The sequence below is a fragment of the Lampris incognitus genome, chromosome 12 (genome assembly GCF_029633865.1).
Source record: "Lampris incognitus isolate fLamInc1 chromosome 12, fLamInc1.hap2, whole genome shotgun sequence".
Lineage (NCBI taxonomy): Eukaryota > Metazoa > Chordata > Actinopteri > Lampriformes > Lampridae > Lampris > Lampris incognitus.
This window is the reverse complement of record NC_079222.1, coordinates 29487331-29558879: the sequence shown is the minus strand read 5'-3', so window position 1 is coordinate 29558879 and position 71549 is coordinate 29487331. Positions and strand designations below refer to the sequence as shown.

Here is a 71549-nt window from a genome sequence, read left to right as displayed (position 1 = left end):
TGTCCTTAGAACCTCGCATCAGATAAGGAACAACTCCCTAAAAAACAAAAACAAAAAAACCTTCAGCAGGGAGGAAAAAATAGGGGGGAAAAAACCTCAGGGAGAGCAACAAAGGAGGGATCTCTCTCCCAAGACGGACAACATGCAATGGATGTTGTGTTTACGCAATTTACAGAATACAACAATTGAAAGGGGATAACAGAATTATAAGGGTCTGCTGCATCCTGTGGGCTCAGGGACCACGGCCCTGCCTGGAGCTGTGCCCGAAGAGGTAACACCGAGGGTGGTCTGACAGGGTAGAGGGCAGACTAAGCTAACTGCTCGCTCACGCAGACGGGCAGTTCTGATAACACCGAGGGCGGTCTGGCGGCGGCCTCTCCTAGCCTTGACTGCGTTTTTAGTGTCATCGTGTGTAGTGCGGGTAGGTGTGTCGAAGTTCTCTGGATGGGAAAGCTAGCGTTGGATCGGCTGAGGGAGCGTGGTCTGCTGTGGGCCCAAGGACCACGGCCTTGACCAGAGCTGCGCCCGAACAGGAAACACCGAAGGCAGTCAGACAGGATGCGGACGCGGGGCAGGCTAAGCTAACTGCTAGTCCATGCAGACCAGGAGTTCCGACAGTCATCCTGGCCGGCGTTGGTTCTTCTGGACAGTGATCTTTCTTTGTGTGTGTGTGTGTGTGTGTGTGTGTGTGTGTGTGTGTTTAGTTAGTTATGTGTTCGTTTGGCTATATGTGTTCTTGTAGTTCTTGTAGTTTTTGGATATGTGTTTTTGTCTTTGTGGTGCACTGCTGTGGGCTGGGGGGGGATTATGTTTTGTTTCATTTCATGTGCGCAAGTGCATGAAATGAAAAATAAAGTGTTTCTGATTCTTATTCTGACAATGGAATTATAAAATATATGAAGAGGAGGATGCCAATCAGTGTCGAAATGCCACCAGAACAACCCAGGACCCGAGCCACGCGAAAAGCATCACAATGTGAAAAGAGAAGAAAAAAATAGTCACACATCTTAGTGAGAGAAGGATATATCATAAAAACAGGATAACAAAATTATATGGATTTATAGGTAGCCAATGAAGGGAGGCAAGAATTTGGGTAATATGGTCAAATTTCCTAGATTTAGTTAGGATTCTAGCTGCAGCATTCTGAACCATTTGAAGACTTTTAGTACTAGCATGTGGCAGACTTGAGAACAGAAGATTACAGTAATCAAGTCTGGATGAAACAAATGCATGTATTAGAGTCTCTGTGTGAGCCATGGATAGGAAAGACCAAATTATAGCCATGTTACATAAGTGAAAAAATGCAGTCTTGGTTGTTTCTTTAATGTACTTATCAAAGGAAAGGCTGGGATCAAACGTAACACCCAGATTTTTGGCTGCCACACTTTGTGAAATCACAGAGTTGTCAATTGTTATCATTACTTGATCAAATTGGTGTCTGTGTCTAGCAGGGCCAATGACCCGCATCTCGGTTTTCAGGGATTGATTGTATAGTTCATAACTTGAGAGATGTGTGTCGAAAGTGAATTTTAAAGCAGAAAGTTTAGTTTTTTCACAGCAGCCAAGAAGGCCTCTAAATTAGTCAATTGATTATGATCATCAGCCCTTATAGGCACATACAGCTGAGTATTGTCAGCATAGCAATGGAAATGTATTACATAACTGCATATAATTTGGCCAAGAGGTGAAATACAAAGAGAGAAATGTAGAGGGCCAAGAACTAAGCCATGAGGTACACCATATTTTACTTCAGAGAATTTTGATGTAATATTACTGTAGCAGACACAATGTGTTCTTCGAGATAAGTAGGACTTATACCAAGAGAGAGCTAAACCAGAGACACTAAATTTATAATTTTATCTGTCTAACAGTATACATTGATCAGTGGTGTCAAAGGCTGCACTGAGGTCCAGTAGCAGAAGCACAGCAGTGGAATCAGAGTTTGTAGCTACTAAAAGATCGTTCACCACTCTGGTCAGAGCAGTTTCAGTGGAGTGACAGGCCCTCAAAGCCGATTGAAAAGGTTCATATAGATATTCATTCATTCATTCATTATCCAAACCGTTTATCTTGCTTTCAGGGTCGTGGGAGTCTGAATCTACTGCAAGGCGTGCCTCTGCTCGAGCTCGTGCTTTAATTGCTGCGGAGCTGACAGAAGACCTATTAGTAAGTCTTGAAGATTTGGAGCTTGGGCAACGGGATCTTGTTGCCACTCATTTCTTGTCTTCTGTGTCCTCTTGTCGTTGCATCTCACGCATATGGCAAGTGGACGAGAAAGACATGAAGCTTGCAGTTGTAGACACTTTTGTGTAGGTGGCATTGTTGCTATTATGCCTTTTTACTATTCTCTCCTCATCTAACGTTCCAGTATCAGACCAGACAGATAGTTAACATGGTTGATCCAATAAAGATTTAAGGCTTGAATAAGTTTAGGTTCTTTACTGAGTTTCCTTTTTTTTATCCAGCTTTCTCATTGAATCCTTTCTTTTTTAAAAAGGCATATATTCTCAAAACTTCACCGAGAGAAAATGCTGAACTGCACACTTGCTCCAGTTACGCAACAACTAAAATGGCGACTTGTGCATGAGAAGTATGAGAAAGAAAACTACAGAATCTAGCGACAAATGAACTAAGCACGGAAAATGGCTAAATCAGAACAAGGGAAGAGGTTAGGGCAGAAGATAGAGAAGAGATAGTATGAAAATAAACAAAAGTTATTGATCTCACCAAGCTGCCTCTCACGAGGGCGGAAGCTGGAAACAGCTGGCAGTGACGTCCACGGACCAACACCGAAGGAGGAGCCAACGAGCCACCGAGGAGACTGTGGGTTTCGCTTGGGAAACGGGTATAACCTATAAGCTATGAGCCTGATCACCACAAATTAAATAGACTCTCTCAGGTAGTGCGGGTTGCTTATGTTGTTCCCCTGACTGAGATTAGAAGAAAGAGGCAGAGGGCACATAGTTGTGTTCAGGTTGAACGCTGAGTTTATTCTCTTTATGTGGAAAATAAAAACAAATCAGATATTGAATCAGGAAAAAAAATGTATCGCATAAAAAACATTTCTAGTAACAATCAATCAGTTTTCTCTGTAATTAATCACAAGTTTATCAAAACCGGTTACCAATAAAGTTTATACCTCTTCATATTTAATGAAAATTGAAGAAAGTTTTTCTGGCACAGGCTACAAGTGCTCTACACCAGACTCGACAAATCAAAACAAACAACCATACAAAAAAAGAACCACAATATAGTTATTAAAATCACAATAATCTCACAAATAACCGCAAATCACATAAATACAATAGTCTCACAAATAATCACAGTCACACAGTACTCACAATAATCACAACTCGGTTTTATAATTGTATAAAAAGTTCTTTGTTGACCAAAATGTATCTAACCTATTTTTAAAAGAATCAACTGAAGGAGCCTGCACCACGTCTTCCGGAAGTTCGTCCCGTGCTCTTACAGCATGAATTGTGAAGAAGGTTTTTTTTCTCTCTTTTCAGAGTGACACTTTAACGGTAAAAGTCTTAAGGAGTTCCCTCTTAACTCATACCTATTATTCCAAAAAGTAGATAACAGGCTCAGCTGTGAAATCATATATTTTGTGGACACGTTTATAGACTTCAGTCATGTCTCCTCTATGTCTCCTGTATACTAGAGTTGGTAGGTGTAAATTTCTTAATCTCTTTTCATATGACATCTCTTTCAGACCTGGGATTAGTTTCTTAACTCTTGTCTGAACCTTCTCAATTTTTTTTCTATAAATTTTACTTTATAAGGACACCCGACCGAGCTTGCAAATTCAAGATGAGATCGCACCAAGGATTTATATAATGGTAAAACTGTTTCCTTACACAAATTTAGAAAAGTTCTTCTAATTATCGCCGGCATAGAGTTTGCTTTTTTTATAAATAACCTAAAATCTTACCAGAGAAAATCTGTAATTTTAACGTTAATTTGAAAAAAAAACATTTGACGTATACTAATAGAGTTAGTAAGAAAAATCTGTGCTAACAGCTAATAACAATGATAACGTTACTTGGAAGATGGCGGCGTGTGACGTCACGATCGAAAGACCGATTGTGGCGAGCCGGCGTGGAAGAATAAGAGCGAGAGAGTGAGCTCTTCACCGCAACTCTCGTGTCCCATACATCATCCATCGCACGACCCTGAGGGTGCCATTTAATTTTATCACCCCGCTAGAACCGAACGGAACTGACGGGAAAGGAGACGCAAGGGGCAAGGATTCCGTTTGAATGGCAGCTCCTGTATCCCAAAGACCGCACAACCCCAGGAGCGCTCCTTTATTCGGCCTCTCCCCAATGGCCACAACCGGCAACACCAGTCTGCAGGCGCGCGGGGAGGTGTTTAAGTAGGGGGGCTGCCAACTAAAACGAAAAGTATCGTGGCGAGCCGGCGTGGAAGAATGAGTCGAGAGGCAGAGGTGTCTTTTTAATCGCACCTCCCGTGCCCGCCCCCCATACACCGCATGACCCCGGGAGTGCTCTTTTAGTCACACCGGCCATAATGAGCCACAACTGACAACAATGTAACGAGTCCCCCCCCCGCCCCCATGTTCCAAGTGGAGACATCAGTCCCAGTCACGGCCCTACAGTCAGTTAGTCAGTAACGGTCCCCTACTTGGCCTGAGTCGAACCCCCCCAAAAACAAGAATAACCACAACAAGAACACCACATCATTAAAACACACTTTTAAATCTAACATTAAGTCCCATCAGCCATTGCGCTCCCCCAGCGCAGAACCGCCGACAGTCAGAGCGACCGCTTCCCTCAGTCACTACAGTATGACGTCATTGTTTTGTTGGTAAGGTGCGTGTGTAGCAGATTTGGAATGGAGTGTTTACCCACTTTATTACTTATGCCGCATTCGTTTATGCCCGGAGGTGGGAGGTCGGAAGTTGGGAACACGCCATTACCGACATCCTTGCGTTCGAGCTACCAGGCGGGAAAAAACATGATGGACGCCCGCAATACTGGGCACCAGACGCTGCAGAGATATTTCATCCATATGGAAGAAGTCCAGAGCGGATTTCAATGACAGCTCGCTAGCAATGTTGTCCTATTCTCGTCAACAATATAGGCTGGAATCGAATACTTTTTTATATCATTGTGGTTCAGAGATTTCTTCTCCTTGCTAACGAGCATTTTCAAGTTAGTGACCTTGTGATTAGCGATAGGTTAACCTTTTAAAACCGCTAATAACAACTAATATTCAATTTTATATTGTAGCTAATTCGGGGGGGGGGGGCAGTCGGGGACCGCCACAGCCGGGACGCGAACCCGTGTCTCCCACTCCGCAAGCGACAACGTTAACCAGTCGACTAAAAGGGTACCACCCGTCAGCCAGCGGCCAACGTGTCTCCTTATCCATGTACGTTACAATATGTTTAACCAACTATTGTATAGGGTATCTTTATTTATCTAAAACCATACCATGCTGAAAATCAAACATAAATGTGTTTTTAAAAGCATTCAATCTTGTAATGATTGATAAAGATTAATATTATTTTACCACTGACACTGTGGGCAGCCATGTTGATGTGACATCATATAATTCCGTGTCGTGAACTGGGAGGTTGAGAAAAGCAACCTGAGTTCGCGACTAGGAACTCCGAGCACACGTGCCGTTTTGTTTGATTTTTCCCTAGTGGGAATTGGGAATTTCCGACCTCCGAGTTATAATCGAACGAGGCATTTGTCCGAGTCGAATCCCCAAACAAACAAGAATAATCACAACATCAACAGAACCGTTGAACCCATAAATCATAACGTTCAATAACACCAACAGTCCCATGAGCCTCTGCGCTGGAGTTCGGAGCGAGGCGGTCGCTACAGTATTTTCTCATCAACAAGAATCAACTTCAACATTTGTTCAACTGATGAATATTAATAATGATAAATTACGACAACCACTTCCAGCTTTCCCTTGAATTCTCGACGACACGGGTGTGGCTCGCTAACTGCAATACCACCAGTTTAGCTGCAACTGTTCGCAAATATCAGTCGACTCTTAATTAACGTCACTCTCCACAAAAACATAATCTGAGTCAACCAAACCTTGCACCTGGGATAGACTATACACTTAACTCCCAGAATCCGGTCCAGAATATTGGCATTGACGCATATTTACCAACCTGAGATCCGACAAAAGAGGCAGAGAGCACATAGTTGTGTTCAAATTCTACCACTGGATTTAATCTGCGGTTCTTGCCTCTGTACTGTTGTATTCCTCTCACTCAAATGCGCCATCTATTGGGCTGTAGCGGTACATACTCAGAAAAACTCGTTATTGATGGAAGAGATTTGCATTAATTTCACAAATAAACAGAACATAGAACAAAATATATGGGGTATCTGTTTTTATGTTAACTTTTTACATGCAGTCCTCCTTACTTTTAACCTTAAACAGCTAACATTTTAGATCATTTAATCCTTTTATCCATGAGCTATTTATCAATCTTATCACTAAGCTATTTTAGTAGCCTTCTTTTTTTAACCCTGAAATTACATGTCTGTATTTTAACTACTTTTTCATGATATAACCTAACCCTCTGCACTTACTGAATGTTATCTTCACTGTCCTATGACTTCGAGTAGTGTCTGCTGTGATTTCATAGCTGGGCTCCCGTACACACAGAGAAACATCAGGCAGGGGATGCACACGCAGAGTAGGCCAAGTAAATGAACAGCTGCGAGTCAAAGACATAGTAGCGAATATGGGCCCAGAGCAGTTATGTAAAGTAGAACCTAAAAATGTCAGCTGCATCTCCAATTTCAATGGAGCTGAATACACCCCAGCTACAATAAATACATTCTGGTTCCGTTATAGTCTTATATACTACATAGTTACTGCAGTTAACAGGTGCAGACAGGAACTCCACACAATATCGAAGCATTGCATTTATCATTGTTTTGAATTTAGATACCTTGCACATTGCTGCGAGGTTTAACTCACACGGCCTGTATACTTTATTGAATTCGGTCAGGGCAAATAAGATTATATCTGCCTTACTATCGGGTAGATCATAATGAACAAGTCCTGAGACATAAGAGTCTGAGGAACTGCTGAATAGGTAAATATTTAATATCTTAAAGTCTGCTGTAGACAACGGTACTGGAACTACCATAGGTGATTGAGACAAGTAGTACCGGCTGCAATCTATTGTGGGCGGGGCTGGACCTGTGGGCGGGGCTGGACCTGTGGGCGGCCTGGACGCCCAACTCCGCCTTCCCACTGACTGCAGCCATTACCTTCTCGAGTGAGATGATGCGGGCAATTGTTGGCAAATCCAACAATTAGTAAAGTTAGGGGAGGTGGCCGATTCTTTCATCATAGTTATAGCCAGTTTTCACTATAGGTATCACAGCATCTTACACACATAAGGGGGCTTCAATAGTGTCTGCTGACTTCTGAAATCCTAAATGGGCTTGCCCCATCATACCTGTCTGATCTCCTTAAATCGTACATTCCATCTCGAGCTCTTCGCTCTCAAAACACAGGGCTCCTGTGCGTACCCAAAGTTAAAAGAAGCCAGCTGGTGGCAGCAGGGCCTTTTCCGATCGGGCCCCGATCTTGTGGAATAACCTGCCTGCTGCCATCAGACAATCAGAGCCTGTTGAGTCCTTTAAATCCAAACTTAAAACTCATCTTTTTGCTTTAGCCTACAATTAGTTGACTTTAAATTGAGTGCTTCACCCCCTATACTGGTTTCTATCTCAATGAATTTGCCTAGCACTGTTCTGCCGACGAGATTATAGAGTAGATTATTGCAAACTGTTCTCTTCTCTCGCATGTCTTCTCTCTCTCTCTCTCTCTCTCTCTCTCTCTCTCTCTCTCTCTCTCTCTCTCTCTCTCTCTCTCTCTCTCTCTCTCTCTCTCCCTCTCTCTCTCCCTCTCTCCCTCTCTCTCTCTCTCTCTCTCTCTCTCTCTCTCTCTCTCTCTCTCTCACTCTCTCCCCCCCCTCTCCCCCCCCCCTCTCTCTCTCTCTGAAAGATGTATTGTCCTTTCTCTTCTTCTGTGTATGTAAATTGTGTGTTGTGAGTCTCCCCCGTGTGAACGTGCAGTCTGTCCTCCTCCCAGGTCTCCATGGTGATGGTGGTGGTCGCCACCTGGACACTGCTTGGCATCCCCCCTTATCAATTTTTTTTTTTGATTTCCAACTCTTTCCCCCCAATTGTATCCAGCCAATTACCCCATTCTTCCGAGCCGCCTCGGTCGCTGCTCCACCCCCTCTGCCGACCCGGGGAGAGCTGCAGACTACCACATGCCTCCTCCGATACATGTGGAGCCGCTTCTTTTCACCTGACAGTGAGGAGTTTCGCCAGGGGGACGTAGCGCGTGTGATGATTATGCTATTTCCCCCAGTTCCCCCTCTTCTCTGAACAGGCGCCCCGACCGACCAGAGGAGGCGCTAGAGCAGCGACCAGGACACATCTGGCTTCCCACCCGCAGACACGGCCAATTGTGTCTGTAGGGACGCCTGACCAAGCCGGGGGTAACACGGGATTTGAACCGTGTTGGTAGGCAATGGAATGGACCGTCATTTTTACGTCAAATTACTGGTAACCCAGTCATATGTGAGTCCATTTGGATTAGACAGGCTTTCACATTTAATGGTCTCCCTACTGGTACCCCCATTACAAAAAAAATCAGTCCTTTGCCCCCTCTATTTCTGATGGAGCCTTTGAGCTTTGGAGACTCGATGGAATATTCACTTTGGAGGAGCTATTTATTGATGACACTTTTACGTCTTTCGACCAGATGTCTGATTTACCTGATCTAATCTAATTAGTCTGTCTGATCTAATTTACCCCTAAGTCACTTTTTTTTCAGTCATTTGCAGATTCTTGATTTTACTCACTCTAAATCTAATCGTTTCTCAGTTCTGCCTCCAAAGACCCAACTGGACCACATTCTTGAAATTAATCCTGCTGAAAAAATGGTTCATCAGTAAATTTTATTATACAATTAATACTTTTGGCCAAATACCACTCGAACCCATAAAAATGGATGGGGGAGTGATATGGAAATGTCTACTCCAGGAGAAGCTTGGGATCTTGTAGTTAAGAGGATACGCGCCTCCTCTATATGCACAAGACATGGCGCGATCCAGTTCGAAGTAGTGCACCGCCTTCATTGGTGCAAAGAGAAATTGGCTAAAATTAACCAGATTTAGACCCAACATGTGACAGGTTCAAGCAAGCCACTGCCAGTCTCTAACATATATGTTCTGGTCCTGCCCGTAACTAACTCAGTTCGGGCGTCTCATCTTTGAGGAGCCAAACCTTTTGGCCTACACCACTCCAGGAGATTGAGCCTGTTCAAATGGGACGGCTTCCCCCCCTACTCTCGTACGTGGGTTTGCAGAGGTTATGCAGTCATTGAAATGAGAAAAGATTAGATAGACCATGAGAGGATCTATACCCAAGTTCTACTCCACATGGACGCCCCTTTAAGACTTTGTGGAGGAGTTAGATGTTCGGTTGGTAGCTGGGGTTGATGGGCTTGCAATCTAGTCCTCAGCCCTTTCTCTTCTATTCTCCTCTTACCTTTTTCTTTTTTATTTACTTATTTTTTCTAGTTAATTTTCCCCTTTCCGTTTGCTCATTTAACGTATGTTTGTTACTTGTTTACTTTGTTAGTTGTTGTTATGGTTTAATTTGGGTCACGTTGTTTTGGGTGGCGTGTCAGGCGTGGTGGGGGTGTGGTGGGGGATGTTGTCGTTGTGGGTGTGTTTGGAAAATTGAAAATAAACCTTGTTTTTAAAAAATATATATCTTGGAATAAGAGAGAAGGGTTGTTGGTGGGGGATGTTGTCGTTGTGGGTGTGCTTGGAAAATTGAAAATAAACCTTGTTTTAAAAAAAAAAAAGATCTTGGAATAAGACAGAAGGGTGGCTCCTTCTGTGTCCCGGAACTTAAAGTGGAAGTAAGGAACAGAATAAGTGATCGCGTCTCCATGTTTGCATTGGAGATGATGGCAATTCCGCTGGCTTTGGAAAGGGTGGAAGAAGTGAAACCTCAGAGAGTGGCGATACGCTCAGATTATAGCGCAGCTCTGACGAGCTGGAAGCGTTTTTCATGAAAATGTAGAAAAGATGTGTTACGGGATTTGTTTTACTAATGCCATTCAACATCAGTAAAACATGTACAGCTATTTGGTTTGTGTGGGTTGCAGCGTATGTGGGGGCAGACGGGGAAGAGAGGGCAGACGAATTGGCTGAGATGGCGCTGAAGGAGGAATACTACTGCTACTACTTCCGGCCGCTCCCGTTAGGGGGCGCCATAGCGGATCATCCGTTTCCATCTCTTTCTGTCCTCCGCATCTTCCTCTGTCACACCAGCCACCTGCATGTCCTCCCTCGCCACACCCATAAACCTTCTCTTTGGCCTTCCTCTTTTCCTGTTCCCTGGCAGCTCCATATTCAGCATCCTTCTCCCAATATACCCAGCATCTCTCCTCCACACATGTCCAAACCATCTCAATCTGCCTCTCTTGCTTTGTCTCCAAACCGTCCAACCTGAGCGGTCCCTCTAATATAATCGTTCCTAATCCTGTCCTTCTTCGTTACTCCCAGTGAAAATCTTATCATCTTCAACTCTGCCACCTCCAGCTCCACCTCCTGTCTTTTCGTCAGTGCCACTGTCTCCAAACCATATAACATAGCTGGTCTCACAACCATCTTGTAAACCTTCCCTTTAACTCTTGCTGGTACCCTTCTGTCGCAAATCACTCCTGACACTCTTCTCCACCCACTCCACCCTGCCTGCACTCTCTTCTTCACCTCTCTACTGCACTCCCCGTTACTTTGGAGAGGATAATATGAATACCTGCAAGTCAATTACAGTCTAAAACATTTACTTGGTAAAAGATTAACAATCAGTGGAGGGAATAAATGAATCGGTGAGAGGCAGTCGAGCCACAAGGGAGAAGTCAAAAGGAGGAGTCTATATATAGATTAAGGTTAGGACATACTAAACTAAACTCGTCCCCACAGTTGATAGGGAAAGACCCACTGAACTTTGAGGTTGTTGCCAGGAGAGGGGTGACCGTTGGACATGATTATATTTCAGTAGTCAAGGAAAGACAGAGGTTGTTTTGATTACCTGAGGACAAAGGACTCAGAAACAGCCATCCTTATCGCTATGAGGTGTTCAACTAGATATTCACTGTCCTGCATGTGACCGAGTTAAGAGGATTTAGAGCGGTTTTAAGTATTGACAGCTGCTGACGGTAATGCTCCATAAAGGTAGTGATCTGCCAGTAAAACAAAAGAAGAAGAAGAAAAATAAAGTTTTTGTTAAGAAATAAATGTAAAAAAAAAAAAGAAATAAAAATAAATTTCTCTAACCCAACAATGAAGTCTTGGTCAGCATATTTCCGTTTCAAGTAATGTTGTGTTAAGTAAATGTGTTTTAAGTAAACGTTGTATTGCCGGAACTGAGACAGCATGGTTCACCACACTGTAAATCCTAACAAGCTGAGTTTACTTTAAAAAAAAAAAGAAGAAAAATAGGAAACCAATTACCTTGGGAAAAGTAAGCAAATTAACTTAATTGGGGCAAGTTAAGTGAAATGATTTTATGTGAAGTGAACGTGACACAATTAAGTTCATTTGCTTGCTTTTCCCGAGGTAATCGGTTTCCTAATTCTTTTCAAGTAAACTTAGCTTGTAGAATTTACAGCGCAGCCAAAGGGGGCGGAGTCAACTCTGTGGTATGTTTTCGTAAGGGCAGGAGTCGGAGACGGAGAGCGACATTCCCAATGAGAATGAGGACACAAGAGGGTTTGAAAATAATGTAGCGGCCTACCAACACAGGGATCACCGGTTCGAGTCCCCATGTTACCTCCGGCTTGATCGGCATCCCTGCAGATAGAACCCGTGTCTGCGGGTGGGAAGCCAGATGTGGGTATGGGTCCTGGTCGCTGTACTGGCGCCTCCTGTGGTCGGTCCGGGCGCCTATTCAGGAGGGAAGGGCAACTGGGGGGAATAGCGGTGATCCTCCCACGCACTGGCGAAACTCCTCACTGTCAGGTGGAAAACAGCAGCTGGCGACTCCACGTGTATCGGAGGAAGTATGTGGTAGTCTGCATAATACTACTACTACTGCTACTACTACTACTACTAATAATAATAATAATAATATGGCGAGCCGGCATGGAAGAATGAGTCGAAGGGCAGAGAGCTCTTCAATCGTTCCCGTGCCCCATACACCGCATGACCCCGGGAGTGCACTTGTAATTTATACACCGGCCAGAACAGACCAGACCTGACAACACACAACGATGCGCCCCCCCCCCCCCCCCCGCCCCAATGTCACAACTGGCGACACCAGCCACGGTCCTACAATCAGTAAACAGTCTTCTACTTAATCCGAGTCGAACCCCCAAACAACACAACAATAACCACAACATGAACACAAAACACAATTTTAACTAACACTGTCCGATCAGCCATTGCGCTCCCCCAGCGCAGAGCCGCCAACCCGGTCACTACAATAAGAAAAGGAGGAGGAATCAAGCGATTCCAGTCAGTCATTAGGAACGAAGAAGTATCTCATTGGGATGATAACCATGACAAAAGAAGACGGGATTTTCAAGGACCCATGAGGTCGGAAAGAAAACTTAAGAGATGTGCGATCGATCAGGATAACTAGAAGTGGGATGGTTTGATTGTATCTCAAAGCGTCAGAAAGATGGAGCCCTTAAAATCGAGATATTTGGCTCTGTGTGATTCGCTTCCCACTCAGATTAAGAGCAGAGAGGGAAGTGATAAGTGGCGCGCCACTGTCAGAAGAGGCTGAGTGCTTTCGGGATGTTGCAGGTGTGTGTGAGGCAAAAAGATTCCGTAAAGGGAAGAAGGAGGACTGTGTACCTTGAATATGTGAGTTACAGGGTGAGGCCATATGAAAGAGATCCTCTCAGAGGATTTGCTGTCAAGAATGTGGACATGTTGCAGCAGTAGTGGAGTCAGAAGATATGGCAGACGCGCGGAGGACAACTGTAATGTGGAAAACTGTTAAGTGAAGAAAGCGCAAGCCAAGTGCCTACACTGAAAGGAAAATCATGATACGGGGTCACAAAAAGTATTAAGGAAGAGAAAGTGAATAAGATAAAAGCAGAAAAGAGATTGCCGTATGCTGAAGCGTTTAAAAGAATGGAGAGAAACAAAGAGGAAGGTGTAAGACAAGAAGCCAAGGAGGACAAGAAGTCAGGGAGAATGCTGAGTTTTGCTTTTTCAAGGACCAGATGAAGTTTTTGACCTTTTTGACAATGGTAATTACAGCTGGAGTATAAAGAAAATCTGAGAGAATTACATAATTGTAGACGCAGCAAGGACATTGCTGGATGTTGTATGAAACCTGTGAAATAACTAGTTTAACTGGGAAGACATTGTAACTTTAGGCTGGTGTACGTGGAGAGAGCTAGCAGCATGTGGCTAGTTAGCAAGAGCCCCGGGATAGCTGATTAGCTCAAGAGAGTCGACAGACAACGGGAATTCCACATTGCTACTTTATTCTATCATACTGCAGCGAATTCGGGGGGCAGTCTGGGAACCGTCACAGCCGGGGCGCGAACCCGTGTCTCCAGCTCCGCAAGCGACAACGTTAACCAGTCAACTAAAGGGTCCGACCCTTAGTCAGGGACCAACGTGTCTACTTATCCATGCACGTTACACTACCCCCCTCCTTCGGGAAGCGCACGCGCTTCAGCATATCAGCTCCCTCACGCCTCTGGGCGCACGCGCTTCCGATGACCTCACGGTCTCGCCATCCCACTTCTGACACCAGTGTAGCAAATTCGGGGGGCAGTCTGGGAGACCGTCGCCACAGCCGGGACGCGAACCCGTGTCTCCCACTCCGCAAGCGACAACGTTAACCAGTCGACTAAAGGGTCCGACCCTTAGTCAAGGACCAACGTGTCTACTTATCCATGCACGTTACAATACATAACATCGACCATATAATGCCAGGTCTCCACGGCACTGTGTTCATCGAACACACATGAACAATAAAACACAGAAATCATAACCTGCACCCACTTGTTACGGTGAGGGTTCGTTCTTGTGGACGTCGGTCGAAGCAGCGCTGAGAAAGGCTCTACTCCAGCGCGTCACCACAAAAGAAACGGGGTCCTCAACCTACTACAGTTATAAGCCATCTACGAGGACCAGAATACAGTCGTCGATACTTCGCATTACATTAATTTCAGGTGAAAGTGGGAGAGGACTGACATCAACAAAGCCCCTTTCGGCGATATCTTTCAACCCGATACGAGAAGCAATACAGTGTGATTTTTTTTTAATATTCGGAGTATCTGTACTTTTAATGATTTTGACTGTGGTGTGTTTTTATTGTACTGTAAATAAAGTTCCTTTCTTCCCCATTCGAGACAAAAGGAGGAGCCACCCTGTGGCGCTATTTGGCATTGCAACACTGCTATATTTAGACTGTTGCGACGTGAGGTTTTAAACATTTTGAGCCACTACCCATTCCAGCTGGGGGCGGTAATGCGCCGAATCGTTCTTTGCCAACCGCCAATAAACAAAAAAACGAGGAAGAAGAGAGGGCGGCCAGCATCTGCATCTGGCAGTTTCGGGGAGGGATTTGACTCGCATAGCTTTCTACCTAGAGTTATTTTATGAAAATGCCCCCCGTCAGGGTTGCAATTCCGTCGTTCCGTTCGGAGAACAACTCTATAGAGAAGGGATATACGGTAAGTCCCTTTCAAACAACTCTTATTTCTCCTGCGCTGCCGCAGTCGCCTAATTTAAGACTGTAAACATAATGAACCATTAGTTACATGGGTAACTGAGAACCTGTCAGTGCGAGCAGCTAGATCTGCAGGATCACGGGGGACATACCCGGTATTCATTCATACCCGGCGTACCCCATTTTCCGTGAACCCAGAATATGAACTGAAGCTACAAACGCCAGGGTTTTGTTTTGTTTTGTTTTGTTTTTAACCGCATATAGCTGAGATTTAAACCTTGGTGTACCCCCCCATTTCGCAGTCACAATAGCTACCTGGCTCGTCTTCGTACGTAGCTGTCAGCTGTTGGGGATCCGTGTAGTGGACTCCGAGGCGAGACCCGAGGCTGCTGTGGTGCCACACACATAAAGAGGGGAGGGTTATATCAGGAACAATATATACAAACGCAGTGGGAAATGGTTTTGCATGGCACTCTACGGGACGGAAACGCGCCTTGGCTCTTGAGATCACATGACGCTCCGCAACTATGAAGATACCGCGGCACCACGCGCGCCACTGCCATCTAATGACGCCATGAACCTGCTGATGAAGATGCCGAAGCGACGCTATTTCGACGGCGCGGGGGACACTCGTGAAGCGCGTCTTCTGGGGAACCCGTCCACGTGTTTCTCTTCACGTTTCAGGGGGCAACAACTGCGTCGACCGATTCCCGCTGCAATCCTCTGCCTCGCGTTAAAATGTCTCTGAAGATGTTGCTCAACACGCCATAACTCCCTTTCTTCGCTGGACTTTCTCCGCTTTTGTGTCCACAACAGTCTTCTTCTACTCCTTTCGGCTTATTCCCTGTTTCCCAGGGGTCGCCACAGCGGAATAGACAGTTTCCATCGGTACCCTGTGAGGGCACAACGCCGATGGCGGACTTGTCAACAGTACTTGTGCTAAAGCCAGTAAACACAACGTCCATTGCACGTTGTCCGTCTTGGGAGAGACGTTGCTCTCCCTGAGGTTTCTTCCTAATTTTCCCTCCCTGTGAAAGGGTTTTTGTTTTTTTTAGGCAGTTGTTCCTTATCCAGAACCAGCAGAGTCGTTATCTTCCAGGGGCACGTGCCAGCGGTATCCCTGATACTCCCATTGCACACAGACAGAGGGGTGTCATTTCTGTACCCACTTCCGTACCCATTTGTCAGAAAAATACCCTACAAGGCACGGAAATGGTCCTTAAGGTGATAGCTGTGGACCTTTGTTTAATTTTAAAGGTACAAAATCATGGCTGACAGCCAAGGGTACGTAATTGTACATTTAACAAGCTTAAGGTGCAGGCAAATGAGGCAGCAAGTCAGTGATCATAAAATCTTGACTTAAATAGAGAGTTGGGTTTACTGGAGTAAAATGGGCTGCTGGTACATGTCCATTCAGTTCTTGGTCTGTGTGGCCTGGGGATCATTTTACAAGCTTCATTAATGACTTCGCTGGGTGTGCATTTTAGTGAGTTCAGTTAGCCTTTACATTTCATTGTTATTATGCAAATGATAATTGAATAGCTTTAAAAATAACGATGAAATATTAGGGTGGCGCAGTGGTTAGCGCATTCACTTCACAGCAGGAGGGTCCTGGGTTCGAGCCCAGGGGTAGCCCAGTCTTGGGGGTCATCCCGGGTCATCCTCTGTGTGGAGTTTGCATGTTCTCCCCGTGTCTGCGTGGGTTTCTCCCACGGACCAAAGACATGTAGGTCAGGTGAATCGGCCGTACTAAATTGTCCCTAGGTGTGTGTGTGGGGGGGGGGGCCCTGTGATGGACTGGTGGCCTGTCCAGGGTGTCTCCCCACCTGCCGCCCAGTGACTGCTGGGATAGGCTCCAGCATCCCCGTGACCCTGAGCAGGCTAAGCGGTTTGGATGGGTGGATGGATGTTCCTTACCCAGGGTGAGGGTCTAAGGACAGGATGTTGTGTTGCTGTAAAGCCCCTTGAGGCAAATTTGTAATTTGTATTATTGGGCTATGCAAATAAAATTTACTTGACTTGACTTAAAGAAATATTTCTTCCTTATGCAAAGGCATTTATAAGAGGACTCCAATTAATACAATAGATTACACCATAACTACGGAGTAATTATGCTGTACCTTGCCGGCTGTAATCTAAAACGTTGCCAAATAATTATTTCACTAGCAATGGGACAGTCATGACACATGAAACTCTTCCCAATATTTTCCAGTGAAACCATTCACATGTCTCTTTTGACTTCTAAAGTCAACGACCATATTGACTGATTCCAGTACATAAGATCATTATCTGTTTCTCCAATGGAGTGGGGGATCCTTTTCCAAGACTAATGATAGCAAACACAACGGGGTTCATCATATGGAAAACTGAGTGAAAATTAAAGTCATGATGCATTGTCATTGTTGTACTGCTGTATATGTAGTACAACGATATCAGTGAAATTCAATTACTACATTCATGAAATGCCACAGTGAGTGTAACGTTGACACTGATTCACAATATCAGTGAAATTATTTTAATGTAGCTTTAATGTATCGTTATCCTGTGTCTTACCTATTCTCTAAGCTTTTCATAAATGTGTAGCATGGTCATGGGCAGCACAATACACCAATTTGGACTTCATGTAGAGAGATGAATTTGAATTCATTCACTTTGTTTAGAACATTTCTGAGTTAAAATTTTAACGCCTGTATTATCTGTCATGGGTGTTGGCTTCAGACTTTTTAAGAGTATTGTGCAGAAATGCAGTTCCTAATGTGTCCCATGATACACCCTCAAAGTTAGGCCACATCCTCTGCATTGATACAAACCGCTACTCTTGCAGGGAAATAATTATGACCACCAGTTGTTCCACTTCAGATGACTGGAATACCTGATGCACCTGTCGAACTCAAGAAAGAACTTAAGAAAGCCACTTTATTTCTGTCATTGTATATGTTACAACGCAATGACAAAACTATAGAGCAGCACGGTGGCGCAGTGGTTAGCGCCGTCGCCTCACAGCAAGAAAGTTCTGGGTTCGAGCCCCGGGGTAGTTCAACCTAGGGGGTCGTCCCGGGTCGTCCTCTGTATGGAGTTTGCATGTTCTCCCCATGTCTGCGTGGGTTTCCTCCGGGTCCTCCGGTTTCCTCCCACAGTCCAAAGACATGTAGGTCAAGTGAATCGTCCATACTAAACTCCAGTTCTTCTTTCTGGGGCGTTTGGGTAGCATAGCAGTCTATTCCGTTGCCCTACGAACACAGCCATCGCTGGTTCGAATCCCCGTGTTACCTCCGGCTTGGTCAGGCGTCCTTACTGACACGATTGGCCGTATCTGCGGGTGGAAAGCTGGATGTGGGTATGTGTCCTGGTCACTGCACTAGCGCCTCCTCTGGTCGGTCGGGGCGCCTGTTCGGGAGGTAGGGGGACTCAGGGGAATAGTGTGATCCTCCGACGCGCTACGTCCGCCTGGTGAAACTCCTCACTGTCAGGTGAAAAGAAGTGGCTGGCGACTCTGCATGTGTCAGAGGAGACGTGGTAGTCTGTAGCCCCCCCCTCCCCCGGATCGGCAGAGGGGGTGAAGCAGCGACCGGGACGGCTTGCAAGAGTGGGGTAATTGGCCGGATACAGTTGAGGAGAAAATGGGGGGGAAATCCAAAAAAATAAAAATTAAATTCTTCTTTCTATTGCCTTGCTCAGGGGCACAGGCAGGAGTATTAACCCTAACACCTAACTTACTAATTACTTATCTCGCAGTGTAGTAAACCAGCAGTACTGGGGTCCCTGGGTCCCTGAGGACTTGATTGAGAACCATTGATCCATGCTGTTTAAAGTGAATGTGATTTAGACATGCAGCTTATCAGGTCGTTTTTTTAAGGTCTATCTTGTAAACCTAAAACATCGAGAAATAACTGCAGACCACGGCGTTGGTAAATTGGCACAGCATCAGACCAGGACTGGGTTGTGTACCTCAGTATAACTGGATGGCCATTATGGGGATTTGGCTGTGATATGTTGTAGAGTTACCCATAGACATATTGACATGTGTACTTGTATGGAGAAAGCAGCTCAGAAGGAAGTCGTTTTCTTCAAGACTTCTGGAGTATTTCTGATCTGTCAGCAGGATGTTTCCTCTTTGAAATTAGCTGACATAGACAGCCTTACTCAAACTGTGTGGACAGACAGAAATGTTCTAAAAACAACTCGTAAGGGTTATCATCTCTTCAGGCTTACTCAGAGAACTCAATCGCTGAATTGATGAGCACATAAATTGTCAAAAATGGCATTTTCTCTTGCTTCCTTTTCAGGTCTTTAAAATTGAGGTGCTAATGAATGGCAGACAACATGCTGTTGAGAAACGCTACAGTGAATTTCATGCTCTCCATAAAATGGTAAGATTATATATATCACACTATATGTATGTAGGTCAGTAAAGGTGTTAAGTGTTAGCACATTCCTTTTCTTCAAGACACGAAGTAAAAAGAAGTGAGAGTATTATCCAGGAGAGGTTTGAATCTATTTACTGGATGTTAGTTTTCAGTTTTGTTTTTTTTTTTAGGGGGATTTTTTTTCCCCCTTTCTCGCTCCAACTGTATCCAGCCAATTACCCCACTCTTCCGAGCTGTATCGGGTCACTGCTCCACCCCCTCTGCTGATCCAGGGAGGGCTGCAGACTACCACGTGCCTCCTCCGATACATGTGGAGTCGCCAGCCGCTTCTTTTCACCTGACAGTGAGGAGTTTCACCAGGCGGACGTAGCGCGTGGGAGGATCACGCTATTCCCCCCAGTTCCCCCTCCCCGCTGAACAGGCGCCTCGACGGACCAGAGGAGGTGCTAGTGCAGCGACCATGACACATACCCACATCCTTCTTCCCACCCGCAGACACGGCCAATTGTGTCTGTAGGGACGCCCGACCAAGCTGGACGTAACACGGGGATTCGGACTGGTGATCCCCGAGTTGGTAGGCAACGGAATAGACCGCTAGACCGTTTTAAGATGTTTCACCACTCATCCGGATGGCTTCTTCAATTTTTTCACTGGGTGGAGTCGCCTCACTATTTATCCCTTTGGGATTGCCAAGGCTCTTTTTTTGAAAGCGGACCCAAGTGGGGACAGTCATTAAGAGCACACGTTGTTCTAGCATGTTCTGAATGTGACTTTGCTCACCCAGGACACGTCTACATTCACTGAACTGAGCCAAAGAGGTGACCCAGGCTGTGACCGCTCTTTTTTTTTTTTTTTTTTACTTTATTAATCCCCGTGGGGAAATTCTTTCTCTGCATCTAACCCATCCTAGCTGTGTAGCTAGGAGCAGTGGGCAGCCGCCGTGCAGTGCCCGGGGACCAACTCCAGTTCGTCTTGCCATGCCTCGGTCAGGGGCACAGACAGGAGTATTAACCCTGACATGCATGTCTTTTTGATGGTGGGGGAAACCGGAGCACGGGGAGAACGTGCAAACTCCACACAGAGGATGACCTGAGATGACCCCCCAAGGTTGGACAACCCCGGAGTTCGAACCAAGGACCTTCTTGCTGTGAGGTGACAGCGCTAACCACTGCGCCACAGTGCCGCCCCACTTTCATGGGACTGTGCCAGGGTTGGGTGTTGAGGGAACCACCGAGGCAGTGATGTTACAGCAACGTTATAAGCAGTGGACAAATGATCCCGTAACCCTCCCCCTGTTTAGAGAGGGAAGTTCCAGTTTAACATATATAGCCTCTTTTACTCCTTTTTCAAACAATCCGTCCTCCCTGTCTAGAATGCGTACATTCTGGTCCTCAAAACTGTGGTTCTGCTTTTTGTAAATGGGTGTAAACTGCACAATTCTCACCCCTGATATGTTCTCCTGTGTTATGCCATGGGTTTGTGTAGTGGCTGCTTGGTCTCACTTATGGACAAATTGGTACACTCCTCACTACACTTTACGGTGTAGACCACAGTTTAACGAACCATATATATATTTACATCTTGTAGTTTTCATCTATCCATCTTTCATCTTGGATGTTGTATGATGTGTATTTTATGTATCTGTCACTTTATGTATCTTATTCATTTTTTATGTCTTCATGTAAATTGCTTGATGTGAAGTTTGAAAGATGATCTACATTACCTTATGTCTCTGAACTCTAAATACTTGAAGCTTAAGAAGAGCATTAAGCCACCTGAGATCCCTTCTAAGCATGTCCGAAACTGGGTTCCTAAAGTCCTGGAGCAGAGAAGACATGGTCTGGAGCTGTATCTTCAGGTACAGTTTCCTGCAGACTCAGCCACATCAGCACTAACACATCTCCCATCAACCCACTTTAAGTGAATGAACTTGGCTGATCTGATCTGGACTGATCTGATCTGCTATTTCAGTTGTGTCACCTCAAAGTCTATATTTGTTAGGCAATCTAGCAAATAAACACAGTTGGGTTTCGACTCAATACAGGTGGATCTTGCTAACATATTTAGTGTGAACATGTGACCCACTTTTAATTTATTAATGCAAAAGGGCAAATACTTATTGATTTTCACATTTTTATTTTCAATATAATTCTAAACACATCTTCTTTCGGCTGCTCCTGTTGGGGGTCGCCACAGCGGATCATCCGGTTCCATCTCGCCCTGTCCTCTATCTTCCTCTGTCACACCAACCACCTGCATGTCCTCTCTCACTACATCCATAAACCTCCCCTTTAGCCTTCCTCTTTTCATTTTGCCTGGCATCTTCATTCATATTCAGCATCCTTCTCCCAATATACCCAGCATCTCTCCTCCGCACATATCCAAACCATCTCAATCTTGCCTCTCTTGCTTTGTCTTCAAACCGTCCAGCCTGAGCTCTCCCTCTAATATACTCATTTGTAATCCTGTCCGTCTTTGTCACTCCCAACAAAAATCTTAGCATCTTCAAGTCTGCCATGTCAAGCTCTGCCTCCTGTCTTTTGGTCAGTGCCACCGTCTCCAAGCCATACAACATAGCTGGTCTCACTACAATCTTGTAAACATTCCTTTTCATTCTTGCTGGTACCCTCCTGTCGCAAATCACTCCTGACACTCTTCTCCACCAACTCCACCCTGCCTTCACTCGCTTCCTCACCTCACTTCCGCACTCCCCGTTACTTTGAGCAGTTGACCCCAAGTATTAAACACATCCACTTTCATCACCGCTACTGCTTGCATCCTCACCATTCCACTGTCCTCCCTCTCATTCGTATTCCATCTTGGTCCTACTGACTTTCATATCTCTTCTTTCCAGTGCATACCTCCACCTCTCCAGGCGCTCCTCATCCTGCTCCCTACTCTCATTACAGATCACAATGTCATCTGCGATCATCATAGTCCACGGAGACTCCTGCCTGATCTCTTCCGTCAAACTGTCCATCACCCTTGCAAAACAAGAAAGGGCTCAGAGCCGATCCTTGATGTAATCCCACCTCCACCTTGAACCCATCCGTCACTCCTACCGCACACCTCACCACTGTCACACTGCCCTCACACATATCCTGCACCACTCCTACATACTTCTCTACCACTCTTGACTTCCTTATAAAATACCACCCCTCTTCTCTTGGCACCCTGTCATATGCTTTTTCTAAATCTACAAAGACACAATGTAACTCCTCCAGACCTTCTTTATACTTCTCAGTCAGCATTCTCAAAACAAACATTACATCTGTAGTGCTGTTTCGTGGCATGAAACCATACTGCTGCTCACTAATCATCACCTCTCCTCTTAATCTATAGCTTCCACTACTCTTTCCTGTAATTTTATGCTGTGGCTGATCAACTTTATACCTCAGAAGTTACTACAGCGTTGCACAACACCCTTATTCTTGAAAATCGGTACCAGTACACTTCTTCTCCACTCCTCGGGTATCCTCTCACTTTCAAATATTGTGTTAAGCAATCTAGTTAAAACTCCACTGCCACCTCTCCTAAACATCTCCATACCTCCACAGGTATATCACCTGGACCAACCGCCTTTCCACTCTTCATCCTCTTCATAGCTTCCCTCACTTCCTCCTTGCTAATCCACTGCACATCCTGATTTATTATTCCCAAATCATCCAACCTTCTCTCGCTCTCATTTTCTTTATTCATTAGCCCCTCAAAGTACTCCTTCCACCTTCTCAACACACTCTCCTCACTTGTCAGCACATTTCCATCTCCATCCTTCGTCACCCTAACCCCTTGCACATACTTCCTAGCTCGGTCCCTCTGTCTAGCCAATCAATAAAAATCCTTCTCTCCTTCTTTAATGTCTAACCTCTCATACAACTGACCATACGCCTTTTCCTGTGTCTTCACCACCTCTCTCTCTTCACTTCACGCCGAATCTCCTTGTACTCTTGTCTACTTTCTTCATCTCTCTGACCATCCCACTTCTTCGCCAAACTCTTCCTTCGTATACTTTCCTGTACTTGCTCATTCCACCACCAAGTCTCCTTGTCTTCCTTCCTCTGTCCTGATGACACACCAAGTACCTTCCTAGCTGTCTCCCTCACTATTTCTGCAGTAGTTGCCCAGTCATCCAGCAACTCTTCACTACCACCCAGTGCCTGTCTTAACTCCTTCCTGAACTCCACACAGCAGTCTTCCTTCTTCAACTTCCATCATTTCATCCTTGGCACTGCCTTCACTCTCTTCCTCTTCTTGATCTCCAAAGCCATCTGACAGAGCACCATCCAATGCTGCTTAGCTACGTTCTCCCATGTCACCACCTTGCAGTCTCCAATCTCTTTCAGATCGCAGCTCTTGCTTAAGATATAGTCAACCTGTATGCACTTTCCTCCACTCTTATATGTCACCCAGTGTTCCTCCCTCTTTTTGAAGTATGTATTCACCACAGCCATAGCCATCCTTTTCACAAAATCCACCACCATCTGTCCTTCCACATTCCTCTCCTTGACACCATACCTATCCATCACCTCCTCATCACCTCTGTTCCCTTCACCAACATGCCCATTGAAGTCCGCTCCAATCACCACTCTCCTCCTTGGGTACCCTCTCCACCACTTCGTCCAACTCACTCCAGAATTTTTATTTCTCTTCCATCTCACACCCAACTTGCGGGGCATATGCCCTGATAACATTCATCATCATACCTTTCATTTCCAGCTTCATACTCATCACTCTGTCCGACACTCTCGTCACCTCCAACACACTCTTGACATACTCTTCCATCAGAATTACCCCTACGCCATTTCTTCTCCTATCCACACCATGATAGAAGAGTAGGAACCCACCTCTGAAGCTCCTGGCCTTACTGCCCTCCACCTGGTCTCTTGCATACACTGTATATCTACCTTTCTTCTCTCCATCATATCAGCCAGCTCTCTCCCTTTACCAGTCATAGTGCCAACATTCAAAGTTCTGACTCTCACCTCCACACTCCTACCCTTACTCCTTTCCCGCTGCCTCTGGACATGCCTTCCACCTCTCCTTCTACTACACCCAACAGTAGCATAGTTTCCACCAGCACCCTGCTGGCCAACAGTACCAGTGGCAGTCATTGGTAACCTAGACCTCGACCGATTCGGTATGGAAATCTGATTTATGATCCGCATATTTGATTTAGCAAAGGTTTTAAGCCAGATGCCCTCCCTGACACAACCCTCCCCATTTATCCAGGCTTTGGACCGGCACTAAGAATACACGGGCTTGTGCTTCGCGAGGGGCTGGGTTATAATTTTTAAGACATCTAAATACTTAATTCCATGTTAACATTGGCGAGTTACTTTGATGGGAGTTGAAACAAAATCCCATTTAAATATAGTTAAATTTAACTTTGCAACACAGCAAAACAAGAAATAATCAATGGGGGTGAATACTTTCTGTAGACAATTAAAGAATCGACGCTAACTGAATAGGCTGGATGAATTTAATTTATTCAGGTCTCCTTTAAAAAAGCTACACAGATAGCTTTTATATTTTTGCTTCAGCATACAATGCATTTTTTGCTTATATTGTTTGTGCTTGCAGACTATAATCATGGAGAATGAGGTTCTTCCAAAGATATTCCTGGATTTCCTAAATATCCGCCATTTTCCTTCTGTGCCAAAAACAGAAAGCTGTGGGTGAGTTTGAATTGTGGGTTTTCTATAAAAGTGGATCGTTCTTGTGGCTTTTTTCACTGAAGAGTTTACAGTTGCCCAGTATGCTCTATTTTTCTCAAAACAAATCTCTCGTATATCTTTACTGTTTCCTCTACAAAGGTCATTTGAAACAGAATCAGAAGAATCAAGGTAAGTCTGTTTTGCTTTTCGTATTTTGTTTTTTGTATAGAGAAATAAATAGCGAAACATCAGTGCAGCTCTGAGAAGTCTGATCTTTCTGTCATTTTGAACAGTTAAGATTTCAGCCATTTGTCACCTTCTTGCTGTACTTGAAATTAATCTATGATACGCTGCCTTTTAAGTGCTATTAAGTTCTGTTCTGTCTGCTATCAATATATATGCTGCAGGTGTCTCTGACATCCACCTGCTTTCAGAATTGACTCATTGATTTCTTTCTTTTTTTAATGAAATATTTTATAGCAAACTTTCTCACCAGCCTGTCATGCTCTTTTTGAGAGACCCCTACCTGATTCCATCTACTCGTGGTAAGAGCATACACTTTCTAAGTAATACACCATTTGGCTGCTGTCTTTTATTAACACAATAATCCTAATACCAAGTTTTAAACTTTTTTTAAATATTTGTATTGTATGGGTATGCAAATTATATCTTGATGCATGCTCAATAATACAGATGAGGAAATCCTAGAAATTTGAATCAGTTCATCTGGACACAACATTTAGTGGGAGAAACGTTTCATCACTCATCTAAGTGACTTTGTCAGTCTCAGCTGACTGCAGGTATCCCCAACCTTATAAGCAGAACGGTTGCATAACAACCCAAACCAGCGATTGGTTTCATATGCAAATTGCCATGACCATTCATTAGTTACAATGGCCATATGTATTATTCACAGAGGGTTGGGGAATGGTCAGTTACAGCATTGTGAGATGGCAACAGATGTACTTTTACCGCCACCGCCCCAGTTCAGGGATGGTCGTTCCCTCTTCACATAGATGACCTCTTTGACTCCCCATTCCAACCAGCATTCCTCCCTATCAAGCATGTGCACATCCTCATCCTTGAAAGAGTGGCCACTGGCCTGTAGACGGGTGTGGACTGCAGAGTCCTGTCCTGATGTGTTAGCTCTTCTGTGTCGTGCCATCTTGTTCGCCACAGTCTGTTTGGTTTCCTCAATGTATAATTCATGGGAATTCTCTTGGCACTTAACAGCGTACACTATATTGCTCTGTTTGTGCCCAGGAACTTGATCCTTGGGGTGGACCAATTTTTGGCATAGTTTGTTTTGGGGTTTAAAAGCAACTGAGATGCGGTGTTTGGAAAATATGCATCTCAACTGTTTTGACACTCCCGCCACATATGGAATCACCACTGGTTTATGCTTAGACAGCTGTTGTCCTTCTCCTCCTTTTGATCGGCTAGTGCACTGTTTGTGCATCTCCCTGGTTTTGACAAGTGCCCAGTTAGGATAACCACACTTAACCAGGGCCTGTTTAATGTGGGATATCTCCCTTTTCCCGGCCGCTGTGTCGGTGGGGACGTTGTCGGTCAGTGGTACAGCGTCCTGATGACTCCTAGTTTGTGCTCCAGTGGATGATGAGAGTCAAACCTTAAGTACTGATCAGTATGTGTTGGTTTATGGTAAACATCAACAGTCAAATGTCCCCCATCACCAATTGCAATTTCACAGTCAAGGAAGGCTAACCTGTCATTTTTCACTTCCTCCCTGGTGAACTTGATGTGGTTGTCCACAGAGGTAATGAGTTCACCAGGGAGGATGTGAAAAATGATAGGGGTTTGAAAGCAAACAAGACGTGGTGTTTGGAAAATAAGTATTAAACTTATCGCTGGTTTCAGTTGTTACGCAGCTTTGTCGGTTTCGGCCATTATGCAGCTGTGCTGTTCATACAGTTGGGGATACATTGCAGTCAGTTGAGATTGATTTACTTAGATGAGTGATGAAACGGTTCTCCTACTAAATGTTGTGTCCAGATGAACTGATTCAACTTTCTGGAATGCTCATAATATCCTGATTTATTTTTTTCCAATTTTTTTTTTCCCCTTAGATACATTTTCAAATGTTGTGATTGAAGGTGTAATACATGGAGTATTCTACCCAGACCTTCAACCAAGGTAGAGGCCACATTTTGGAGAGGTTGTTACAGGTTCACATCTTCTAAAAACATTAAGATTCATGAGTTTTCTTTTATGATACTTTCCCTAAATTCATCACTAAATGATTACACAAGCATAAATTAGAAAAACACATACACTAGAAAAATCAGATGGGATTGCAAAGGCATCGCATGTTCGTTAATGGATGATAATACAATTACAGTCTACAAATAACTGCATATTGTTATCAAATGCACTTTTCTCACTTGATCTACTTTTACCTGAAGTGGTCATTCGTTGATTAAAAAAAATGAGCTTGGGCGTCCAGGTGGCGTGGCGGTCTATTCCGTTGCCTACCAACACAGGAATCGCTGGTTCGAATCCCCTTGTCACCTCCGGCTTGGTCGGGCGTCCCTACAGACAATTGGCCATGTCTGCGGGTGGGAAGCCGGATGTGGGTATGTGTCCTGGTCGCTGCACTAGCACCTCCTCTGGTCGGTAGGGGCGCCTCTTCGTGGGGGGGAACATAGCATGATCCTCCCACACGCTATGTCCCCCTGGTGAAATTCCTCACTGTCAGGTGAAAAGAAGTGGATGGCAACTCCACACGTATCGGAGGAGGCATGTGGTAGTCTGCAGCCCTCCCCGGATTGGCAGAGGGGGGCAGCTACCGGGACAGCTCGGAAGAGTGGGGTAATTGGCCTGATACAATTGGGAAGAAAGGGGGGGGGGCTTAATCAAATAGCTTAGTGAAATGCAAATGTGATTTAAAGTGGGTCAGGGGGACTCCAGTAAAAAGTAGAATTCTTTTATTACACTCATTTGCATCAATATTGTTTTATTTTATTTTATTTTATAAAGACATTTTTAACTTATAAGTGGAGCATAAAATGAAAAAAGTAAAAGCCTTCAGCCTTATTTCTTGAGGCGTGGCTACAACGAGGTGCTGGGAACATCTCACAGGGATCTTGGTCCATGCCCACTTAATAGCATCGCACAGTTTCTGCAGACTTCAGTGATAGAATCATGCTGTAAACTTCCTGTTCCACCTCATCTAAACACTAAATATCTATTGGGCTGTGATCTGGGAAGTGTGAAGGCCAATTAAGTCATTTTTTGGGGATAGATTTTGAGATGATGGGTGATTTTTGTGACAGGGTATATTATCTTACTTGAAGTGTCCATTAAAAAAAGTGTAAAATTTGTCCATATAAAGGGAAGCACCAGTTTAGCCTCAAAGTTGGCTGTGCTGTGTCATTTGAATAATGCTCATTTGGTACTGAGGGACCAGGGTTGGGTCAGATTACTTTGAAATGTATCCAGTTACTTAATACAAATTACATGGCAATTTTTGCAATTAGTAACGTAATCCATTGGTTTAAAAAATGTATTCTAATCGGAATACTTTTGAATTACTTTGGGATTACTTCAAAATTAAACATTGAAACATTGTACCTTCTATTAATAAAATGGATGCAGCCACAAAAATTTGATTTCCACAAATATTGTTTTCTCTTCAAACATCTCAAAACGTTTTCAGTATAAAAAAATGCATTTTGCCTATCCAGCATTTAGTTGGTCTAATCAAATTACCCTTGCAAAAACAGTACTGGCACAAACTACAGGTTAAAGACAGTCGCTGAGTCATTTAAACCCGCCCCTGTCCCTTTCCCCCCTCTCGTGTCTTTAAGTCTTGAAGTAGGGAGTATTTACAATTTCATTCAGCAGACGCTTTTATCCAAAGCAACGTACATCTGAGAGTTAATACAACCTAAGCAAGGATCTAGTCAGGAGGCGACAACGCAAGTAAATGTCAAAAAAAGCTAGGTTCAAGTCCGATAGGACATAGGTGTCAGCAGGCAGTGCACAAAGGCAAAGGTGCATAGAAACGATTTGTTTTTTTTAATACCATCAGGTGTGGAGATGTTCAAGAAAGAGCTGGGTTTTCAGCTTCCTCTTAAAGATGGTGAGGGACTCAGAAGATCAAATGGAGTTTGGTAGCTCGTTCCACCACCAGGGAACTACAGAAGAGAAGAGTCTGGCTGACTTAGGGTCCTGTTGTGGAATCTGAGGAAAGGCACTTCTTCAAGAACTCACCACAGGCTATTGTGATCGGGACACTCCACTGCCCGCAGAGAAAGAGGAGGGATGGGGCAGCTGGAGAGATTCTCTTCAGGAGTTACAGAACCTAAGAATCCCTAGGCCTTACTTGTACATGTCATCATCTGCAGCCAAGCTAACAGAACTCTGTGTTTTCTCAGATGCTTCAGAAAGGGCAGTAGCATTTGGGGCACCCTGGTGGCTCACCTGGCAGAGCGCATACCACATAAGTCTGAGTCCTTACTGCAGCGGCCGGGATTCGAATTCAGCCCAGGCCCTTTGCTGCATGTCATCCCCTTTCTCTCCCTTGCCTTTCCTGTCTCTCTACTGTCACGGTTAAAATAAAGCAGAAAATACCGAAAAAGTAATCTTCTAAAAACAAAAAAGGGGGGGGGGCAGTAGCGGCGGTTACCTATTTGAAGTCTATGGATGCAGATGGAAAATGCTGCACAGGATTGGTCTCAAGGAAAGCTAGACTTGCTCCATGCCTGGAGCACACCATATCTTGACCGGAGCTTTGTGCAGCAGTTATGGCAGTAAATCTGGCTGAAGCCGTCATCTCTGAAATAGACATTACATTTGCTGAGGTCAGCTTATACACAGACAGTAAGATTGTGCTCGAGTATATTGACGACAAGAAAAGGAGCTTTTATTTATATGTTAACAACCGAGTTCAAAGAATCAAATGAAGCACGCTACCACAACAGTGGTGATATGTACAAACGGAACACAATCCTGCTGACATTGCAACACGGTCCATCCCAGCAGACCATCTGAGAAGTACAATATGGTTCACTGGACCAGTATTCTTGTGTCAGCCTGAAGATGTGCCACCCGCTGTGCAAACATTCGAGCTGTTGGAGCCAGAACAAGATTCTGAGATCCGGCCGCAGGTGATAGCGCTGTCAGTGACAGTGCTCAAACATCTTGGGTCTCAGCGCTTCAACCGCTTGTCACGCTGGAACTCCCTTACAAGGGCTGTTGGTGCTTTATCATTCAGTACTTCAAGAAAGGAAAGGACAACACCACTGAGGAGTGTAGGGGATGGCATCAGTGTCACACACCCCTTGCAGTGGTCCATCAGCTCAGAAGCCCCTTCACCAGAGAATGGTGGGGAGGAGGATGGCAATCAAAAGGAGGCTGCTGTTTCCACCACATGCACTAAGGTCTGTGGAGAGGACATCTCAGGACGCTCTTAAGAATATGCCTTGTGATGGTGTATCCAGCCAGTTGCCCTGATGCTGCAGTCCGAATGTATGCAATATTAGATGACCAGAGTTTGTTCAGAGTTTTTCGATCTATTCATCATTTCATGGAGCCCCTCGCCATACTCTCTGAAGACATGTGCAGGAATATTGGAAACAGAGGACAGATAGGAATGTGGCTTTGTGGTGAAGCTCATTAATGGCAGTATTGCACTCTCATTGCCATCACTGATTGAATGTAATGAGATTCCTAACAATCGTTCAGAAATACCAACACCAGAAGTGGCATCGAATCACACCCACTTGAAACATCTCACAAAACATATCCCCAAGCTACCCCCTACTCCAGTAGGGTAAAACCAGTAAAGAGGGTGATCTTGAGCCCTTTTGTCGGCATGGTCATTTTGGAGAGGAGTTTAATCTGACAGTTAAAAAGGCCAACTTTCCTCATTCTATCTTTCATTTACGTTAATCGGTTTCCTATTAGTTATCACAGCTGTCAGTCAACTACCATGGTTGTCCATTCACGTTACTGTACACTAAGCAGTTGGTACACGCCTACTTCTGTAACTTTTCATCCCGACCATAGGAAAACAGGAGATATTATTCGTTCGGGTGCTGGAAATATCCCAAAGTGTTGTGTGTGCAAAAAACTGCGAGGATCCAATTCTTGTCATTTGTGCATAATGTGACTGCAGCTGTATGTTGTTTGAAATACGGGATTCGTTGTTATTAGTGATAACCACGTTGTTGCACTTTGGAAACTACTAGTGGGTGTGTTTGGAAGTATTGTGTGTGGTGAAGAGATCAACTATAAAGTTCTGAACTTCAACTCCATCTGTCTCTTATTGGACGCAGCTCATTTGAGTCCTGTAATCAGCCATAGTTATAATAACGGGTACATCAGCCAACCGTTTAGGCGGGTGCGAGCTTCCAAACAGCTAACCCTGTTTTTCACTGACTGTTGACTCCAGCAAGGCTCTGGAGGTAGAGGGCAGGACATCCATCCATCCATCCATTATCCAAACCGCTTATTCTGCTCTCAGCGTTGTAGGGATGCTGGAGCCTATCCCAGCAGTCATTGGATGGCAAGCGGGGAGACACCCTGCACAGGCCGCCCGTCCATCACATGGCCGAGGACAGGACAAGACCTCTTTTTACCTGAGCTGATATTTGCAAAGTTTTAGCAAACTCTGTAGTTTGCATGACTCTTGCCCCACTTCTCCGTTCTTTCTTCAAAAGACGCCTTTTTGCTGTTGCCATCAATTTTCCACCATTTCCAGTAACTCCTAACCATTGGTTTGTGCGGCCATTTTCTAAAATGCTGGCTTGTGTGTCTGGCACCAATGAACATATATTAGAAGTCATCACAGATCTCATATCCGCTTCATACAAACAGAGTTGAGATGTCTAGTTATTATTTTACCAATAAATAAAATAATAAGACATCTCGGGATATGAGAGCTGGCTCATACATAGAGTTGAAATATCTACTTGTTATTTTACTGATAAGTAGACATCTCAGCTCTGTCGGCTTATTTTGGATACTGCTTCCTGGCGTGATTATCACTATCACAAGAGAGGAGCTGTTTGTGCTTCAGACTGAGCGGTGTACCTAAAGAAATGGCCACAGACTGTCCATTACACAGTGATTTAAAGGAAGAGCCACAGTAGAGAAATGTTTTAATCCTCATCACCCAGCATCATAAGTAAAAAAAAAAAAAGAATAATTTAATTTGGTTAATTTGAGTTTTGGGTAATTTGGGGGGTTTTGGGGGGGGGGTAATTTGAGAAATTGGGGTAAAATATTTTTGCATTTCTACCCAAATTAGGTGTGAATGTGTTGGCTCTGTGATGGCCTGGCGGCCTGTCCAGGGTGTCTCCCCACCTGCCACCCAATGTCTGCTGGGATAGGCTCCAGCATCCCCGCGACCCTGATCGGGATAAGCGGCTTGGATAATGGATGGATGAATAGAATAATTAAAGTGTCAAAGCCATGGCTCTTGAGCTCCCCAGTGACAAAGTTATATATGATAAATCAAGATGAGGTGTGGAGGAGGAATGGAACAGAGAAGGGGTGTGATTGAGGGACGAGTGCAACGTTTTTTTTTTTAAGCCAAATCAGAGTGTAGGAAGTAACTTACTGACTGGGCTGGGAGTTTATTGTACAGAGTCAAGTGAAAGATGGGGGTGGAATGATGACCCATCGGAGACAGACGACCCAAGATATTTGGCCAGTAGTAATCGAAAATAGGGTGTGATGCAACTATTTCCTGCTTCTATGGAAGTAAAGCAGCCTTGTTTTGAATTTGCTAATAGTGTCCACAAGGACCCATTTGGTAGACTGCGGGGTTGGGGAGATATGGGCAAAATGTTCAATGTTGATGAATAAGTTAATCCTAATGTTTCAGTAAAACATTTCAGGTTTGGGATGATAACGGAGGAGCCCAAGTCTCTGTGACAGCAGAAACACACAAAGACCAGAAGAAAACTGACTGAGATTGTCCAAGCTCTCAGTACTGAGAAGTGAAAGTTGTTACTGCACTTGTCTTTTGGCAAAGTATATGAAAAAGCCTGGTGAAAGTTGAAAGTTGAATCAGTTCATCTGGATTCAACGTTTATTGACAGATATGTTTCATCACTCATATAAGTGACCTCTTCAGTCTAAACTGACTGCAGGTATCCCCACCCTTATAAACGATACAGTTGCATAAGGACCAAAACCAGCGATCAGTTTCTTGTGCAAATATGGGCGTGACCATTAACTAGAGATACAATGGCCATGTGTACTATTCACAGAGGATTTGGGAATGTTTGCAATCAATGAACATTGTGTCCAGGTGAACTGATTCAGCTTTCTTTGATTCACAGCCCATTGTCTTTCTAAAAACAAAACACAATGTATTTCCATTCTTTCAGCAAATAATTACCTCAAAACACTGCTAAAAATATTGCTGAACTTGGAAGCAGACATTTGGCCTTGTCTTCCTCTTCTCCTTGGCCTTGCCAAGCAAGACACTATATTAAATTTGGCGAAAAGGGGAAGAGTATTGATGAAACAAGCCTTAAGACTAGTTCGTTTTATCTAGTCATTATCTCACACTGCAGACTTGCTAGCTAGATAGCATAGCTAAGAATACATTTTCATGTTGAAATGGGGCTGATAAACAGAATTATTGTTAATAATAATAATGATAATAATAATGGGGGCGGCACGGTGGCCCAGTGGTTAGCATTGTTGCCTCACGGCAAGAAGGTCCTAGGTTCAAAACCCCAGGCTATCCCAGGAGCTTTCTGTGTGGAGTTTACCTATTCTCCCCGTGTCTGTGTGAGTTTCCTCCGGGTGCTCCGGTTTCTTCCCACCATCAATAAGGCATGCATATTAGGGTTAATACTCCTGCCTGTGCCCCTGAGCAAGGCAATGGAAAGAAGAACTGGAGTTGGTCCCCGGGTGCTGCAGCTGCCTACTGCTCCTATACATTAGAATGGGTTACATGCACAGGATGAATTCTGTTGTAACCTGTACAGTGACAAAATAAAGTGGCTTTCTTTCTTTCTTCTCTTTATGGGAACTGTCACATACAATTTTCAGCCCATTTTTTAAACAGGCTTATTATTGTTATTTTCCACTTATCTTAAGGGTCAGAGAAAACACAACTTGTTTGAACACAGAAACACCTTTAGTGAGAGCCAGTGTGGGACACTAATATTACATACCTTACGTTACACGTTTAACTGTTTTAGTGACATTTTAATGAAGTGTAATGAGACAGCTCTTAAAAACTGTCTGTGCATATCTCAGTGTATATAAAATCATATCTGTGAAATTGAAATCATCACAAATTCTACTAGAGACAAAGAATCATGTTGCCAAACAAAGTATCCCTTCGCTTTTGATTGGCGACTTGTTCTTTTGATGTTTTAAAAGACGTTTGTCTTTCATGTCTGTTAACTCAGATACATTGATTTTATTGTGTGGCAGTACTGATGAGTGAAGTTGGTCAACTTGAATAGTGTGCACTGACAAACAGGAATCATGGGCAATTAAACCACAGCTAAACAATACATGTTTATATGCAGTTTGATTTGTGTATATTCTTATTGTAGATTCACATTTTCTGTTTATTTATACTTTGTAATGTTGTACTGTTAATGTCGTAAACATGATTATAGTGTGCCATAATGACATTCTACATTGAATAACACTGTGGAGTTGTACTGTAGCACTTTAGGATGGGCAATCTGTAATATTTTAAAACTGACACCAATAAAGCTCATTTTTTTCCAAACCTTTCTTTTTTCTTGTGTTGAAAGTTTAAAACAGCAGGAATTTTAAGTATTATACATAGTGAGATTATTTACAAGATGGTTTACAAGATTGTGAGTCCAGCAGTTATATGGTTTGGAGACAGTGGCACCGACGAAACGACAGGAGGCAGAGCTGGAGGTGGCAGAGTTGAAGATGCTAAGATTTTCATTGGGAGTGATGAAGAAGGACAGGGTTAGGAACGAGTATATTAGAGGGACCGCTCAGGTTGGACGGTTTGGAGACAAAGCAAGAGAGGCAAGATTGAGATGGCTTGGACATGTGTGGAGGAGAGATGCTGGGTATATTGGGGGAAGGATGCTGAATGTGGAGCTGCCAGGCAAGAGAAAAGAAGGAAGGCCAAAGAGGAGGTTTATGGATGTGGTGAGGGAGGACATGCAGATGGCTGGTGTAACAGAGGAAGATGCAGAGGACAGGAAGAAATGGAAACGGATGATCCGCTGTGGCGACCCCTAACGGGAGCAGCTGAAAGTAGCAGTAGATACATGGTGAGATTATAGATGTCAGTTGAAGTAACACACAACTTCAGTTTAATCTCTTTATTGTAAACATGAATATAAAAGGTAGCTCCCACAAATTGTTTCACTTTTTTATCAATCCAGTATTCTCACAAAGGGCTAGCATTAAATTCCTGCCTAACAAAGGTTATTTTATTCTCTGAAAAAAAGGTCAGGGCACTGCAAGCACATTTGTGAAAGGTACTTGTACAATTTGGACAAATTTAACATAATCTATTTCAACCGATTAATAAATGTGATTTTGCAAGATAAAGGAATGTACAGGAATTAGCACACACAGTTTTGTCTCATCATAACCATGACTCAAACTTGTCATGAATTTATGTTTATAAACCTGTAAAAAAAAAACACTGACTTGAAAGTTCCTCTGAATTCCCACATCTCAGAAGCAAAGTACTTAAACATCCTCTGAAGATGACACGGGTATGAGCTCACTGCAGTAACAGTCCAGTAGTAATCGCCTAGATGTCTTGATGCATGCTCAATAATCCAGGTAAGAAAATCAAAGAAGGTTGAATCAGTTCATCTGGATACAATGTTTACTGACAGAAACGTAACTGTCAGTAAACATTGTATCCAGATGAACTGATTCAACCTTCGATAATCACCCAGATATTTGACAGTTCATTTGCATATTTCCACAACGCACTTGTGGGAGGCACTTGCACAGAGTATCGACGCTCCAACGATTGCTCTATAATTCTCCATGACCGACTTCATCATTGAGGGGGTCATCTTTGCTGGCTTCCACCTGAGGTTCTTTCATATTGGCGAAGGCGACCTCCCTGGTCAGCTGCTCCAGAGGGGGCAGACCCACCGCTAGGTTGCGCAAAGCAATGGCTGTCAACAAGAACCTACAACAAAATGGGACGTGTTTCATTTCAATTAATTGCACCCATTAAAGAGGTCTTTTGTGATCAACACACAATCAAATTTACAAAACGACTTTGGAAAATTGTATTTACCCTATTGATGTTTAACAAAGATATGAGAAAAAAATTTATGAATTTAAATACGTATATAATATGTGTGTGTGTGTGTGTGTGTGTGTGTGTGTATGAACACACACACATACAATATACTATATACATATATATATAAGTGCCCATTGTTGATAAAAAAAAAATTTGTTTTAACTTACAGCAGCACCAGATAAGTTGGATTTCGACAGTCTTTTACGTCAACTGTCAGACAACTAAGGAGCTTGATTTTCTTTTCCTTCATAGCATAGCACCGAGATTTGTGCATTTATTTATAGGCCGTAGCTCAATAGACTATCACAGAAGAAGAGGAGTTATGTTCACAGACAAGGTAAAGTAAAATTGCTATACTCATGTGTGCCATAAAGCCATCCCTATATTTCCATGGAGGTTTCATGCCCAGTGTCAGCAAAAATGTAAAATGAAAACAAGGCTTCTATGGAACTGATAGGAACAGGGATGGTGCGGTTCTCCCATAGCATCACACTACACTACAAGACCGAAATTAAGCAAAGAAATTACCTGTTGCCAAAATAATATCACTCATGTTGGCTAGAAAAAAACACAAAAATCCCTAGTCCAAATAAAATACTCGTCCTGACTCTACAAAAAATATAAAATGGGGTGGCTAAACAAAAAAGTATGTATATTCATTATTTACAACTCAGCACATCCATATTGGATGAGTCTTGAATGCAGGCAGCCTTAATTTCTCTATATGCAAATTTTATATAAAAAAAAGTATCAATACAGGTGTTAGTGGAAATAACGCATTAATTACAGAGATTTTGCATGTCACAACCATTTTAACCAAAAAAATAAAAAATAAAAGATTAACACATACCCTCTCCTTAGCATGTAGTACTTTTTCACAGAAAAGCGATGCAGTCGCTCAAACACATTCGCCTCCCTGCGTTTCTTCACCTCCTTCATGCGGCGCTGCCTCTTCAAAAACAGGCGAACGATTGGGTCAGTGGCATTGACCTCTGACCCCTCATCGTCACCTGCAGTGATAAGCGGCTGCAACTCTGGTGGGAGGGGTTCAGTTTCTGTGGGGCAACACACAAGACCTTGAGGTCATGCAGGCAGAACTCCACTTGCATTTTTAAAACAAGGTCATTTTTTTAAGTGTATTCAAATGTAAAACAAAATCCACTGTCTTATGAGAACGCTCATTCCCAATCCTCGAGCAGCATTCTTAGGATTACTTTTTAATTAATTTGCCAAAGTCCTTCTTGATGATTTTGGTTAGTTTCTACATCATTATTGCTCCCCTTATTCTGTGTTATTTTCTCTCTCAAAGCTTCACCTGTCCCATTGCGAACCCGTTCCTGGAGCTCAAACAGCTTGGTGAAGTTTTCTTGTAGCACTGCCTCTGTGGTGTTGACATAGATGTACATATAGCAAGAAGGTTCCTCAGAAATGGTGTACACCTTATGGTAGGCCCCGGCAGGTAGCTACAACCACACACAAAGAGATGGTGCCTTAAAGGGTGTGTAACACACGGTTTCGTTTTGTCTCCACCGAATACATATATTTGTAAAATGCAAAGAGGGCTATAGGGGTTTAGTGTCACTACATGACCAACTGAGGTAGCACCAGCAGTACAGCTTCCTCCCCAGTTGTACCTGGCCAATCACCCTGCTCTCTGAGCCACACCAGTCGTTGCTCCACCCCCTCTGCCGATCCAGGGAGGGCTGCAGACTACCACATGCCTCCTCCGATACATGTGGAGTCACCAGCCGCTTCTTTTCACCTGACAGGAGTTTCCCCAGGGGAACGTAGCATGTGGGAGGATCACGCTATTTCCCCTAATTCCCCCCCCCCGAACAGGTGCCCCAATCGACCAGAGGAGGCGCTAGTACTGAGACCAGAAAACATACCCACATCCGGCTTCTCACCTGCAGACACGGCCAGTTGTGTCTGTAGGGACACCCAACCAAGCCGGAGGCAACATGGGGATTCAAACTGGCGATCTCCGTGTTGGTAGGCAACGGAATAGACCGCTATGCTACCCAGACACCCCATCAAAAGTTACAATTTTATCACTGAAATTGGTTAAGTTATCAGTAGTCAATGTTAAATTTTGCTGTTAGTGATAGGTTTCATAGGTTAGAAGGCATGTGGACATGTTTACTGTTCCAAAAGCATTTATTTACACATTATTTGAATAATACCTTAGGTCAGGCAAGACAATATCAGTGGCGATGAGACTGTACCTTCATCTGCTCACCAGGCTGGAGTGTATAGTTTTTCTTTTCCTCCACCACCTCAACGTTAACTTGGCCCTGCAATACCTGAACACTGGTGTTGCCCAGGTCTTCACTCACATAATTTTCTAAGTGGAGACCTGAGTGATACATACTCTCAGTTAGGATATATAATTCAGCCAATCAGTGGTAATACACAGTACTAATAGTATCTTATATGTTTGCCCGAAACCAAGAGAGGCGTCAGTTAGAATTTTGATAAACCTACTACCAATCTTAATGCATGACTACACTGATCCCCACCAATGAAAGGTATGAGAAGGCGTTACTTGTAACCTGGGAAATCAGCAATGAAGACAATTTCAGTCTGGTTATCCAGAGTGCCCTCAATCTCCTGGAATTTAGTCCTCCAAGGTGAGAGATCAACCAATAAGGGCATCAGCCATGGTGTTGGTTGGAAAGGAGACCAGTCAGCCTTTACAATGTCCACACGGGGATCGAAGATCCTTATAGACCAAAGGAAACATCATAACCATACTGTGAATACTATTCAAGTCACTTGTTTATCCAAATACTTCTTTCAGTTTCCTACTCAGTGAAAAGGCTTACATGCATACCTCTGTTGAAACCGTTCATTTATGGACACCCAGATGTCGAAGTAAATTTCAGGGTCAGAGATATTGTACCGAGGCAGATAGTGGCTGAGGCAGACCCCGTACTGCTTCAGCATGTCTCCATGGTCTTTCCAGCGCTTACTTTGAGTGAAAACCTTGACGGATGACAAAAAAATGAAAGTTGAAAATAGAAATTACAAGACATATATGTATGTATGTATGTATCTGGGTTTCTTGTTTTATTTTGAAGGCTCACCAGTTTTGCCATTTCTGTTCCTGCCCCTGTTTTGCTCACCTGTTCCCCATTCCCCGATAGGTGTGCCATTTCTGTTCCTGCCCTGCCCGCCCCATTTCCCTGTTTTGCTCACCTGTTCCCCATTTCTCTGATCGGCTGCCCAGCAGTTATATTCCCCCTGGTTGCCCTGTTCTCTTTTGTGGGATTGTTATGTTAGTCTACGTTAGCCTGGTGCTTCATGTCTTGTCCTCGAGCTTTCCTTGCTGTTTGTACCTTACCTGTTATTTTGGACTTTTGGCCATTAAATCACTACTCTACCCCAGCCTGTCTCTGCTGTCTGCGTTTGGGTCCTCAGTTCCTACTCCCGGCATGACAAACCATTAACTTTTTTTTTTCTATATCCTACCCCAGGATTGAGATATCCAATTTCTCCTGTTTTTCCATCTTTATACGTGATCTTGACATGCTGGTGGCTGCGGGAGTGAACCATCATGTCCCAGGAGTACCCATACAAGCCATTGGTCCAATTGTTGTAACCCTTGGCAAAGGAAAATATTTAAATTAGGGTTGCATATTATTTACAGAACAATTTATTTTCATCATTGCACAGCTGTACGTGTTAACAGACCTATTTAATTTCTACCGTACTTGTGCGTTTTAAAAATCACATTTCTTAATATTTCTTAATCCTTTAAATTTTGCTGCCCAAACTCAAAATCAGGTTGTAAATTGTTTTCATTTGTGGTCTACATCACTAGTACAATTCTCTTCTGACTAACAGAAAAATTTCACTAAATGCAGAGTCAGATTTAAAAAGTATTGACTACTGTTGAGTCCAGCTGCATACTGAGGTCATCTCTCTTGCTGACAAAGCCAATCTGAGCTACTGTTTGCTCTGGGCCAGCGACTGCTGAAAATGATTGAGCAACTCTTCATCTGGTGGTTTATAAAAAGGTTGGGAGTAGTAGGTTTGTCTAACAAAATTTCTACTCGTGAAACACAGTATGTCGAAATGTTTAATTTTAAAGGGAACGCTTAGTAATCGAATGACAAATGACTTTACATAACCTTTAAAAAATGATTGGTTTGCACGTGGTACTTTATTTTATATATATACACACACACATATATATGTGTGAGTATTATATATATATAATATCAATAAAATGGCAATCAGAAATTTAAAAAAAACACCTACCTGTGTGATGAAATGGGAGTAAGGCAGGAAGAACTGTTCAGCCAAATAGAGGATTATGAAAACAACTCTCAGCTTGTGTTTAAGCCTTGGTGTGGAGGGCTTGGAGACAGTTGGGGTGACCTGGGATCCTGTGCTTGTATTCTGGACCTCAGGGTAAACACAGGACACACTAGGCTGAATGTCTGTAGATGTGAGAGGCAGGACCGCTCTCAAGGCCTCTGGAAAATGTGCAAAGAATCTCCTTGGCCAGTCAGGGTAGCAGAAAAGAGGACTGGTGGCCAGCATTGTATAGGAAAACATCCCTGCGGAGCATTTATATATTCCATACGTTACAGTTTTGTTGGAGGGTTTTTTTGAGACAACATATTTTTTTTAATCAAGGAAGTCTATATATCGACGGGCTCTCACCAATACTGAAGAGTTGGGAGTTCATACAATGGAAGTAGGAGACAAAGAAAATTGCAAAAGGTCGAGTGGCATCAAAAAACAGGAGATAGCCGGCAGTCATATCAAGAACAAGCCCACCTCCATGTACCACTAGCAGACTAACTAAATCCACTGGCAAAATCAGTCTGGAAAATAAGGGTGGTAGAGAGCAAGATTACATTGGGAGCATCTTATCTGACATAAAGATATCAAGTAACAGCATTCTGTTTAAACTGAGTACTGTGCTTACTTAAAAGGATCAAAAAGCCAATGGTGTGCTAAATACGACATGGAATATCCCTCCACCCAGTCCGCGTCCAGTTTCTTCAGACCAGCAAGGAAGTATACAATGAAGATCTGTGAGGACCAATAAAGAAAAACAACTGTATCCAAACTATGTTCAAGGGAAACTAAAAGATTTTTTTTTAAAGATACATTATTTGACAGAAAAAAATCAATAGATACTCAAACCCTGAGAATGACTACAGACCTGTGTCCTCAAGATAGTGTAGTTCCATAGTGGCACATGGGCATTTCTTTTTGCAGGTTTCCGTAATCCATCAATTGACCTACAAAATGATAATATATTAAGCGTGTCAACTAGCTGAACGCTCACACTGATGCACATCTATGCAAACTAAAGAACTTCCCAAAAAAAAAAAAGTTCTCTCACCAGTATCTGTTGCCATCCAAGAGTGTTAGTTGAAATCCAATAAGGCCATAAAGATAAGAGTGATTGTTCCATGCAGTTTTGTCCAGGAAGAAGACGTACCAATACGTGGACACAAACATCAGGCAGGAGAAACGGTAGAAACACCCAAGCATAATACCCACAGCACCTTCAATGAAAGAAAATTAAATTATATTCACACAAAGAATTCAATAGTTACATCAATATTTTTGGCTCAAGCAACAAATTAATTTTAAGGACACTATATAACAGAAATGTAATAGCTCATTTATTATTAAGCTCTTAATTTATCAAATAAAGATAAATATACAGGTGCTGCAATAGCACAAAAAAGGAAGGAAAATACAGGAACAAAAGTGAAGATTACAACTGAACAGAGAAAACTCCATCATAATGGGCAGCCATAAAAAAAAAAAGGCAAAAAGATTTACCATGTTGGTCATTACCCAAAATATGTCCCATCCTTATTAAAACGATTTTTAGTTTGGGTTCATTATGTTATGCGCCCTTAGCTGTTGAAATAATTCTTAACCTTATTTTTCATTCATAATAAATAATATTAGATAAATAAATAAAATAACAATGAAATAATAATAAATGAACAATACAATAATATAATAATAAATATAATAGCAACATAATATAATAATAATAATTAAATAATAAGATAAATAATAATATTATTATTCATTATGCCTCTTCATCAACATATTTGTGCCAGCTCACATGAATATTTAGTCAATTAGTTTAAAAAGAATTATGGGAAACTTAGAAGGGAATAAGACATTCAATTTGACATCTTGGGAACTTCTTATTTTATAGCTCTGTTCAACAAAGCTACCATCTCCCAGACTCAGTTAAAATCAGATGAACCTGTATCATACAGTTGGGGGGGGGGGTTATAATGTGCATAGCTGGATAACAATTGTGAGCTAAACTTCTAAGGTGTTCAACTTTTGATAAACATTTTGGGCTCATGCGTATGAGGATATGCCCTAAGTGCAAATCAACTTTTCCTAGTTTGACGGCGGATAATCTGAGCACAAAGTAAGGTGGTTCAAAGAGGTTGTACTTAGTCTGTTAAATAATCATAGGTGTGTTTCCGGCATAAGATGAAATAAACCAATCACAGTGTCATCTCCCATTCCTTTACAAACCCAGGTGTGCTTGCACCTTGGCAGATTGCTATTATAATGGTGGATCATATGTTGCGCACCCGCCTATGTAGGCACATATTACTATCTTAATAATGCGCCCTTAAAATAACAGTAAAATCCTGAGCCATTGACTTAAGACCACGTTTTTGTTGGTCAAAAGTGCAATCGCTTTCCGCTGCCTCAAGATAGCAATACATCAACGATGCACCTGACCACACCTCATTTTAAGACAACACACACACACACACACACACATGGGCGCCAAGTGCATTTGCTATTTAAACAACATGGACGCTGGATGGGAAAATGACAACTACGTCAGTCTGAAACTAGCAAAGACACTTGCGTTGCACTTGGCACCAGGTGTAAGATAGAGCCCTCTATATTTAAATTAGGGATGAGCAATTATTCAGTATCATTTGTCATCTTTCAGTGGTATAGTATCAGGATAACATTTGGATATTTTTCATATTGTGATACACAATCCCATTGTGTAAATTAATGATAGACTCTGTTACGTAATAATTCTCACAAAATGTGATCTGAAATATTTGAGGGATATTTGAACACTAGTTTCGGTTTATCACTGAATCAAGACACATCAGATACACAACATCAGGATGTTATGTGCATTCCAGAAAGTTGAATCAGTTCATTTGGACACAACGTTTATTGACAGAAACGTTTCATCACTCATCTAAGTGACCTCTTCAGTCTAAACTGACTGCAGGTATCCTCACCCTTATAAACAACACAGTTGCATAACGACTGAAACCAGCGATCAGTTTCATATGCATATCATGTCCACATATCCGCCAAATGGTCAAATCCTCCTTCTACCACCTTGCAACGTTGCAAAAATAAGACCCTCTCTCACATGCCCTGCTGCTGAGATACTGATCCATGCCTTCATCTCCTCCCACCTTGATTACTGCAACTCACTCCTCTATGGCATCAGTGCTAGCTCTATCAAGAGACTCCAATTCGTCCAAAACACATCTGCCCAACTTTTAACTTTCCCCAAATCCTGGCACCACATCACCCCAGTCCTAAAAGACCTCCACTGGCTACCCATCTCCCACCGGATCAATTACAAAATCCTGGTTCTTACTTATAAAGCCCTTCACAAACTGGCTCCCCCATACCTCACCGACCTCCTCTCCCCCTACCAACCCTCTCGGTCCCTCAGATCCACCTCAGCCTCCCTTCTCTCTACCCCCAGGTCCAACCTCTGCGGTTTTGGTGACCGAGTCTTCTCCAGGGCAGCTCCCAGGCTCTGGAACTCACTCCCCCAAATCATTAGAGACTCAGAACCCCCCCCCTTCCAATCCCGTCTCAAGACACACCTCTTCTCCATTGCCTTCTCGTGCCCCCCCCCTCGTCCTCTCATCCACCCCTAATTTGAGGCAGACTAAGGACCAGGCACTCGACCTGCTCCCTCCCTCAACTCCCTCCCCAAGCAAATCAGACACTGCTGCAATCTGCCCACATTCAAGTCATTAATCAGGACTCACCTCTTCAGACTTCATCTGTGATTTATATGATTTATGATTTTTGTTTTTCTTTCCCTTTTGTATCTGTCCAAGTCAGAGAGTACTGCTGGCGTCGTGTGTTGCTGCCGCTTCTCCCTCTCGTAGCCCCCCTTCCCATCCACCCCTGTATGTCTGTGCTATGTTTATCTGTCGTCTTGTTTCACCTCGTTTATTGTAAAGCGACTTTGAGTGTTAGAAAAGCGCTATATAAGTTTAATTTATTATCATTATTAGAATTATTATATGCAAATATGGGTGTGAACATTAACCAGAGTTACAATGGCCATGTGTACTACTCACAGAGGATTTGGGAATCGCTGCAATCACAGCATTGTAAGATGGTGACAAATGTACTCCTACCCCCCCACGGTTCAGGGATGTTCGTTCCCTTTTCACATGGATGGCCATAGTTTTGGTTTGATATTGAACTTACCAGAGTCCGCATTATTGTGATCTATACCAATATTGTGCAGAATTCCCTGATAGATTGTGAAAATAATATTTTCCATATCGCCCAGCGCTAACTGAAACACTGGAATCCGAGACATAGCAAAAAGCAGAGCTCACCAAAGAACATCACCACATAGACGAAGTACATCCAATCCATGGGCAGTGGCTTTAAGAAATTGAAGAGGGGAAAGCGACAAACCGGGGCTCCATCCAGGTACTTGTAGTCCAGGTGACTGAGGCCTCTCTCCTGGGTGATGTCAATTGCCATCAGCATGCCTGATGTGATGAATCGGGGTATTAGGTAAGCACACAAAATATAATTTCAGTGAAAAACTGTCTCAACCGGCTCTGTACTGGGACAGCTATAGGTCAGACCCGTTTTAGAAAAGCAGATGAACAAGTCGTCTTACCAAACAAGCAGCGAAATATGCCCAACGACGCAGGGTCAGTGGGACGATTTAAAAGACACACCAGACGATGCCAGGAGCAGAGGTCCTCCTTCTTAAACCCAAAGACACGTTGCATCTTGCTCTCTGGCGGAGGCACCGCTGCTTTTGAACCCTCCTCATTTTTTTGAGCCCCCTTATCGCTGTTCGAAGCTCCCGAGGTTTTCTCAATGGGAGAAACACCTAAAGACACCGTGTTTTAAAAAACGTAAGAGTTCACTTGCTGCTACACACCACACGTGTGCAAAGTGACAGAGTTAAAGCAGCGAAGCACGTACACACACACACACACACACACACACACACACGTTTTGACTGTTCGTTTACTGGCCTGACATGTTGTGCACAACATCATGTTGACTCCCCTTCATGCTATCGGCTTACCTGCGGCGATATCACTCGTCCCCATGTTAGTTGTTCATGAAAGAAATATGGACGATAAGGAGATGTCGGGGCGGGGATACGTCGGAGGGACAAGGGCTCCCCACGGCAGGTAAACGTCCGGTAAGGTAAGTGCCCTGGTCACGTAGCAAAAGGGCAACTTACGTGTCAATGTCCGCACAAGCTAGTCGGGAGGCAGATGGGATTTGGGAATGTTATGAAAAAAGTGCCTTTCGTGTATTGGTTGGTTCAGCCGACGGCCACGCCTCCCGTAGGCCGCTGAAGCGCCGCCTGTGGTCAGGGAGGAATCTGTCCCGCCAGTGCTATAAACACGGCGCTGTGTCCTGCGGCATTCTCCGGTTGGTGGAAAACCGGATGTTCTTTTTTTTTCCAATGACACTGACAGGAAGTTGTGACTTCTGTTTTTTTAAATTAACTTTATTTCAGACTGTTAACGTGTATGTCCTGATAGTATCAAAAGAAAACAAAACGTGAGAATCTCGTACATATAGATGAAGCACTGAGAAAACAAAAAGAAAAGCAGTAGGAAAAAAACCGAAACAAATGTAACAAATAAGTAAATAAATACATAAAGTCGAAACAAGGACAAGCGTATGACAAGTTAACATACACTTCAAAAATATGTCGTTCGTTGTTTTGATAGCTTTTTGGCTTTGTGAGGAGGAACGCGGGGATCCATATTGTTCCATTTCCTTCATTAATTCAATAAATGAATACAATTAATACAATTTACATTTGTGAATGTGGGATTTGGCAAGAGGTAAAATTAGATTAATAAATGCATTATCGTCTTTGTCACTATAATCATAGCAACCAAATATAACATTTCTATAGTAAAAAGCAAAATCTTGAAAATGTTGTCAACCATTAAATTGTTAACATCTTTCCAGAGCACATGTGTAAAATTACAAAACCAAAATGAATGGGGGCAAGTTTCAGGGTGTAATTCACAGAGAGAGCAACTTACATCTAAATCACTATTTAACTTTTGTAAGAAATTTTTCACTTGTTAGAATCTGTGGCTCCACTTTAAATTAAATTTCTTTTACTTATTTGTTAGAAGGAACTTCTTGTGGTAAGGACCAAACTTTTTTTTTTCCCCAGTCAATATTACTAACAAAATTGCTCCAATAAAATGTTGATGCCGGATTAGAAACCATGTTGTCCTAAAACAAGGCCCTTATTCTGGAGTTCTGAATTATGTGCTAATTCTGTACATTTTAATTTTATGTGGAGAAATAAAACCCACTATTTTGTAAATTCCAACTAGATAAAAGTTATGAAAAAGGTGGTTTAAAATCTTCATATTTTAAGTTGCTTATTTGGATATTCAGAATAAACTGGATTAGAAAATGTTTCTGCCAACTGCACTCCATGGGGCAATTCCTTACATACCATAAGGACTAGCTGGATTTGTTCCACAGAAAAGTTGAGAACAGACTAATTCTGGGTCTTATCAAGAAGAGCATTTTTGTAGTGTCCCTGCTGTTTTTGTGCTGGATTCTTTTAAATAGTAACTGCAGGTGGTGAGAACTGCACAGATGTCTTCAATTACACTTTATGTTTATTCTTACTACCACAACAACCAAACCCCGTTCTGTAATAAGTCTAACCAATTAGGCTGCTTCCTTCTGTTGAGCTCAACAAGGTTTGAACCCACAAATTGCAGCTTGAAGTCATTCTTTTCTCCCTTTTTCTCAGTTGTACCCAGCCAATTACCCCATTCTTCCGAGCTGTCCCGGTCGCGGCTCCACCCCCTCTGCCTCCTCCCCCTACATGTGGTGTCGCCAGCCACTTCTTTTCACCTGACAGTGAGGAGTTTCACCACGTGGGCGTAGCACGTGGGAGGATCACGCTATCTCCCCCTCCCCCGAACAGGCGCCCCGACCGACCAGAGGAGGCGCCAGTGCAGCGATCAGGACACATACCCACATCCGACTTCCCACCCGCAGACCAAGCCGGAGGTAACACGGGGTTCAAACCGGCGATCCCCGTGCTGGTAGGCAACGGAATAGACCGCCACGCCACCCCAGCAAAATGTTGGGGGTTTTTTGCATTTTACTTGCCCAAATATGCAGATCAACTTTTGCAGTCACATTGGGCACCTATGAATCACACTGCACCTAGCAAAAACAAAACATCAATAAAAAGAGCATTAGGAAACTAAAACTACAATGAGATAAATTATATGGCAATGCGCACACACACATTTGTCAATCAATTAATATGTTGTTATAGACCGTTATACTTTACCATCTCATTCATGCTCTCACCTGCATCATTTTCGAGCGAGGAGCACACCACTCTGCATTCCCTGGAAACTATGGTTTTCATACGGTTTTAAACTGTAGCAAGTGCCTTCATTTTGTATGAGAAAATAAATTGTGGTACACTACAAATGTTTCATTTCTGAGTAAGAAAGCAAATACATTTCACCAAGTATTCACACACATATAGTGTACGTAAATGTATAAATTTGAATCAAATACCTCCCAATTTGTTAAATAGATACTAAAAGCATTTAAAACTGCCCAGTGACTTTACTAAAATAAAAGTGTAATAGATAGTTGTTTAAACATGTGAAAAGTAACCTTGTTTGAACATGTTCAGCAGTGGTAAGAACTCCTTGTGGTGGCTTTGTAGCACATGACCCACACACAATCGCCTTTGTGTCTGAGGTGATGGCATTTGCATGGATTTTGACTAAGAATTTTTTTTTTGATGGCACTGCCTTCACGCAGTGTTTGATGCCACTGACCTTTAAAACTGAAGCAGTGCACAAGCTATGTCAGATCGTACCTTCTGAACAGACCTCGAGATAATCTTCCTCAAACAGGCATTTTAGCTGACGACAGTAATTTCAGTTGTCGTAAATTCAGAGAGAAACGTTTCATCCCTCATCTAAGTGACGTCTTCAGTCTAAACTGACTGCCGGTATCCCCACCCTTATAAACAAAACAGTGGCATAACGACCAAAAGCAGTGATGGATTCCATATAAAATCACCGCGACCATTAACTAGAGTTTCAATGGCCATGTGGACTATTCACGGAGGATTTGGGAATTGTAAGATGGCGACAGATGTACTCTTACGCCCCCCCCCCCCTCCAAGCCGGTTCAGGGATGGTCGTTCCCTCGTCACATAGATGGCCTCAAACCAGCGCTTGAACTTGATTTTAAAAATTGTGTTTAATGATGTGTGTGGTGCTGAATATGGAGCTGCCAGTGATGAATATGGAGCTGCCAGGGAAGAGGAAAAGAGGAAGGCCAAAGAGGAGGTTTATGGATGCGGGGAGGGAGGACATGCAGGTGGCTGGTGTGACAGAGGAAGATGCAGAAGACAGGAAGACATGGAAACGGACGATCCGCTGTGGCGACCCCTATCGGGAGCAGCCGAAAGTAGTAGTAGTAGTAGTGTGTGGTCGGATTTGAATGGGAAGCTGACAAAGAACTACTATTACAAATATTTAAACAGTAACAGTTGATGAGAGCCACACTGGATAATAGTTTAATTGTGTATGAAGCACCAGCAAATATTCATCTCGAGAATCTAAGCAGGATACAACACAGATCATTAAGCCTTAATTTGGGAGCAGTCAAAACCATGCCCATTAACACATTGCTCGTTGAATCCAGTGAAGTGCCATTGCATGTGAGGGGGACGTTATAACTAACATATAGGATAAGAATTCGGGGAGGAGGAAATGGTAATTTAGCATCAACTGTTCTGCAGAACTGTTGGGAGTACACGACTTTTTCTGGTAAAAGTTTTGGATGAGACACTAACAAGAAAGTGAAACAGTACAAATTAGATATAAAACATAGTTCAGCGGTTATTATTAGCAGCATTCCCGCATGGATATTTCCACAACCCACAGTAAACCTTCAAATATCAGAAAAGAGGAAAGAGTGGACGGAGAGGAATATTAACATTGTGGTGATACACAATTGAGGGTAGATTCACCAGGGGCTGCTGCTCCTTTAAGGCGGACATTCAGAATGCTGACGTAGGCACTGCTTAGAGTTTCCGGGGTGGAGCCATGTTTGCAGCAGCCTAGCGGTTAGCTGGTTGCCAGGAGAGATTGAGCTGTATCGGTGTTATTTTGCGTGGCGAGTAACGGAATTGACTCGGCTCGATCTCTCCGTCTCCTCATTCCTGCACTCCCACAACATCAATATTATCAATTAATTAACTGGCCTTGTCATTAATATTGTAACGTGCATGGATAAGTAGACACGCTGGCCGCTGGCTGGCGGGTCCGACCCTTTAGTCTAGCGGTTAGCGATGCCTCCTGCGGTGCGGGCGATGCGGGTTCGCTTCCCGGCCGCGGCAGTTCCTGTGGTTGAGTTGTCGCCCGAATTCGCTACATTGGTAACATTTAGTACTCTGCTCAAGGATATTGCAAAAAGAGCTACTATAATTATCTACATGTTTTTACAGATTGATCAAAACACTCAAATGATGAACATGTAGGAGCGAGCATTTACATTCCAGACCTCGATAAAGGAATCGTTAAGAGAATTTCAAACAGGATATCGGTATACACAGAAGAACTGACACTGATTCTGCTACTGCGATGCAAAGTATTGTAACGTGCATGGATAAGTAGACACGTTGGTCCTTGACTAACGGGTCGGACCCTTTAGTCGACTGGTTAACGTTGTCGCTTGCGGTGTGGCAGATACGGGTTCGCGCCCCGACTGCGGCGGTTCCCGGACTGCCCCCCGAATTCGCTACAGTCAGTACGTTTACATGCACCGAGCTCGATTAGTTCATTAGTCTGACTTTGGTCCCAGTATACATGCGCGGGTCGGAAATCGATTTACTGAGGGAGTCGTGTGGGCTCCGCTACGATAGGTGGCGATATGCACTCTTTCAGCTTGTTTGTATTGGGTCATTACCGGCTGACCTATTACGTCTCACACACAGAGCGCAACAATCGTCGTAGTGAACTAGGAAGTCAGCAACCCAATATCTCTAAGAATGGGCACGAAACAGGACTGTGGCCACTGGTAAGAGTTATTTTTTTTGGCGTTGTAGTACGCCTGTTTAAGGTGCTTCCACCGAACGCGGATCTGCTCCGGCGTCCTTTTAAACCCCGCCCCGACCATCTGCTCGGCTACTTTTTTGACTAAGTCGTCATTTCTTGTCTTCCTCCCGTTCATGTATTTTAAAATGTTCAGCTCTTTCAACTGAGTAAGCATATACTCCGTCTCTTCATCCGTCCAAAAATGAGCTCTCGACGTTTTCGCCATGTTTGCAGTTACTGGCTTCCTCTTCTTGTGTCCCCCCTCGTCTTCTGTTTACGCTGTTCGACTTCCGGGTCAGACTTGGCGCGCGGAAAGTTAGCGCGTGCGCAAATCGCCTCGACCAGCTCCAGTCCGACTAAGGTGTATACATGCAGAAGTAAATCGACTTCCAATCGCATTATCTGGGTGTGTCAGTCCGACTGTTACAACTTCGATTTCAGTCGAGCTAACATGTTTACATGCATTTTAAAAGTCCGGTTTTAGTCGGACTAACGCAATAATTCGATTTTTTAAGTGTCAGGTAAACGCACTGAGTATAAAACCAGGACAAACAGTCCAAGAGGCTCTATCAGTTGAGGTTTATATGATCTTATCAAATCCACGGCAACTATGAATAGATATTTATTTCTGTTGGATACCAGCACATGTTGGAATACAGGAAAATGAGGTTGTGGACAAGCTTGCTAAAACTGCATTAAACAAAAAACGGCAATGCTACTTTAGAAATGTGTTTTGGGAGAGCAGAAGCAAAATAAAAAAATCATCACGGAATAAGGAAATTGTGGCAGGAACTCTGAAATAATAATGACACGGAGGATAGAGATTAATTCAAAATTCAAAAGTGTCAGTGTGAGAAGTAAATGTAGAAAAGAATGTTATTTTCTCTAGGGTGAGATTAGGACACACAGGACTCGATGCGACTGTAGCGAATTCGGGGGGCAGTCCGGAAACTGCTACAGCCGGAACGCGAACCCGTGTCTCCCACTCCGCAAGCGACAAAGGTTAACCAGTCGACTAATGGAGATACGGGTTCGCGTCCCAGCTGTGGCGGTTGCCAGACTGCCCCCCCCCCCCGAATCCGCTACACTACTTCCTGAAGTAATACTTGGGGTAGTATTGGTAGAGGATCAATGACCACATCGGGTTATAGAACTCAGGTTTAATTGTGGCTCAGTAGGCAGATGTAATAACCATACATGGTAGTGGTGTAACCATAATAACAGTCCGGGTAGTACATAACACCTAGTGTAGTTCCAGTGGATATACATAGCATTATATCACTACAATTCCTACACGATGAAAACGACCAGTTCAGATAAATGTGAGACTTGTAATTGCAAGGAAACGGTTGAGCATGTGCTGATAGGTTGTAGAAAGTTCCGTGTAGAAAGAGAAAGACTTGAAGGGCAGGGTGGTAGATATGGGAGTGGAGCATCAAAGGTCTGTTAGAAACAGGGGACAAACAGGTGTAAAGGGCTTTATTTTAAAACTTCCAAGAAACGGGTTTACCATCCAGAATATAACTTCTTTATAACGTCATGAAGGCGTCTGGGTAGCGTAGCGGTCTTTTCCGTTGTCTACCAACACAGGATCGCCAGGTCGAATCCCAGTGTTACCTCCGGCTTGGTCGGGCGTCCCTACAGACACAACTGGCCGTGTCTACGGGTGGGAAGTCGAATGTGGGTATTTGTCCTGGTCGCTGCACTAGCGCCTCCTCTGGTCGGTTGGGGCGCCCCCCCCCCCATCCCCGGATCGGCAAAGAGGGTGGCGCGGCGACCAGGACAGCTCAAAGAGTGGGGGAATTGGGGAGAAAAAAAGGGGGGGGATTTGAACAAATTAATTAATAACGTCATGATGTTATACACTCCAGTGCAGCAGGTGGCTACATGGTCCTTTAAGATTGGTTTGTAGCCAACCAGTAAACCCAAGGAAGATGAAGAAGAAGACGAAGAAGAAGAAGAAGAAGCCTGCCTCCACCAACAGCAGCAGCCCAGCAGCAGCAGCAGCAGCAACAACAACAACAACAACACGAAGAAGAAGATTTTTAATAGCTGTGTTGGCTGATAACAAGGGGGACATCTGGTTTGAAATTAAGGTCAGCTGCCACATAGTGGTCGCTCTCTGACACTTTACTGTGTCTGAGCTGAGCCGCTGAGTTTGCGCTAGCTCTGCGGCTTTGTGGACCGAATCCAGCCGGGCAAAACGGCTAAACAACCACAGACGGTCGAGAAACACACGTCTGCTTTCAGCACTGCTGTGCTTAATACCAGGTAATTAAACCGCCGTTACGCCTTATCGGACCTCAGATTAACACCCCCCCCCCCCCAGTAGCCAGGCTAGTTTTGTCGATAGCTGCGATAATGCTCAACTGTTCCGAGGCAGACAGTCGGACTTTAGACGGCCAGGTTGCACGCTGCCAAATACGAGTCCTTCTTAACCAACAGCCTCGATGCCATCACAGCTTCTTTGTACTTCGGGCTGAACAATGTATCGTCTCAGGGTTGACTGCGGTATACACACACAAGCTCTTAGAAACCGGGCTTTTGTCGCGCCACCACCCATTGCTAGACTGATGTATAGTCTTTGCAAATGCAGCTTGGGCGTTAAAACGCCATGTGACTGGTTAAATTACGCAAGTGCTTTTATTGTTTAGTGTTATTAAAGGTACTAAGCCCTTAAACGTGTTTTTTTTTCTTCTTAGCTTTAAACTGAATGATATGACCGCACGGTGATGAAATACATCAATGCTGGTGTTAATGTTGACAATTCTTGCCAGTTTTATAAAAACCGGCATTTCATGAGTTGAATGTGGCTTATCTTCCTCTGGCTGCACCCGTCAAGGGCGCCACGGCAGATCATCGGTTTCCATCTCTTCCTTTCCCCTGCATCTCCCTCTGTCACATCTCCCTCTGTCACACCAGCCACCTGCATGTCCTCCCTCGCCACATCCATAAACCTCCTCTTTGGTCTTCCTCTTTTCTTCTTCCCTGGCAGCTCCATATTCAGCATCCTTTTCCCAATATGCCCAACATGTCTCCTCGGCGCATGTCCAAACCATCTCAATCTCACCTCTCTTGCTTTGTCTCCAAACTGTAGTCCAACCTGGGCTGTCCCTCTAATATACTCATTCCTAATCCTGTCCATCTTCGTCACTCCCAGTGAAAATCTTGACATCTTCAACTCTGCCACCTTCAGCTCTGCGTCCTGTCTTTTGGTCAGTGACACCGTTTCCAAACCATATAACATAGCTGGTCTCACAACCGTCTTGTAAACCGTCCCTTTCACTCTTGCTGGTACCCTTCTGTTGCAAATCACTCCTGACACTCTTCTCCACCCACTCCACCCTGCCTGCACTCTCTTCTTCACCTCTTTTCCGCACTCCCCATTACTTTGGACAGTTGACTTCAAGTATTTAAACTCATCTGCCTTCGCCACCTCAGCTCCTTGCATCTTCAACATTCGGCTGTCCTCCCTCTCTTTCACACCTATGCATTCCTCCGTCTTGCTCCTACTGACTTTCATTCCTCTTCTCTCCAGTGCATACCTCCACCTCTCCAGACTCTCCTCAACCTGCACCCTACTCTTGCTACAGATCACAATGTCATTCACGAAAATCATAGTCCACAGAGACTCCTGCCTGATTTCGTCCATTAACCTGTCTATCATCGTTGCAAAACAAGAAAGGGCTCAGAGCCGGTCCTTGATGTAATCCCACCTCCACCTTGAACCCATCTGTCATTCCAACTGCACACCTCACCACTGCCACACTGCCCTCATACATATCCTGCACCACTCTTACATACTTCTCATCCACCCCCGACTTCCTCATACAATACCACACCTCCTCTGTCGGCATCCTGTCATATGCTTTCTCTAAATCTACAAAGACACAATGTAACTCCTTCTGACCTTCTCTATACTTCTCCATAAACACTTTCAATGCAAAAATCGTGTCTGCATTGCTCTTGAAACCATACTGCTGCTCACTTATCAACACCTCTCCTCTTAACCTGGTTTCCACTACTCTTTCCCATAATTTCATGCTGTGGCTGATCAATTTTATACCTCTGTAGTTACTACGGTTCTTCACATCACCCTTATTCTTGAAAATTGATACCAGTACACGTCTTCTCCACTCCTCAGGCATCCTCTCACTTTCCAAGATTGTATTAAACAATCTAGTTAAAAACTCTACTGCCTTGCATGGTTAACACTGCCATCGGTGTGTGTGTGTGTGTGTGTGTGTGTGTGTGTGTGTGTGTGTGTGTGTGTGTGTGTGTGTGTGTGTGTGTGTGTGTTTGTGTGTGTGTGTGTGTGTGTGTCTGTGTGTGTCTGTGTGTGTGTGTGAGAGAGAGAGAGAGAGAGAGAGAGAGAGAGAGAGAGAGAGAGAGAGAGAGAGAGAGAGAGAGAGAGAGAGAGAGAGAGAGAATGTGTGAGGAGTTAACTAAATGAGGCATTGACTTCCCCACATCAGCAGAGGGAGTGGAGCAGCGACCGAAACGGCTCGGAAGTGTGGGGGTAATTGGCCGGATACAATTGGGGAGAAAAGGGGGGCAAAAATCCCCGATCCCCCCCAAAAAAATTTTTTTAAAAAGAACACGAGTTAAAGCAGAAATGTTGACTATTCTCACTTAGATAAATATATTTTAAGTTACTGTCTTTTGTTGAACAGAGTGACAACGACAACCCAGCCTTTCGGCTACTGATGAAAGCCTTACCCATGTACAGTAATACAGAGAAATACAAACGTGTGTCGGTGGCGAGATCCCCACCAAAAATCCCAAGAGAGTCATGGTTTTGTTTGTCACCCAGCAGTTGTTGTTCCGCCAGAGAGGACAGGCACAACAAATGCTCTGAGTTCTGGTATTGTGGTGGGTGACTCCTGAGAAGTGTATGCCAAAAATGAATGCAACTTGAGTCTTAACAAGATTGCCACGATACAATGATATGATGAATGACTAAATTGTGATTTAGGACTCTACACATAATTTCAACTTGAGTAATACATAGTATTGTCTAAGGTCATTACAATATTGAAATGCTATTTTTTTTTTGTATGTTTTTCTTTGAAAGGGTAGAAATGGGTGCTCTGGGCAGCAGATTCCAGTCTAATTCTCAGGGACCGGAGGAGGCAGAAGGGGGTGTGTCCCCCAGTCGAAAACATGGATGTGACTGCAAGAAGAGGAAAAGGAATGTCAATTGCTATTGTGAGGCTGAACAGGAGGACGAGGATGCCTTGCTTGAAATACCTCGCAGGTGAAAGCTTATACGAAAATATGTTGAAAATACAAATGACGGCTTTCTTAATTTGAGGGCAAATCCTTACCGCTGACCCGTTTTTGAAATCCAAACAGGAAAAAATTGAAAAGCACGTCGAAGTATATCTATCAGACTTTGTTCCTGAATGGGGAAAATAGTGACATTCGCATCTGTGCCCTGGGACAGGGGTGGAACCTCCATAAAGTGTACTTGTGCCAGGTAAAACCTACACCCGCACACAAACACACACACAAACACACTAAGACTCGCTCAATCAAGCCTTTCCAAAGCCTGTCAAGCACAGAATCTCCCATGACTACATCACCTCAAAGTTGATGCCTATGTGCAATCTCACACCATTCTCTTTCTGTCCCTCTCACTGCCTCTCCCTTGTTCCTATCTGTCACTGTGTTTTCACTTCATGTCCTCCTCTATCCCCCCTCCACATCGCTTAGTCAGGGTATTTCTCAAGTATGTTCAGTGGCTCCTGGAAGGAGTCCAACATGATGGTAATTGAGCTGGAGATTCCAGACCAAAACATCGACAGAGAAGGTCAGAACCTCAGTTAATGAAAAGGGTTATAGATGGAGTTGGTTTAACTGCTGAGCATTATACGTACCTGTTGGCACTTGACGTAAGTCTTTCTCTTTCTTTAATTTTTTTCAGCCCTACAGGTCGTATTTGGATCCTTGTACCGGGACGATGTGTTGATCAAACCCAAAAGGGTTGTCAATATCCTTGCAGCTGCTTGTATGCTCCAGCTGGTCAGTACAGTCACTGTCAGAAATCCCTTCTCATTTATATATTTCAAGTTCGTTATCTATTTTCTCTCCCACAATACCTCCCCCATGGTTTGAGGATTTTCATAGACTACATATAGATTATAGATACACATATATAGATATATTATCTATAGATGGACTACATATTTCATAGACTTTCATATCTATGAGTGAGTCATTTATATATATTTGAAATGTGACAATCTGTTAATTCTACAATTTTGAAACTTGTCAATTTTGTTTAAATTTAAAGCAAAATGTTGCAGATGGCGGTCAGTACTGATGAGTAATGTAGTCAGTTGAAGCAATGAAATAATCCTCACTGCGTACGACTGACAAAGAAATTAGTTTTCTCCTGCTTTGTCCACCAGAGAGGGTGGGTGGAACTTCCTCTCGGGTGGACCAACCAGCGAGAAGCATCAAAGAGGGTCAACTAACAAAAGATAGTAATCTAACAGACGGTGGACATTTTCAAGACTGCCACTTTAAAGAGTATCATTCACCTATCTCAGCACCAACACAGTTGTTCTCCTTTTAAAATGGAGTGCAACACATACAAGACGACCTAACCAAGTATTAATTAACATCGATGTGACAAGCGGAGTCCTGTTTCAGCGTTAGGCTCTAAGCAACAGCACCACAATTATAAATGGAGATACACCAATAATACTTTTTCACTGCTGAAACCGATTCTGAGTGTGAATCTTTGCAGGACAAGGCTAGTGTATTTTTCTTTTTTTCTTTTTTTTTTATTGTTGGCATTTTCTATGAGAGGATTGAAACCAACAATGATTTTCTCCTGTTCAGTGGCAGCCGTGTTATGGCCAACGTCAGAGACGTATTGTAATTGTATTCCAAAAATCGGTTTAACCAGATCAGAGAGCTGTATCCTTGTTTTGGTCAACACAACACATCATTACGAAGGCCGTGGGTGTTGTGGTTTCCTCTGAATGTGTTTACAGACAGCCACAGCAACAAGTTTATTTTATATGTAAACAAGACACTGCACATGCTCACAATTTCATGCACAATTTAGTACGGCCGATTCACCTGACCTACTTGTCTTTGGACTGTGGGATGAAACCGGAGCACCTGGAGGAAACCCACGCAGGCACGGAGAGCACATGCAAAATCCACATAGAGGACGACCCGGGACAACCCCCAAGTAAAGATTGGACTACCCCGCAGCAACCCAGGACCTTCTTGCTGTGAGGCGACCGCGCTAACCACTGCGCCACCGTGCCGCCCCGCTGTGAAATCATCTGGGATTATTCCAGAAAGCTGTTCAGTACCTGTTTTTGGCAATGTACATGCAATGCGATTATCAACAGAACACAAATTCCACTTTTCCCCCTCTGACCCAGTGTTATGCAGCTAATAGGTGGAAGCTATTAGAAATCATCAGTTTTTACCCAAAAACGACAACAGTTCTGATGACAGGATCATTTCGATCATCACCGATAATCACCGGTGATGACGATCGGTGCTTCCGCTTCGGGTGTGGTGAAGATGGCTGCGCAAATTCACATTTGCAGCGGCCTCACCCAGTGCCGTCCACGTCTGCGTCTTAAGTTTTGTCTTCGTTTGATGACTGGGAGAGCTGGCGCTGGATCGGCTGGGAGAGTGGGGCAGGCTAAGCTAACTGCTAGCCCAGGCAGACCAGCAGTTCTGATAACACGGAGGGCGGTCTGGCGGCGGCCTCACCTGGCGTTGACTGTGGTGTTTTTGATGTTGTCGTGAGGAGTGCGGGGAGGTGTGTCGAGGGTCGGGCTGGGGGAGCTGGTGCTGTATCAGCTGGGAGAGCTTGGTCTGCTTTCTGTTCCTATTTATAATGAAGAATGCTGTGCCCAAAGCATTTACTCATTATCAAATAATTGACCATAACTTGGGAAGCTGTATTTGTGGAAAGGTGGATATATTATATTATCTTGTCAGTTTTTTTTCGTCAGATGATCCAAAACTTGATTCAGTTGCATGGTTTGTTAAACAGGATGGCCTGATCCAGCAGTGTGGAGAGACGATGAAAGAAAATATCTGTGTGAATACGGTGTGTGGCTACTACTCTTCTGCTAGTGTTTACGGCCTGGATTCAGTCATGAAAAAGTAAGACATCTAACTGGATTCAAATCAGAGTAACAGTAATATTTTCACATTTCACGTTCATTTACGTGTGTGTCTCTTTGTGCAGGTGTCTTGAATGGCTTCTAAACAACCTTATGACTCACCAGAATGTTGACCTAATGAAAGAACTGGGGTAGGCTTTTTTTTTCTTAAGCCTTCAACTACACCTTCCAACAATTATCTCTTCTACAGATTTTTTTTTCTTTTTTGGAAAAGATGTGTATTCTTCATTCTTCATACATTCATCGCTTTTATGGCTCACTACGTTTATCAGTCTTATTTCATGCACTGAGCCTCCTTGTAAAATAGAGCTTTGTTTTCAGTAGGAGTACTCCATTTGATATAGGTATCAAATTGATTTGTTTATTTCTATATTATAATGATGGTGGGGGGGGCAGTTTACTCACCAAGGTTTAGTAAATGGTTTGTTACTCAAACTGTCCAACAGAATTGGTGCCTATACAAAATGCAGTTGACCCGATCAAACTCATTGAAATGCATTCCACAGACATTGCCTGTTTCACTTGTTCATCAGTTCAACCTAAAGAGTTAGCATACGATCACAGATTTGTTACACAGAACTGCTGATATGGTAAAATTCCACTTCAAGGCCATATGGCATCGCTCCAAAGACTGTGTGGTAGCTTTTCCTAAATTAATGTAATTGGCTGTCTAGTGGCGGCACGGTGGCGCAGTGGTTAGCGCGGTTGCCTCACAGCAAGAAGGTCCTGGGTTCGAGCCCCGGGGTAGTCCAACCTCGGGGGTCATCCTGGGTCGTCCTCTGTGTGGAATTTGCATGTTCTCCCTGTGTCTGTGTGGGTTTCCTCCAGGTGCTCCAGTTTCCTGCCACAGTCCAAAGACATGTAGGTCAGGTGAATCAGCCGTACTAAATTGTCCCTAGGTGTGTGTGTCTTTGTGTATAGGCCCTGTGAGGAACTGGTGGCCTGTCCAGGGTGTCTCCCTGCCTACCCCCCGTGACTGCTGGGATAGGCTCCAGCATCCCCGTGACCCTGAGAGCAGGATAAGTGGTTTGGATAATGAATGAATGAATGAATGACTGTCTGGTGGCGCAGTGGTTAGTGCGGTCGCCTCACAGTAAAGATCCTGGGTTCAAGCCCCAGGGTAGTCCAACCTCGAGGGTCAACCCGGGTCATCCTCTGTGTGGAGTTTGCATGTTCGCCGTCTGCGTGGGTTTCCTCCGGGTGTTCCGCTTTCCTCCCAAAGACATGTAGGTCAGGTGACTCGGCCGTACTATATTGTCCCTAGGTGTGAATGTGTCGGCCCTGTGATGGACTGGCGGTCTGGCCAGGGTGTCTCCCCACCTGCTGCCCAATGACTGCTGGGATAGGCTCCAGTTTGAATGAATGAATGGCTGTGTAGTCACAGTTCGGGGATGCATTGGTTAGTAGAGTCAAGGAACATCCAGACAAGTAAAACTGATACATGAATGCACAGGGGAACCAGTCAATTATTTCTCTATCCAGCAAAGGACATTCACTGCTTCAGCAAGCTGAGAACGTCGCAAGTGACGGCTGTGTGTTTTAGGGTGGTGTGGTTGTTGGTGAGAATAGGTTAATTGGTGGCTGTCACAGGTGAGGAATTCAGTGCAGCATCCAGAAAGGCCTTGAGATGCATTGGATTTAATTGGATTGGATCAGATTTAATTCAGACATCCAAGGCATAGACCAAACAAAAAATACCGTTTCCCACCACGAGCATCATTCGTCTCCTAGAGCCAAACATGTAAGTACTTGAGATCCCCAAAATATTTCAGGTGTCATTACACAGAGGTATAGAGGAAGACATTGGTTGCATCCAAAATTACATTACTTACTACATATTATATATATATATATATATATATATATATATATATATATATATATATATATATACTGTCTTCCATCGTACTATTAGTCCCTGAGTAAAAAGCACAAGGGCTGTTCAGACATACTACCTCATCACAGAACCACGCCACTTCCTTTCGCTCTTTGCAGGTTGATGACAACACGCTGCGCACAAACATCTGCAGGTGTGGTGACCCAGTTTTTTTTTTTAAAAATAAACAAGGCTTTCACCACTTTCTGCTTTCTATCATGAGAAGTAATGCTTCAATTCTTAAATTTAAACTATTCTGCCGACAGCTGTGTGATGCCCTTCGCCATTGTTGGTCATTTTCCTGAAATATCGCAATGCATTATGGGATATCCATGCCAGCGTAGTGTCCAGTGTTTGCATACTCTGACTTTTTTCTGCATGTAGTATGACAGCCTGTTGTTTTCACGTACTATTTGATGCATACTGTGGTTTCAGACATACTAAAAACACTCGCATACCGTTTTGCAGGACTGAATATTGTGTTGCATGGGATTTTGGATGCAGCCATTGTGTTGCAGGTTGCCTATAGTATTTGTGATGAGATGCTGCTCTTACTATTACCAAAATACACTGAATAAGTATTTCCTTTTCTGTTCCTTGTCTGTGACAGCTACTTGTGTACACTCTCGGGTGATTTTATTTTTAGTTTTTTTAATCAGTTTTTATTTCTATTGCATTTATAGTTTTCCTTTCAATTTCAGTTTAGTTTTAATTTAGTTTTATGTGTCGCTGGCCATTTTATTTTAGATTTAGCTTTGGTTTTAGTTTAGTTTTAGTATTATCAGTTTTAGGTTTTATTTTAGTTTTACTTTAGTGTTTATGAAAATCTTGCCCTGGCCTGCACCATACTTCCATTGAAGCAGCAACACTTGTGATATTCTGTGCCCAGCCAGAAAAGGTGACATTTCAACACGTTTAACATGAATGGCTTTTATTTACACCAAACTAAAATATATACACTACCGTTCAAAAGTTTGGGATCACCCAAACAATTTTGTGTTTTCCATGAAAAGTCACACTTATTCACCACCATATGTTGTGAAATGAATAGAAAATAGAGTCAAGACATTGACAAGGTTAGAAATAATGATTTGTATTTGAAATAAGATTTTTTTTACATCAAACTTTGCTTTTGTCAAAGAATCCTCCATTTGCAGCAATTACAGCATTGCAGACCTTTGGCATTCTAGCTGTTAATTTGTTGAGGTAATCTGGAGAAATTGCACCCCACGCTTCCAGAAGCAGCTCCCACAAGTTGGATTGGTTGGATGGGCACTTCTTTGAGCAGATTGAGTTTCTGGAGCATCACATTTGTGGGGTCAATTAAACGCTCAAAATGGCCAGAAAAAGATAACTTTCATCTGAAACTCGACAGTCTATTCTTGTTCTTAGAAATGAAGGCTATTCCATGTGAGAAATTGCTAAGAAATTGAAGATTTCCTACACCGGTGTGTACTACTCCCTTCAGAGGACAGCACAAACAGGCTCTAACCAGAGTAGAAAAAGAAGTGGGAGGCCGCGTTGCACAACTGAGCAAGAAGATAAGTACATTAGAGTCTCTAGTTTGAGAAACAGACGCCTCACAGGTCCCCAACTGGCATCTTCATTAAATAGTACCTGTTAGAGCCTGTTTGTGCTGTCCTCTGAAGGGAGTAGTACACACCGGTGTAGGAAATCTTCAATTTCTTAGCAATTTCTCGCATGGAATAGCCTTCATTTCTAAGATCAAGAATAGACTGTCGAGTTTCAGATGAAAGTTCTCTTTTTCTGGCCATTTTGAGCGTTTAATTGACCCCACAAATGTGATGCTCCAGAAACTCAATCTGCTCAAAGAAGTGCCAATCCAACCAATCCAACTTGTGGGAGCTGCTTCTGGAAGCGTGGGGTGCAATTTCTCCAGATTACCTCAACAAATTAACAGCTAGAATGCCAAAGGTCTGCAATGCTGTAATTGCTGCAAATGGAGGATTCTTTGACGAAAGCAAAGTTTGATGTAAAAAAAATCTTATTTCAAATACAAATCATTATTTCTAACCTTGTCAATGTCTTGACTCTATTTTCTATTCATTTCACAACATATGGTGGTGAATAAGTGTGACTTTTCATGGAAAACACGAAATTGTTTGGGTGATCCCAAACTTTTGAACGGTAGTGTATATATATATATTTATATACATTGCGGGAGTTTTCTGTCTGTTCTTTTTTTATTTCATCTACTTTGCTCACAGCAGCTGTATTTATTAACTGGACTAATAAAAGGGGCCTTCTAATTCAGCCAACTGTGAAATGGCTGAAGTGGCCATGGCAGTCAACCGCCAGCACAAAAGGAAGGTGTTCTGTGGTTATGATGGGACTTCCCTGCATTTTGACAAAAACAATCCCCCCCAAAAAAAACCCTGATTGACTAATCAGACAAATACAAATTTGCTTCAGTTTATCGTGATAATATCCCTTTTTAGTTTTAAGGCCAATATTTCGATCGAAGTTTTTAATCTTTTAATTTTTTTCACAAACTTGATTTTAGTTTTTATTTTAATCAGTGAACTGATATTCTTTCATTAGTTTTGCTCATTTTTAGTTTCAGTTTCCCTTAGTGATCGCAACCTTGATTCTCTCTCACACCTTTCTGCACCATGTGCCTGTTCAGATTCTAGATGTTGTTCCATCTCTTTACGTTACTGGTCAGTAATTGTTTGCCTTTTGCTTCGAAAGAACAACAAAACCACTCGGCTGGGGTATTTACTTTGTATTAATCACTACTGTGTAGCAATGTTTGCTGACATTAGTCTTCGCAAGCATTCCTCCACAACTAGGACACATTTAACCCGTTCAACATTGAACATGTGGAAATTGCCGCTTTTCCCACTTGATGCAAGATTAGCCAATTTTCTGTTTCTTAAGCCTCAGTAGAATCTTGTTATGTCGTTGCCATGCTAACCAGTTCAGTCATTTAGGAAATATTAGGTTCTTCCTGTAGCATGTTGCAATTAGCAACGTTGATTGAAGAATACCAGTGCACATGCACACTAGTGAGTCATTTGATTGCGACATGGCCATCTGTGAATGGAATTGCTGCTTACTGAGTTGATACAAACACAAGACCAAGGGGTGTCCGGGTAGTGTGGTGGTCTATTCCGTTGCCTGCCAACACGGGGATCGCCGGTTCGAATCCCCGTGTTACCTCCAGCCTGGTAGGGCGTCCCTACAGACACAATTGGCCATGTCTGTGGGTGTCCTGGTCGCTGCACTAGCGCCTCCTCTGGTCGGTCGGGGCACCTGTTCGGGGGGGGGGGGGATAGCGTGATCCCCCAACACGCTACGTCCCCCTGGTGAAACGCCTCACTGTCAGGTGAAAGGAAGCGGCTGGCGACTCCGCATGTATCAGAAGAGGCATGTGGTAGTCTGCAGCCCTCCCTGGATCGGCAGAGGGGATAGAGCAGCGAACAGGATGGTTTGGAAAGTGGGGTAATTGGCCGGATACAATTGAGGAGAAAAGGGGGGGGGGGGTAAAAAAAAAAAAACATGAGCATAAATGTTTCAAGGTCATTAAATACAAAGCAACAGACAGGTTTTATTTAACAATGACTTAGTAATTTGGTTTTTAATTCATTAAATCATTTGCTTGTTTATCAAAAGTGTTGAATTCATGTTTTATTCAATTACACATTTAATGAGTTTACTTTTGTTACTTCCACCCATTATAGTATACCTCATTTTATTAAAAATGATGAAATCAGTCTTCCTATTTCAAGTAAGTTGAGGTTTGAGCCATGACTGTGTGGCATTTCTTTGTCGTCCTATTGTTGTAGGGTTGATATAATGGAGCAGCTCATTCAGTCATCTGACCTGTTCGTCATGCAAGTGGAGATGGACGTATATACCGCTTTGAAAAAGGTACAAGAAAAACACTCATCTTTCTCTCTATAAATGTACTATCGTTATCATGGCTCTGTTTGTAATATCTATTTCCATACATCCATGTACTTCGTTAGTGGACGTTCTTGCAGCTCAACCCATCTTGGGATGGCCCCATTAAGCAGCTTTTAGCTGATGCTGATGCTTGGCTTTGCAAACGAAGGACAGGTAAGATCACCACTTATGTTGTTAAATCATATCTACAGCCTATGAACTTAGCAGGATGACAAATTACAAACTCAACTTTCTTTCTTTCTTTCTTTGTTCAGAGCTGTGTGAAAAAGAGCCCTTCTTGAGTACAGAGGAGGGTGCAAGTTTTGCCTCTGTTTTCAAGCACCTTCGCCTCCAGTACATCGTGAATGACCTTGCCTCGGCGCGTGTACTGGAGAGAGACAATGTCTTGCCCCCTTGTAAAAAGTGTTTCTGTTTCATCTGAAATCATTTTATTACAGTTCACATAGCTGTCAATACAGATACTGTAAAAAGCTGTTCAATTTCTTCATGGATCCTGCTGATTTCACTCCTGTTCTGTCTTTATATTCCAGATTGGTTGACATCCGTTTACAAGAACCAGTGGTTTGCCATGCTGCGGACAGAGTTTGACAATGATAATGGGTAAGAGGCTCCTAAGCTCGAAACCATGGGCGTTGTTCCATAACCTGATTAATTTCACAAAAATCTTTTAACTGTTATTCCATCTAGATTTAGCCACATAATTAATATACAGTAACGAAATCTCTTAATAATTAATGTTACTGTGTGTGTTTAGTCCACAGGAAGCTAATAAAGAGGAAATTGAGACATGCAGTATGAGGTGTGGCAGGAAACTGACTAAAGATGGAGATGTGAGTCAAATAATGTCTCAGTTACAAATATATTGCCATTTATAGTAAAATGTTTGTGGATTAAAAACAAAAGAAATATATTATAACCTAAGTTAATAATGTTTTTCCTTCCTCAGTACTGTTGGCGTTGGACGGGCTTCAATTTTGGTTTTGACCTGCTGGTTACATACACAAACCGCTTTATAGTTTTCAAAAGGAATACCTTGAGTCAGCCATGCGGAGGCGCTGTGAGTCTGCAGACCCGGAGACACCTGGCATATAGGTCTGTGTTACCCTGGTATAGCAACTCTCACTGAAAACGTTATAGCGCCTGCAAATTAGATAGCTGTACGAGCGCACTGAAATATAAATTTACGAACATTAAAACTCACCCATGATGACACTCAATTTCATCATAGTTCAAATACTTGAACTCTCATGATGTATACTGATATTTTTCACATTCTGTATATTCCCTGGTATGTATACATCACTGACTAAGGACAGCGCTTTCTGCTGAGATTAGATGTACACTGAGCAGTAGTCAGATACAGCAAGTCAATGAGTTGAATGTGTGTGTGAGCTAAAATAGAGAGTGAAACTTTTTTAGTAGGTGTTTCGACACACGTTCACACCTTTAAAAGCCATTGACAAGCATTTGCAGACTCTTGGTGGTGTCTTCAACTTGTCATGTATATATGACAAAATTAAGACGAGCCCAACTAAGCCTCATAATTGGCATAATTGGCGTTGATCCTCCATATAAAGTCAACCAGTAGGTGTTGATGTTGAATATAACAGTCTATTTACGCCCCCATTTTGTATTATCCAACATACTTAACGCGTTAGTCTCTTTGTCTCTGCCCAGATTACGCCTCGCCTCATTTGATAACAATGGAAAGCTGGTTTGTAGTCGCTCAACAGGCTACCAACTCCTCACCCTTGAGAAAGACCAGGTTAGTGAATAACTTTTGCCACATTTACTCTATAAAATTCAAATATGCATATAAATTGTCATGCAACACATGTGCATACAATGCTATTAATGGACATTCTTCCTTGCCCCTCTATCTCTCAGGAGTATGTTGTGATGAATTTGGACAGCCGTTTGCTGTCATTCCCCCTTTACGTGTGCTGTAGCTTCCTGTACACATCGCCTCCTCTACCATTCCCTCGATAACTCTGCACTTCCGTACAACCTTGCTGACGCCAACGTGGTCTACAATCCAACTGGTTCATCCCACAAGAAGTTTCACTTATCAAAAATCACTCTTTGACTTTGAAAATGGCATCTGTATGACAACTACCTGAGTTAACCTTAAGATGACTTTTGTAATATTATTTATTTTTTACTGCATTATGTGGATTTGTGTTACACATTTTTTAAATATGTCAACTGCCAATAAAGCTGACCCCGAGGTGGGATTTGATATTTTTACTGCATTATGTGCATTTGTCACACAAAATTGAATCAGTCCATCTGGACGCAACATTTATTGAGAGAGAAACGTTTCATCACTCATCTAAGTGACCTCTTTAGTCTCAACTAACTCCAGGTATCCCCACCCTTATAAACAATACAGTTCAGGGATGGTCGTTCCCTCTTCACATAGATGGCCATTAAAGGCCGACAGATGTATAAGATGTGTAAGAGTACATTTGTCGCCATCATACAATGATGTGATTGCAACCATTCCCAAATCCTCCGTGAATAGTACACATGGCCTTTGAAATTCTAGTTAATGGTCACGGCAGTTAGCATATGAAACCAACCGTTGTTTTCGGGCGTTATGCCACTGTACTTTTTATAAGGGTGGGGATACCTGCACTCAGTTGAGACTGAAGAGGTCACTTGGATGAGTGATGAAGCAGAAACACCTTGAAGTCTGATCTAACATGGATAGGAAGCCAACGAAGGGAGGCAAGAATTGGTGTAATATGGTCAAATTTTCTAGTCTTGGTTAGGATTGTAGCTGCAGTATTATGAACCATCTGAAGACTTTTAGTACTAGCATGTGGCAGACCTGAAAACAACATTACAGTAATCAAGTCTGGATGAAACAACTGCATGTATTAGAGTCTCTGCATCAGCCATGGACAGGATAAGACCAAATTTTAGTCCCGCTGCTCCACTGGGACCAGGTTGAGGAGCACCTGCAAAGCCTTTCCCTCCAATGACAGAGCAAGGTGAGGGCAGCTTCCTCGTTGCACTATCCGCCGTGCCACGCTGCTAATTGGACTTGCGAGAGGTACAGCTCTAGCTATGTCATCCCATTGTACTTGGGCAGCTTGGCTGGTGTTCTCTACGCAGCATCACTCCCAGTCACTGGGGGGGGGGGGGCATTGGTGGCGGCGGGCAGCAGGTGTTCCCCTGTATTGGCCCTCCGGGCCTCTAGGGGGCAGTGGGGCTGCAGTGCCCTGGAGCCATGGGCTGGGAAACTTCCGTCTCTGGTGGGCTACATCTCTTGCCACGCCAGGTTTTCCAAGCGTCGGTGGGTCTGCTCAATGTCCCGCTGCAGTCTCTGGAGCTCCCTCTCCATTCTTCAGCCAATTCCCACTTCTGACACCAATGTGGCGAGCCGGTGTGGAAGAATGAGCCGAGAGGCAGAGATCTCTTTTTAATCCCAACTCCCGCGCCCCATACACTGCACGACCCCAGGAGTGCTCTTTTATTTACACATGGGCCAGAACTGACAATAATGCAACGACCTCCCGCCCCCCCCCCGCCACCCTGATATCGCAACTGGTTACATCAGTCATAGTCCTAAGGTCAATCGGTATGTAACACTCCTCTACCCAGTCCTATTCAAACCCCCCAAACAACAACACATCCCCACATGAACAGCACACCCGAACAGGCAGAAATATAACATAATCAACAATCCCAACTCAAAAATTAACAGTCCCATCCGTCCTTGTGCTCCCCCAGCGCAGGTCTGCTGACAGTCAGAGTGACTGCCTCCCCCGGTCCCTACAGTATCAAGAGATAGTCTCAAAAACTGGAATAACAGGGACTATCAATGACTCACTGTATAGATATGAATTTGGTAAAACAGGATCTGCAGGAGTAGCTGGAGTTGAAGAACTAATTTTGTTTATGAGCTCATCAACCTTAAAGCAACAAAAAAACCATCTAGAAACTCAAAGGCCTTGAATTGTGAGCTGCTGACAGGCGGCTGCTTTTTAGTGAACTGTCTACGGTGTCAAAGAGAAATCTGGGGGCCCGCGGTGGTGTAGCGGTCTAAGCGTCGGCTTTGTGTCGATGCAGTTGCCCACTGGGGGCTGGGGTTCGCGCCCCGGTCTCGTCAGATCCGACTATGGCCGACTATGGCCGGACTCGATTTGGCAGCGCTGTCTTCGGGAGGGGGCGGAGTCGGCTTGTGTTCGTCACATGATTGCGTCTCTGTGTGTGTCGGAAAAAGCAGTGGTTCGGCCGGGATACGCCTTGTCACGAAAGTGGGGAGGCGTCTCCTTCGAGACTGCCGGCCGGAGAGATGCAGTTGGCGAACGCATGCTGTACGAGGGTGGGTGTTTGAACTAAAATTGGGATCGATTGGCCACTAAATTGGGAGAAAAAAGGGAAACATCAGAAATGAATTTTTTAAAAAAAGAAATCTGGCTGGCTGGCTGGCTAACGGGTCGGGCCCTTTAGTCGAGTGGTTAGTGATGTCTCCCGCGGTGCGGGAGGTACGGGTTCGCGACCCGGCTGCGGCAATTCCCACTTCTGACACCAATGCAGCTACAACAGGTACATACACATTCCAATATACAATTTAGAATCAACAGCTTAAGAACTCTCTGTACAAAGAAAACAGACATCACAATATATACAGTAATATAGCATATGCACATACATTGCTCCGGGAACCGCCACATCTGGGACATAAACCCGGATCTCCATCACCACGGGCGACAATGTTAACCAGTCGACTAAAGGGTCTGACCCAAAGCACTTAAAAAATAGAAAGCTGATGTATATGTGCTGAAATATGAGGTATGTATGTACATAATATGAGTTATGTGTAGTCGGTTACCTTACTGTGTGTGTGTGTGTGTGTGTGTGTGTGTGTGTGTGTGTGTGTGTGTGTGTGTGTGTGTGCGCGTGCGCTTGTGCGTGTGTGTGCGTGCTTGAGCATGAGGGGGGCAGTATGGGTCAGCGACGAGGCCCCGGTAAGGTCAGAGTTCACAGTCATGATGGCCTGAGGAAAGAAACTCCGTCTCAGTCTCTCTGTATTTGCAGCATGACTTCGGAGGCGCTTGCCTGACCGCAGCAGCTGGAACAGTCCGTTGTTGGGGTGGTGAGGGTCCTTCATAATCCTGTAGGCTCTGGTTCGGCACCTCTTGGTGTATAAGTCCTGCAGGGTGGGGAGTGAGTTACCAATAGTGCGCTCAGCCGAACGCACTACCCTATGCAGAGCCTTCCTATCCTGGGCGGAGCTGTTTCCAAACCAGGCAGAGATGCATGCTGTCAGGATGCTATCCACTGCCCCATAGTAGAAGGACTGGAGGATCGTCCGTGAGACTTTGAATTTCCTCCGCTGCCTGAGGTGATAGAGGCGCTGCCTTGCCTTGCTCACCAGAGTGTCTGTGTATGAGAGCCATGTGAGATCCTCTGTAAGGTGGACTGCCAGGTATTTATACCTGGTATTTATATGATATAACGACGACAACTGTATAAGCTGCAGACGAAATAACGAGGACGACATAGCAACTCATAGAAGTTGGGAAAAAAATAAATACATTAACTGACACTTTATGGTGGAAACCTACACATTCCCAATTGAAGTTCATTACCACCGTTTTCGAATATTGAAGATTGCCTGAAGATTACTCGTTCTTTTACCCAGATTCTCCAGTTGTTGTTGTTTTTTGGGGGGGGGGGCGTTTTGTGTGTGTGTACTATTCCTTTCCAACTGCGAGGGGGAGCAGCAAGCTGGGAAGCTGAGTCGCAACGAGCCAGTGGACAGTACGTGGGGGATGTGATCGGTTGTTCGAGCAGGAGCACAGTTCTTCAGCGTCATGAATGCAAGGTCAGGCTATTGGGCAATTAGGCTAACACACGAATCCTCCATGTTAATTACATTCAATACTGTGGTTGGCCGATACAGGTTCCTCCGCCTGCCTTTTGGCATCATTTCGACACAGGATGAGTTCCAGAGAAAAATAGACGAAACCTACGAAGGGCTGAGTGGCATCACTGCAATCGTCGATGACATCCTGGTCTATGGCCGGACCAAGGAGGAGCATGATGCCAACCTGCGAGTCATGCTGGAGAGGACCAGAGAGAGGGGAGTGCGTCTCAGCCCGGAAAAGAGCAAGATCTGCATCACAAAGGTCAGTTACTTTGGACACAGTCTCACACGCGACGGCATCAAACCGGACCCCGAAAAGGTAAAAGCCGTGAAGGAGATGGAGCCACCACAGAACAAGGCTGAGCTGGAGACCATTCTGGGGATGGTGAACTACCTGGCTCGATTCGCCCCCATGCTGTCCGAAGTAAATGCACCCCTCCGCCAGCTCCTGAAGCAAAGCAGTGAGTTTGTACGGGATGAAACGCACCACTCCTCTTTCCAGCAGATGAAGGACCTCATCACACGGGAGCCAGGACCTTTGCTCACCTACTATGAGCCCAACAGGGAGCTGAGGCTCCAAGTCGACGCATCTAAGAGTGGCTTAGGGGCAGTGCTGCTACAGGAAGGTAAGCTCATCGTGTACACTTCCAAATCACTCACAGCCACAGAAGAAAACTATGCTCAAATAGAGAAAGAACTATTTGCTGTTCTCTTTGGGTGTAAACGTTTTCACCAATACATCTACGGGCGCAAGGTCATCGTAGAATCAGATCACAAGCCGTTGGAGTCGATACTGAGAAAGCCCCTTGCAGTAGCTCCACCACGCTTGCAACGAATGATCCTACAGCTGCAGAAATATGACATCTCCATCATCCACCGGCCAGGTAAAGATATTCCTGTCGCAGACATACTCTCCAGGAAGTCAATAGCCTACAGTGACCACACTCTGAGCGAGGGCATGGATACTCAGGTTCACACAGTCATCAGCAACCTGCCAGTGAGTGACAGAAAGCTTGCTGACATCAGAGCAGCATCTGAACAGGACGCTCAGCTCACCATGTTGAAGCAGACGATACTGTCAGGATGGCCTGAGGTGAGAAAAAGATGCCCACCCACCATAGCTGAATACTGGAACCACAGGGACGAAGTATCCAAAATGGATGGAATCCTATTCAAAGGTGAGAAAATCATCGTCCCACACTCTCTCAGAGCAAACATGCTTACATGCACTCCACAACTGGGCATGGAGAAAAGTAAGCAGAGAGCCAGAGACATCTTG

General features: G+C 43.8%; 3 protein-coding genes across 4 annotated transcripts; 2 read left to right on the top strand and 1 right to left on the bottom strand.

Annotated features, from left to right (window-relative positions):
• Positions 1-14625: 14625 nt before the first annotated feature.
• snx24 (sorting nexin 24) lies at positions 14626-34474 on the top strand. Of its 2 annotated transcripts, XM_056290947.1 has the most exons (8): positions 14626-14745; positions 19028-19111; positions 20862-20966; positions 24689-24783; positions 24922-24951; positions 25243-25307; positions 26850-26916; positions 32628-34474. In XM_056290947.1, exons 1-8 carry the CDS (start codon positions 14671-14673, stop codon positions 32662-32664), a joined length of 558 nt encoding a protein of 185 aa, XP_056146922.1. In that variant the 5' UTR covers positions 14626-14670; the 3' UTR covers positions 32665-34474. The 2 variants fall into 2 exon arrangements, with proteins under 2 accessions (XP_056146922.1, XP_056146923.1); XM_056290948.1 differs by lacking the exon at positions 32628-34474 and having other exon boundaries at positions 26850-26920.
• Positions 34475-35060: 586 nt separating this feature from the next.
• On the bottom strand, positions 35061-45561 carry ggcx (gamma-glutamyl carboxylase). Its single transcript, XM_056290816.1, has 15 exons — positions 45372-45561; positions 44952-45170; positions 44659-44817; positions 41385-41550; positions 41202-41280; positions 40962-41068; positions 40694-40857; positions 40286-40587; positions 39494-39625; positions 38856-39007; positions 38575-38744; positions 38248-38378; positions 37338-37485; positions 36873-37077; positions 35061-35902 (listed from the first exon to the last, which is right to left on the bottom strand). Exons 1-15 carry the CDS (start codon positions 45394-45396, stop codon positions 35743-35745), a joined length of 2319 nt encoding a protein of 772 aa, XP_056146791.1. The 5' UTR covers positions 45397-45561; the 3' UTR covers positions 35061-35742.
• A 6885-nt stretch (positions 45562-52446) lies between these two features.
• Positions 52447-66617, top strand: gmcl1 (germ cell-less, spermatogenesis associated). Its single transcript, XM_056290972.1, has 15 exons — positions 52447-52689; positions 55493-55675; positions 55774-55897; positions 56134-56230; positions 56345-56442; positions 58451-58563; positions 58649-58714; positions 64269-64353; positions 64452-64542; positions 64644-64784; positions 64920-64989; positions 65144-65219; positions 65336-65481; positions 66067-66154; positions 66277-66617. Exons 2-15 carry the CDS (start codon positions 55500-55502, stop codon positions 66376-66378), a joined length of 1473 nt encoding a protein of 490 aa, XP_056146947.1. The 5' UTR covers positions 52447-52689; positions 55493-55499; the 3' UTR covers positions 66379-66617.
• The last annotated feature ends 4932 nt before the right edge of the window (positions 66618-71549 follow it).

What these genes read in the sequence shown, in the direction of transcription:
- ggcx (XM_056290816.1), bottom strand. Translation starts at nt 45,396, where the DNA reads ATGGGGACGAGTGATATCGCCGCAG. An exon ending in TTGGATGGCAACAGATACTG is followed by an intron (nt 41,281 to 41,384) that starts GTGAGAGAACTT and finishes ATCATTTTGTAG; the next exon opens with GTCAATTGATGGATTACGGA. An exon ending in CTTCATTGCTGATTTCCCAG is followed by an intron (nt 38,379 to 38,574) that starts GTTACAAGTAAC and finishes TGTATCACTCAG; the next exon opens with GTCTCCACTTAGAAAATTAT.
- gmcl1 (XM_056290972.1), top strand. Translation starts at nt 55,500, where the DNA reads ATGGGTGCTCTGGGCAGCAGATTCCAGTCTAATTCTCAGGGACCGGAG. An exon ending in AGACAATGTCTTGCCCCCTT is followed by an intron (nt 64,785 to 64,919) that starts GTAAAAAGTGTT and finishes TTTATATTCCAG; the next exon opens with ATTGGTTGACATCCGTTTAC. An exon ending in GAGTTTGACAATGATAATGG is followed by an intron (nt 64,990 to 65,143) that starts GTAAGAGGCTCC and finishes GTGTGTGTTTAG; the next exon opens with TCCACAGGAAGCTAATAAAG.
- snx24 (XM_056290947.1), top strand. Translation starts at nt 14,671, where the DNA reads ATGAAAATGCCCCCCGTCAGGGTTGCAATTCCGTCGTTCCGTTCGGAG. An exon ending in TTCATGCTCTCCATAAAATG is followed by an intron (nt 19,112 to 20,861) that starts GTAAGATTATAT and finishes AAATACTTGAAG; the next exon opens with CTTAAGAAGAGCATTAAGCC. An exon ending in TACCCAGACCTTCAACCAAG is followed by an intron (nt 26,917 to 32,627) that starts GTAGAGGCCACA and finishes AAAACATTTCAG; the next exon opens with GTTTGGGATGATAACGGAGG.